The sequence below is a fragment of the Zonotrichia leucophrys genome, chromosome 2 (genome assembly GCF_028769735.1).
Source record: "Zonotrichia leucophrys gambelii isolate GWCS_2022_RI chromosome 2, RI_Zleu_2.0, whole genome shotgun sequence".
NCBI classification, from domain to species: domain Eukaryota; kingdom Metazoa; phylum Chordata; class Aves; order Passeriformes; family Passerellidae; genus Zonotrichia; species Zonotrichia leucophrys.
The window spans coordinates 11,479,225-11,538,170 of record NC_088171.1 but is presented as its reverse complement, the minus strand read 5'-3'; the positions used below and the strand labels follow the sequence as shown (position 1 = coordinate 11,538,170).

At 39.9% G+C, this 58,946-nt stretch overlaps 1 protein-coding gene across 2 annotated transcripts; it reads right to left on the bottom strand.

Annotated features, from left to right (window-relative positions):
- Window positions 1-13,879: 13,879 nt before the first annotated feature.
- On the bottom strand, window positions 13,880-58,722 carry WDR37 (WD repeat domain 37). 2 transcript variants are annotated; one of them, XM_064703938.1, is made up of 15 exons: window positions 58,451-58,722; window positions 53,305-53,336; window positions 49,331-49,508; window positions 46,621-46,717; window positions 44,869-44,964; window positions 44,649-44,713; window positions 39,431-39,566; window positions 38,030-38,101; window positions 36,046-36,090; window positions 34,283-34,359; window positions 32,316-32,553; window positions 31,263-31,404; window positions 20,327-20,461; window positions 18,892-19,006; window positions 13,880-16,996 (listed from the first exon to the last, which is right to left on the bottom strand). In XM_064703938.1, the coding sequence occupies exons 3-15, from the start codon at window positions 49,466-49,468 to the stop codon at window positions 16,865-16,867; spliced, it is 1,488 nt and encodes a 495-aa protein (XP_064560008.1). In that variant the 5' UTR covers window positions 49,469-49,508; window positions 53,305-53,336; window positions 58,451-58,722; the 3' UTR covers window positions 13,880-16,864. The 2 variants fall into 2 exon arrangements, with proteins under 2 accessions (XP_064560008.1, XP_064560009.1); XM_064703939.1 differs by lacking the exon at window positions 53,305-53,336.
- Window positions 58,723-58,946: the final 224 nt, after the last annotated feature.

Genomic DNA, 58,946 nt, shown 5'->3' with positions numbered 1-58,946 from the left:
AGCACCAGAAGGGCTCCAGTGAGCCCCACGTTTGTGAACACAGCAGAGGGAGCACAAGAGGTGCAGCCTCTTTTTTATGACAGACCAATGACCAGAAAGGATTTGGAGATGGGCAGCCAAGGAAGGACACACAGCCCATGCCTCTGGCCACCCTCCCCAGGCCCTGACAGCACCGTGTGGTTCCCACCTGCCTGCAGCCAGCAGCAAAGCGGGACTGTTCCAAACAGCATCATCCTTGTAAAAACCAAAACATCAAATTATTGCCCACCCTCAGCACAAAACATCAAATTATTCCCCATCCCCTCTTCTCTGCCTGAAACCTGAGAGGGGAATGGCTGGGTCCTGCTCAGCTCAGGCCTTCCTAGCACAAGTTGAGTCTCCATTTAAACCCTCACTCACCTGGTGTCCAGGGCAGGCAGGAATGCAGGTTACAATCTAGAGCAGCCCCTCATTCCTCTCCCCCTTGGGAACTCAGTCCCTTGGGACTTGAAAGTGTGACCTTCTGAGGGCTGAAAAGCTATTTACAAGTGTCTGCTTATGAACAACTAGCTTCTATTTTTCTCTTTCTAGGATCTTGCACAATTTGCTAGCCATAGGTGGATAAAATAGGCCTAATAATCATATTCCAAGTTTCCTAAGGTCTGTTTTCATAGATCTGTAATCTGTAAAGAATATGGGATATCTTGGGTTAATAGCATGCAGTGGCTTCCCCTTAGTCTGGGACTAAGTTGTGATAAACACAGATCCAGCTCACAGAGAAGTACATGAAGGATGGGGGAAAAAAAAAGGGAAAACAATTATAGGTTGGTACTTTGCTTCTTTAACCTTTCTCTTATGCTGGAAAAACCACAGTAGCCTCCTACAATTCAGAATTGCCACTTTTCTCTTTTTTTGCTATAATGGGAAGAGACATAAGAATACAACAGGCTTTTTAATTAAACCTTGTTACTTTGCAAATGTCTCATAAAGCCCTCCCTTCCTCACTGGTTAGGAACAACATTCCAACTTCAAACTCTGCATGCAAATCTCTGCAGTGTATGTGGGAATTTATGCCCTGTGGCATTTGCCATCCACAAGCCCCACATGTGGTGTGAGCTGGGTGTAGGCACCTATTGCTATCACACCTCCTTTTGGAGGGAGAGAGCTGAGAGGAATTTGCTGTCAGCACAGCACAGGCGCAGCCCCTCATTCCAAGCAGGATGCCAGGTGCCCAGAACCAGGGCAGAGCAGCAGGGATGGCCTGGGGCACACAGGGAGGGCCTGGCAGAAAGCTCAGGCAGAGCACAGGCTGCTCCCCCCCTGCTCCAGGGATGGCAGGGTGACACAGACATCTTTTATGAAAAATCCTTAGGATTTCTCCTCCTGAGAGGCCTCAGGAACAAAATGTAAACATTGATTATCTGCTGCTGTGGAATGCAACAGGTGCATCTGTGATTGGTCCATGTTGATTGTTTCTAATTAATAGCCCATCACAGTCAGCTGGCTTGGACAGAGAGTCTGAGCCACAAACCTTTGTTATCATTCCTTGCTATTCTATTCTTAGCTAGTCTTCTGATGAAATCCTTTGCTCTGTTCTTTTAGTACAGTTTTAATGTAATATATATCATAAAATAATAAATCAAGCCTTCTGAAGCATGGAGTCAGATCCTCGTCTCTTCCCTCAACCTGAGACACCTGTGAACAGCAGGGATCATGGAAAGGTTGAAAAAAGCTGGAAGGCTGGAAAACAGGGATGGAAGGAAGCTGGAAAGCAGGGAGAATGGAAGCAAGCTGACAGGTCCTGAGAGGGTTGTCAAATTTTTCCTTTGCTGTTTATTGGTGCTGGATAGCTGCTAGCATCTGGTGTTGGACAAAGCTGGGATGGAAACAAGCTGGGAAGCAGGGATGGAAGAAAGCTGGAAAGCAGGGATGGAAGCAGGCTGCAGGGACAGCAGCGATGGAGGTGGTGGGGACTGCTGGTTACACACAGCTGCTGCTCTTCTGGCTGCTGGCTGAATGTTTAGGAGTTTATCCTGTTCAGGGAATTACAGAGCAAGAACTTGGCAGAGCAGACAGCATGAGGCAAAATTGGTCCATAAGTTTACAGGGCAAGGTTTAATGAACTCTTGGAGTCCACGGAGGGGAGCAGTGCCTTAGGTGTTAAACATGTTTATTTATTGCTCCACCAGCTCTCTAGCACAGTTTATACATGTTTTGGCCAAACAAAGCAAGATTTTTGAGCATTTTCTGTACTTCTTGTAATTCAGCAGAAGGCTAATATTGGGAGATTGATCAGACACCAAAGGCAGTATTGGAAATATTGTACCTGAAGAGATCATCTCGTAAAGTGCATGATGCCTTTCACCTATGCATTCCTTCTATAGGCAGTTTAAACTATCCAAATAGATCTGCCAGGTTATTTCCTTTCTGAAAGGAAAAAAAATTACTGGATTGAAAAAGACATTTTGGTTGACTTCAAACTTGTTTAATTTGGGAATCTTTTTGCTACTTAGGTAAAAGGATCAAAAGCTACTTAATTACTTTGAAAAAGTAATTAATTACTACTTCAAAGCAGTGCAACTTTCCAAGGGTAGAAATTACTTGATGTATTTGCAGACTATGTTGGTCAACCTTAACCACCACAGGTAGTTTTGGGTGGCAAAGTAATTCTCAAATATTACCTAAAAAGACAGCAAAGACTTTACACTGGTCTTAAAGGAAATCCTTAATGAATAATGACAAACACTTTGAGCTGCTTTCACCCATGGGCTTGTGCCCTCCTGACAATTAAAAAAATGCCTGAGAAACCTGTCAGTGTATTTTGTATCACCACCATGTTTAGGTGGATGCTACACACAGGCTGCTTTACTTATTTATTCCTGCAGTAAAGTCCTCAATCCAAGCCTGTGGCAGCCAAAAAGAGCCAGCAGAGGTTTTGGAGCTACCACCCCCCAAAAGGAGCTTTGGGGCTGTCTCAGCTGCCTCCAGCTGATTCCAGGTGTCCATCTGAGCACACCTGGCTTTTCTGGGGGAGGGATCTCACTCTCTTGGGAGAATTTGAAATTTTTACATGATTTGTTCTCCCTTAGGGAAGCCCTCAGTGAACTCCACCCCACCAGGCAGGGGCAGCCGGCATGGGGCTGCCCCTGCCCATCCCCTGGTGGGTTCAGCTTCCCACATTTGGGCCCCTCAGGGTAGCTGCAGGTACCTCCTATGCACTCTGGCAGGGATTGCTGATCCTGCTGGCACTGCCACCGTGACCCACCCTGGTGAGCCGGGACTGGGCAGGGAGCTCCGAGCCTGACCCTCCCCTGGGACTGCAGCATGGCCCCAGGCAATGCAGCTCCATGCAAGTAATAACCAACCCCCCTGTATCCACCTGCCAAATAAACCATGTTTAAGTGACTCCAAAATGAGAGTTGTGCTCCTAATTTATCAGCAACAGTAGTGTAGGAGACTGATTAAACGATTTACCTGATTAGCTAAAATACTTTATAACCTTTAAAAACTTGAGAGAATAAGCTTACAGTTTTCTTTTTCAATTTCTGAAGACTTTTTATTCTCTACCCTCGTCAGCTGTCTTGCACCTGGGTTGATCTGGGCCATGAAGAGATCTTAGCAGCTCACACCACCAGCCCCTGCTCCCATCACCACCCCTTGTGTCACCAGCAAAGAGCAGCCTGGAGCCCTGCACTGAGAGGGCAGGGACAGCCTGGACTCAGTGACTTTCCACAGGGTCCCTAAGGCAGAGTTCCAATGGATGGCATCAATATTTCCTTTGCATTTATTGGTGCTGGATAGCTGCTAGTATCTGCTGTTGGACAGAGGCCTGAGGATGTTCTGTTCCCCAGGAGGATCTACATTTGGGAGATTTCCATAACACAATCCCACCCAGACAAGCACTCTCAGCTGGAAAACAATGCCCACCACAAAGCAGTACAAATCTAGCCGTGAAATGCAACAGAAACAAGAAATTAAAATAACAGCAAAAATAAAAGTGATGCAATTATTAAAAATCACTTTTGAGGCTTTAAAACAGCAAAACATTGTTGCCTCTAAATGTGGTGGGGGAAAGGTTAATGGAAGGGGACTGGGTGAGCCAGGGGAAAGGAACCTCTTTTCTTTCCATCAGCACATCTGAAATCATGTTACATTCATAGATGTTTTAAGATATTTTGCTGATTGCTTTTGCAAAGCAAAATACCAGCACTGCCCTAAAAGATCAATTATATTCCTTTACAATGTCCTACAGGCACATGAATTATGAACCAGCAGAGTTTCGCTTAACTCCTCAGACAAAACGGAGACCCAATTTAATTTTTTTTTTCCTGTCTGCATATCTTGGTGTGCCCTCTGCTGGCATTTATTCCTAACAACACATCCCCGTGTGTCCAAACCCTCCTCCCTGGGAAATACCTGGGGCCAGCAGCTCTGCTCACTCTGGGACAGTTTTTGGTAAACGCACAAATTTCTGACAGAAAAAGAGGAAAATAAAGGCAGGAGCATTAGCAATAGAGCAGGACTCGTGCAGAGCTGTGAGGTGAGAGCACCTATCCTGTGAACACTGAAATTGTTCTCCTAAGACAGAGGCTCCAGGAAGGGTGGGAGGGTGGCTGGAGCTGCTGGTCCCAAATGTGCCCACCCAGTGGTCCGGCAGCAAGTCTTTGACATAGGTAGGAGATATGGTTTGACAGCCACTGATGTTCTGGCACAAATCCAGCACTTACCTGCTGTCCTTAAACAGCCAGAACATTTCTTTCATTCTTGCCACAAGTTTTTACAGAGCTTGATGCTGATTTATACTTTGAAAATCAGTTAAATAGGAAAGAAATGGAACACAAATAACAAAAATGAAGAATTCATTCTGGCATATTATTTGCTGAATTATGGAGTTCTAGGGGCAGTGTCAGAGATGTCATTATTTAATGTCCTTTAAATGTATGTTGACTCCTGAATTTTTACATTGAAAGGGCCTGGGACCACACAAGCAGGAAAGTCCATTAGTAATGCAGAGACATTACTAATGGAGCAGAAAAGATTTCTTTTCTTCCCAAAAAGAATCTGTCAGTGCTCTCAGATACCTCATGCAAAGCCATTGTTGTTAACAGAGGGACACCAGTATAAAATCAGTCCCAAAGAAGAGGTGAGCTCCCTTACAGGGAAAAATGGTGCAGCCCTGGAGCAGCACTCTTGGCACAGAGCACATTTGCTGTGGAAAGCCCTTGGACAAGAGTTATTCCTACCACGTTTCCAAGGGACAATCACTCAGCAACCACATAATATTGTCCCAGTCTGCAGCTCCCTCATAGCCAGAGCTCACCTGCAAGTCTGGCAATTCACCAATAACTTGTGGACCTGAAAAACAAGGGACAAGTCCCTTCCCTCCCTCCCAGCACTTGGGTGCTAAGACCCCCACATTCTCATTCATCTTCTAACTGTGACCCCAGAGGTCCTCAGAGGAGGATCCCAACCAGGTCTCCATGTCCCACATCCCCAGGTCTGGGCTGACCACGTTTGCACTGACTGCTGGAGGTCACATCCGGGAGAGATCCCACTGTTCCCTGCCATGGGAGCACAGGTAAGCACAGCCCTGCTCCCACAGAGGCAAAGTGCCTGCACGGGGAGCTGCTGCTCACCAGACTCGCCCAAATACACAATGAGGTTGATCCTGTGCAAAAGCTCAGGACATCAAAAATAAGGATAAAGGTGTGAGGGACCAGAATGTTGTCTTATATACCAAGAGGTCTATTATCATTATAGTGCAAGGATTCCATATCACCAGAGTTTCATACCTCCTCAATGTTTCTCACAGGCAGCTCCTCTAAGCATTGGCTCTTCCTGGTCCTTACAGCAGCCATCTGACTCCAGTTCCCACCAATCCACTCATTTATAACACTGTTCTCATTTGCTGCAGGTGTGGCCTGTTAACATCAGGCCTGCTCCTACTCTTTAGCAATTGGTTCAGCTGTAACTTGTTGGGGGGGATAAGATTACATTCTATACCACCTTCATTTACCCATACTGTATCCCCCTACACCAGAGGGAAGAGGCAAGGATGGGCAGCAGCAGCAACACCTTTGTTATCCTTGGGCTGAGCACTGGGCTGTGCTGCCTCTAGTCCCAGCAGAGGGAACAACCTACCCATGGTACTCACAGAGAAATCATAAATCAAATATTTCCTGCAAATTCCCCACATATTGGCAGTTTCTCCAAGTGAAAGCTTGCACATTTGATGGAACTGCAGGACTGGAAATCTGTGCCTTGATAGGGCTCCATCGAGCTCAGCTGGAATTGCACAATTGTTCAGCTTGCAGGATCAAGGTCTCCATCTGCATTTTGACATTGTTTATTTCCAGCAAGAGCTCTGAAACTTGTTGGCAAGACTAATGGTGTTTAGAGGTCATTTGTTCGTTGCATCTGGAGAAGAGGAGATAACTTTAAATACTTGTAATCAGCTTATTAACAAAGTGGATCAGAAGTCAGATACCATTTCTCCTACGATTTTATACTTGTAAATTTCAGGAACACAGGTTAGAGGAAAAAATCAAAAGGATATTAACTAAAGATCACAATCAAATTAAGCTGCATTAAAATAGCTCTATGTGTTATCAAGTATAACACAAGGCTGTGTTGCAAGGTGGAATGGACGTCCAGATAAATTAATCTTTGGCCTTCATTATGGGAAAACAAATAAAAAGGCTATTGACTGAGAAGCTTGGTTGTGGCATCACAGAAGCTGCTTAGGAAAAAGCCTGATGAGGAAAAATCTTTGTTTGTGCATTTGGCTTTACCTTTCTCTGCCCCCCTCAAGTCACTTTGAGACAGGAAGATGCTGAACACAGCAAGGAAAAACCCTTTTTCAGGAGGCAGAGAGAACAGTGGAAGGGACATCCAGGGGTTGTGGCTCTCTAGTGGGAGAGCAGAAATAAGGGATGTTCCAGGGGTAGGTGGTTCAAGGTAAAATGCCAAACAAGCAGATGAGGCTCTCACAAACACCTGACTGCTGCAGGCTTTTGGGGCCAACAGCATGGCATGGAGGGATGGGGTGTGGAAAAAACAGAGTGCATTTGGACACTTAAGAGCCCAAAAACAGGGTGCCTATATTTCTGTAATACTAAAGACAGTGTTCCTGGAGCACTCAGGGCAATGCACAGCACTGCTGCTAGCACACTGTCCTGCTGGGGAGGCCTCATGCACAGAGAGGTTTCTGGAAGGAATGCTTGACCTTGTGGCAAAGCCTCCTGTACTCAGTAATACAAACTGAGGCTCTCTGGTAAGGAGGATATTATTCCTAAGATATTATTCTTATTATTCTTTCTTAAACTTCAGCTATGAGGCTAACCTTTTAGGGGTTTAGGAAGTAGATCTTTTTTAAAACTCAGATGAACTTGATTTCTCAGCCTGTGACACCAGTCAGGATCCAGCTACACTCGCTCCTAGAGCCTCAGCCAAGTCCTCAAACACTCAGTGTTCCTGCTCAGTGCCCTGCATCTCAGCAGCTCCTCCAAAAGAAAAGTGACGAAACCATGATGTCACCTTACCTGCTCCTCTTTTTACTCTCACAGACACTGACTTATGTTAGTTTATTCATCTTCTCAACTCCTTTGCCCACTTTAGTGACTAAAGCCCATCACCTTCACACCCTCTCCCTCTCCTATGATTTCACGGTCGAGCTGATGTTCCCTTCCTCGGGGTCCTTGTCCCAGTCCCCTGCACTGCCACCCAGTGCCACCAGCCCCAGCCTGACACTCCCACAGAGCTCCTGGGGAATGCTGGAGCCTGGACTCCTGCAGCACCACAGGGCCCTGTCTTTGGTCTCTTTACAAACACCAGCTGCTTTTCCCTAAGTTCTGCCTTGCTCTTGGATGTTGTGTTTATTTCAGGGTTTAGTCCTGAACATTTTTTATTTATGTCATTTTACACCATCAGTGAATCACAACCTTTCTCTCTTCAGCCAAACTAAAATGATGGTTCTGGTCACATCCCAGCTTCCTGCAAACTCCTTTTCTTCAGTCTCACAGTTGATAGAGCCGAAAATTACATTCTCCTCTGACCATATCAAACATCTCTTTAAGAGCTCTGCACATCAAGTGTTGTTTTGTTTTTGTTTGTTGTTTTTTGGTGGTTTGTTTTGGTTTGGGTTTTTTTGTTTGAAAACAAGATTCTTGTTTTCATGACAAAGGCCCTTCACAGCTCCCTCATCCCACCTCTCTCTCAGTTTTTGGAGGCCCACCCTGACCAGACACTCAATATCTTTCCAAGAAAAGATTTCTGTCCAGTGTCTCACCCTGGCAACTCTCTTTACAAATCCCTTGTAATTCATCTCCACCTTCTTCCTTCCTCTGTCCCCATGGTTCCCACACAGCCTGGCACAGTGAAGAGCTGGTGTGAAGAGGTGGAAGGGGAAAGAGAGAACTTGCGAAGTCCCTCACTGCTTTATTCTCCAGAAGCAGCTCTACCTTCTGGGCTCTCATTCCAGCAGAGCAAAACTTCAGGATTTTGGGTGGTCTTGCCTGCTGATACTTGTATTTTTCTTGTGACTGCTGGCTTTGTGTGGACCACAGCTAATCTCCACAGGGGTATGGCTCTAATGGGCTCTTCTTGTTAAACTTTCCTTTAATTCACTGTTCACAGCTGATCTGTTTATATCTGCTTTTTTAAGACCTTGCCAGAATGTTTGCAAAAACAAAACACACGTTTGACAAAATAAATCATATCATTAAAAACTACTGCAAACATACACCTGCATGGACATAAGGAAGATGATGCAGTTAAGCAAGAAAAAAAGATGAAAAAATTCAGGTTTTAAAAGGTGGCTCCATCTCTTGCTGGCACAGAAAAGTTACAAGCAAGTTTCATTTGATGCCATTTCAGGTGCAAGGGCTCCCATGCCTGCACCAAAGTAAGCAAATGCTGTGCACTTGCTTAATTCAAGGAAATTTTATTTCTGGTCAAAAAACATTTGGAGATAGAAGTATGTACCTCCTCTGTTACCTCCTGTTTTTACACTTGTTTCTGGACATCAAAAATCCCCCTTGGTAGCTCATCTGCAGATGGGCATCCAGTAGTGTTCTCAAGTATGCACAGGAGAGATCTACCAAAACATCATGTTTTCACAGAAACACAGCATCAGTTTGGATGGTCAGAGCCATACACATATAGGCAGGTTTGATTTCCTCAGTTTTGCTGGTAATGGCAGAAATGTCTGGAATTTTTATCTATCTATCTATGAAATTATAGAAATGTCTGGGATTCTATCTATCTATCTATCTATCTATCTATCTATCTATCTATCTATCTATCTATCTATCTATATCCACATTTATAATTAGCTAATCCTTCCATTTCCTTTGTTATGGAAAGCTCATGCTATGACGTCTGCATTGGTGAGATTTTTGCAAGATGGAAAATGAGCATCTGACAGGAAGTGTTTGTTCACTCAGCAGTAAGCAGTTACATCTGGAACTGATGCAGTGTAGCTTCAGTTTCCCAACAGTAGACTCTAAGTAGCCTTATATAATTTGGGAGGGAAAATAATTTCTCTGCTTTTCTTATATTTCAGCAAACCATGCATCTGTGGCCAAGAACTTTTCAGCTCATTAATTCAGCAGCAATATAAAATATATACAAAATTAGAGTATCATTTTCAAAAACAGGCTCCTGAAATGAAGTTTCTAGATCCATATTTAGGCTCATGAATCTGATTTTCCAAGCTAGCAGCCACCCACCAGACTGTGCAGAACACTGAGGGGAGCTCAGCACCTTTGAAGATGGCACCACTCAATGACAGCATCCAACATCCTGACAGCTTCTGGCAGAGACAGCTTTCACAAGCTTCAGAAAACACGAGAGGCCAAAACAACATGTCCTGCAATTATCCACACTGAAAAACAACCTTAATTAATAATGATATCATCACTACACCCTCTACCCTTTAAAGAGCTGCTGGAAAGTTTTGCCTTTCCTTCATGTCTCTCCCTTTTAATGCTTAATACTGTACTTTACGTTTTTATTACACCATCAACCTGATTTCAGTGGTGTTTGTGGTGTGGTGTGTCAGATTTTACTCTTTCTTATTGTTAGGATTACTCACCTTTCTGTATGCTCAGACATCACAGAGGACAGACTGCTCCACAAAATACTCAGGTTCAGTTTTGTGTCTGTACAAGGCTGATCTCAGTGACCTAGCAAAGGTTTAAATAAGGTTTAAAAAAACCTAACAAAATTGAGATTTCTGTCTTTATCCAAATTAAGCACGATAAGGAGTAACATGCTTTAAAAAAATCATTAAAAGTATTAAAAAAATCATTAAAAGTAAATCATTACAAGTATTAAATGCTAAATCCACATAAGTGTATGACATTATTTGATGAAGTCAGACAGTTGTTTTCCTTGCTGTCAAAATGCCACCTCTGTGTAAGACTGATCCTGTCTGTATTTAAGATTTTTACTTTGACCAAAATCACTGCGGCCAACACGAGCCAGACTTTTGATCACTGAAGTCAAAATCTATACATATTTCCACTTGGATTTGTGAACGAGACTGTCAAATTTTGACAGATCAACAAGGTGAAAATTTGAGGGAAAGGCCAGTTCTGCCTTTCCCAGAACTAAGGCACTACTGAAAACACAGCAGTATCTCCCTGATGCAATCTCTATGTTTGGATGGTTTATTTAGAGAGATTCCCCAGTCAATTCTGGCTGTTCAGACCTAAAATACTGAACCTTCCAGTGCTTGAACGGGGCCTCTAAAAAAGTTAGAAACAAAATTTTTAGAAGAGCCTGTTGTGATAGGGCAAGGGGTCAACTTCAGTAAAACAGGGTCAACTTAGACTAGATATAAGGAAGAAGCATTTCATAAAACTTCTCTTGTGCCATTGTTTCACAGGGTGCCAAGGGAAGTGTTGGATGCTCCATCTCTGGGAACATTCAAGGTCAGGTTGGACAGGGCTCTGAGCAACCTGGTCTAGCTGGAGATGTCCCAGCTCACTGCAGGGTGGTTGAATTAGGTGGCCTTTAAAGGTCCCTTCCAACCAAAATCACTGTGATTCTTTCTGGACTGGCATAATATTCTCAAAGGGATTGTGCAAAATATCTTCTCCCTCTCCCAAATCAACTATTCACTCAAGAAATTTCCAGTCTGGGAGTGACTCCTAATTAACCACATGCCCTGCTGCCATACCTGGAGATTGCATGTAACATCTGCACTTCTCTGCTAAGATTACAAATCCTTGTAATTTGTAATCCTAGCAATGCATCAGCTGTTGAGTGATCTCTGCACCATTGCAACTCTTGGAATGGAAAATTCAATATATGCAAATAAATTTGTCTCTCTCTCACTTTGCAATAAGCTTTTCCCCCATAATCAAGGATGTAGAAACCAAGAAGACTGATTTAAAAAAAAGCAAACTAATCTTAACTTCCAGTTGTTTCCATTCTAGGCTCTAGCCATTAGTACATCCCAATATCCATGCTTCCCCTGAGCTCAGTCCTGCTGTTTTCCCCTTTGCAGTCTGGCCTTGCCATGTTCCTTTCTCTGTTTTCCTTTCTCCTCCCTAAGTCAGGGGCATTCACCAGACACTGACTTCCCAGCAGTTTATCCCCAACTGACCAATAAATTCCACCTTTTAGACATGCACTCCTATGAACCACTTTGCATTTTCTTTCTGCCTACCTCCCACAGCTGTCCCAATTTTATTCCAGTTTCCCATTCCCCTTCATTATTCTTCCTCTGTGTTCCTCATCTGCAGTCTAAACACTTTCACCACAGATGTGCCTCTGTGTTTCTCAAATGATCTTAATTCCTTCTCAAATGCTGGGTCACCACTCTTGCATACAGCACAGAAGCTCCAAACTAAGGGAAAGTCTTCCTCTATAACTCTTCTGCAGCACTTGAAATCACTGCATGCTCCTTTCCAAAGTCTTAAGTCACCTACAACACTGCAAATCTATTTTCTCTCAGCAGTTAAGGTGCACAGACTTGATTCAGCCTTCACTAACCCTAGACCATTAATGCATACAGCCTTCAAGCAACTTCCATTACTAAAAATTTTCACCTGAACAATTAAAGAAAATCATTAAGATGATGAAGTGCACATGGAGATCAGTCAGTTCTCTCCTCCCAGCACAGGACTGCTGGATGTCTTGTTTCATTGGTATGGGGCTTTGAAAGAAAGGTGTAACTAAATTTGTTCTGCCCTAGAGAGACAAACTCCCACAAATACTAGTGGGAGAGGAACTACATAAAATTATTGCCAAACTTAAACAAATGCCAAGTATGACAAGTTTCAGGAGGCAGAACTGTAACAGTTTCCAACAAATGGAAATGAAGCTTCAAGCAGAGTCAAGCAATACAATTAACTTGCAATGGTGTCATTCCACTGCACAGCAGTCACCAGCCAGGCTGAAGCTTCTATTTTCAAAACAGTTCAAGGCAGAGGCAGAACTCTGGGGTTTTCTCCACATAAACTCTCTTCTATTTTACATGCCACCACTGACACTTTGCACCATTTCTATTTTCCTGGACTAAGTCTGAATGCTTGAAATCCAGCTTCTACATGGAATGCTGAACCATGCCAGAAACACCCCAAACCTGTACAAAATATCCAAGCTGCAAATTCAGGAACTTGGGCTCAACACTGCAAACACCCACCAACCTCAACCCTACACCTCTGAGAAACAGCCCCTTGCGGTAGTACTGAATATTCTCACTTGGAGGACATTGACAAGCAGCACATCTACAAAATCCCACAGTGCTCCACTATAACACCTCTCCCAGTTAATGCTAAGTTTTGACCAGGATTTACTGTTTGAATTAAACAGGATTTCCTCTGTAAGCTCCTGCAAATTACTTATGTTCAGAAAACTCTGACCTGTGGGAATTAGAAAAGGTAACAACAACTCCTTAAAAATAAAATATCACAAGGCTGAGTAATTTTTCAGAGACATACTCAGGTCTCAACAGACCATTAAATAAAATTTCTATGCCGGTCTAAAGAGCAAACTACGGTGCATGACAGAGTGGTTCTCCTGCAGCTCATCTTCAGGTTTAAACACAGACAGACTCCTGAAACCACTAGTTGTACATGATATTTACTTAGGGGTTTAAAATAATACTAGAAATACTAAGTTTAAGTCAGTTGGCAGTAAAGCCTGACTTGTAAGCCCTCAGCTAAAATCAACTGAAGCCCAGGGTCTGGCATTGTCTCAACCCAGCCCTTATGTCAGTTGTGCTACCTTGGAACTCCAGTCTCTTATTTTTGGTCTATACCACCAGCATCTCTGATTAATCCCAAATGAGGGATCCAAAGCACATTGCAGGAGAATAAGGCGCACTCAGGCACCAGCCAAGACTCTGCCTTGGCTTCTGAAACCCAAGGCTTTCTACAACACCAAGTTCTTTGGGTTTTACTCCAACACTACACAGCTTTGGTTTGAACATGGGTCCAACAAGCAACCTACCTTTAACCTACAGAAAAACTGAGGGTGGGTTCTCCTCATTAGAGTAGTTTTGCAATACTTTCACTGTATTCTAAACATTTAAAAATTGCTTAGATTTCATTTCAAAATATCAGTTTGTAAAGTGGGGTGAAAAGTCATGGAAATTTCTGCATAATCTGCATAACAAGATGCAATTACAATTTTTTTTTCATAAAGAATGGGAGCAGACAGTACAAATGCAGTCCTGAACACCCTTTACTGGCAGTTTGACAATTAGTGCTACAGAAGACTCACTGTAATAAACAGACTTGTCCCTCTCTTCCAAACTGTGCTCATCAATGCCTCAGAAACAAATTTTTTTAGTAGAAGAGTGGAAATTGACTAGGGAGATCTTTGACTACAAAAAAATTGAAATATTAACATCAACAGTAACCTTAATGCAACACAGAAAAACAGGAAATTGCAAAAAAAAATTGTTGAATGTTTTAATGCATTTTGAATTGTAATGAAGAAAAACATTTTACATCTAAAAACAAATTAGCAGAATAATAAAAAGTGGTTCCACATAACTTATAAATTCTTTTCCCCAAAAGGTAGTTTTCACAGATTTAGGCAACAAATAAGATGTTTCATTCCAGATCTTTCTGATTGTAAAGTATACACAAACTTTGTGAAAATTGATGTGCATTGCTTGAGAGAAAGACACAGAAGCTTGGTTTTGCCTGGTGATGAGTTTTCTGTGAAATTCTGCACAATACTGAAACTGTAACTGCAACTCTGCTCCATTTAATGAAATGCTGGACATTGTTAGTGCTGAAAAAACACTCTTTAGAACATTTAGAGCCATGAAATGTTTTCCACATATTTAGTCAATGTGGTATATTCACTACCCCTGCTCATATGTTTAGCTTCCAGAGGAATGGCAGTTTGGCTTACCCTTCACTACAGTACAGAAAACTACACTAAGTGATAGTTCAGTGTTCAGCTGATTTAAGTATTAGCCTGCTCATAAGAACGTGGCTCTAGCACCTTGTTTGGTTGATTCTTTTCAAAATGAAACCATGTAATGTTTCACCCATTCTGGTGCCAGAGGATGGCCCCTCTGGTGATATAAAAAGTTTGCAGCAATGATGATTAAACTGCATAGAGTCCAGTGGTTCTGTACTACATATGTATGAGAGAAGCTTAGACACTTTAGTTTAGGAGGACCAAAACCAGTGACCCTCTCCTCTGCCTCAGGTAATAGAGGAGAGCCATTGTCCAGATCCTACATGCAGGCCATGCTGGAGAAACTGTTTGTACTGGACAGACACTTTTCTCTTGTTTTAAAAAACAGCATAAACCTTTGTAAAGTTCTCTCTGTTACCAACTAAAAGAAAGTGAGTCTTGTTTCCTTAAGGAATAAAACCTGTAACGCAACAACAAATGGCTTTAACCCAGAGCAAAAAATCCAGGAGAAAAAAAAAAGTGAAAATAAACATTGTTTTAACTCTTACCACCAGAAGACTTAAAACTCTGCAGCTGCTTTCTGCAACCTCACTAGTTTTAGTATTTAAGATTACTCCAGTGCAGTTGTCCATCTTGCCTCTCAAGAAAAAATCCCAAACCCCATAACAGAAAAACACAAGGGATCAAACCACTCTGATGACATGTACTACAAGGACACTACATATATTCTCCATTAAATATTTTGTGTTTCCTTAATGTTACAGTCCAAAACAATGTTTAGGTCCCCCATTTTCCTTCCATTCCTCACTGATGCATTCACTATCCCATCCCACTGTACTCCCATGCCACACAAATGTTAGTTAACAGGAGAACCAGCTAACACATATCTTAATGTCATTATAAACAGTGATGCAGAGGACATGAGCACAGCTGTAGTTGCACAGAATCATGATGATGAGATACAGAGCTCCTAATACATTTGCCAAGCCACCATGGACCCCAAGATTCCCACTGTCAGAGTGCACCCTTCCTTACCCCCACCCTTCATCTTACACTGTGATATGTCAGACAAAACCAAGTGTCTGTCTGAGGCAGCCCTTCCATTCTTTCCAAGACACCAGCTGCCACCTGCATTTACTGATAGCAGCAGCTGCAGAGTAACACCCCACTGCCAGTGCAAAAACAGCTAAACACAGTGAGGAGCAAAACCAAAGATCATTTGGGAGAAAGAAGGGAGAGCTATGCTAATTAACCCCTTTTGGAACAGGACTGCAGTGCCCCTGTCATGGCTGGGTGGCACATGATGCTGACAGTGTATTGCTCCACTAGCTTTATGTGTTAACTACCTTAAGGATCACATGTAGTATGATTGTCTTTCCTCTCCTGTCAGAGATAGTACTTCAGCCACAGACCAAAGGTGCTTTTTTCTAGGCTACAGAGAGATTTGATGCATCTTGACCAACATTCATTTTTGAGGTAGTACTCATTTACTTTGTATTGCTGGCTCAAAATAAAAATATGGGAAGTGAACACAATTAAAAGTATGCTCACTGTAGGTACATAAACAAAATCATCAACCCCCAAATAAACTATTTCCTTACTGGGCAGATCACCAAAAGGAATTAATCCTTCTTACAAAGGTTAGCTCACATTCACTGGTAAAGTCAAACTTTCATAAATGGTTTATAACAATAGCTATAAACTAAAGTGCTTCAGAATTTGCTTGACTAGATTTCAGTGATTAGAATTGTAATATTCTGGATTTTTGCTAATATGAAATGTGATGAGGTTTCAGAATCACTTTCTATAAGAAGGGCAGAATGAATCTTTTTCTTTTTTTTTTTTTCAAAATAAAAAGTACAAAAAAGATTACAAATAAACCTGGCAGTCTATACTCACTACAAGTTTCTTGCATTTTCCTTCTCAAATCTACTATTTCTCTAGTAACCGGAGTAAAAATGGAGTTGAAGTTGCACTATATGGCAGCACTAAAAAAAGTATTTAAATCAGATGCAAACAGGAAAATGTTTACAATCATACAACTAGCGAAATTCACACTTCATTTCAAAGTTTTAGCCCTGCAGATTCCTTTTAACACAAGGCAGATATGTAGAGTCATGGAAAAACGTAACAGACTGTATACACTCTCTACAGTAATTACATAAGTTTCACATTTATGTCACAAATGTAATGCCCTACTGTGTAACTATTAAATGCTAAATAACTTATGAACATTTATGTGCTCTACGCAACAGTGAACATATTGACCAGTGGATGCCAAAATATAAAATTTCATACACAAGACAAACTAATTCTTAAAAAAATCACATTTTTCTGTACAACCCATGCAAACTGTGCACAATGTGGTAACAAGAACAACACTTGCTCAAGTCTCCCCTCAGGGAAGAGCTGTTACAGCGACAGCAGACCAGTGTTCAGAGCAGCCTGCCCAGGTGTAGAAGTCCACGGCGACACAAACGCAGAAACTCCCAGCACTTCACTTCTCCTGTAGCAGAGCAGGGATGTTGATGTTCCAGCCGATGGCCTGGCGGTCAAAGCCACACGTGAAGAGGTTGCAGATGGGATGGTCCTCACACCAGGCACAGCAGCAAACCATCCTCCTGTGCCCCTGCCACCGCACGGGAGGGAGACAGCGCTGTTACTGACACGGACTGCGACTGCTGGGCAACAGCTCACTGCAACTCAGCCCTGCCAATCCTCAGCCCACTCTCTGCAAACAGCCCTTGAGAATCTAAAGGTCACTGCTACCTGCATCTGTATGCTACAAGTCTTCATAATGATGTGACTCCTCAGCACTGAGTCCATAAGGACAGATGCATACAAAAAGGTGCATCAAAATTTTTTGAGTTTTCCAAGGTCTGTTTGCTATCTAGTTATATTTTCTTTACAAAAGCAAATCAAATCTTGATTTTAGCATTTTTAGTTATAAAATCAGTCTTAAAATAAGGAATTACTTGATGGCAACTACTTTGTAACAAGCCCGCAAGACTAAGTGTCCATAACATCCATAATTCAGGAGAGAGAATACTGCAGGCAGGAAGAGTGTCATACTGATGCAAATAGTTCAGCAGCAACAAAAATGTCCAAAATAGGGTTCTGACCAACATTCAGGTTAAAAAAAGAAATAAATAGTCATGATTTCAGTAGTGTCAGCTTGAATGGAACTACTAAGGAAAAAAGGAAAACATGCACACATACACAAAAAAACCCTCAAGACTATAATAAATTTTAAAACCTACCTAAATTAGAAAAAAAATCTAAGAGAGATAATTAAGTCTTAGAAGTCCTTCCTAAATTCTGTCAAGAACTGCTGAATCAACCTCCAAAAAAGTCTATTTATGTGATATAATCCAATTAATTTTACTTAGTCTGATTTGCTCCATTAGTGATGCTTGCCATGCCAAATAGTGCCATAAATGCACAAAACCTGATGGCTGCAGCAAGGATGGTTTATTACATGGTAGGATGTATCTAGAAACTATGTGAATAAGCATAGAAGAAAAAAATTAAAATTTATCACAAAGTCATACAAGGTGACCTCACAAAACTGACCCTCACATTTTCCCTCTATGTCTCTATGTCATGGAATCACAGAATGGTTTGGGTTGGAAGGGACCTTAAAGATCATCTGGTTCCAACCTTCCTGCCATGGGCAGGGACTTTCCAGTACACCTAGTTACTCAGAGCCCCATCCAGCTTGGAATATATAAACCAGCTACATACTGTGTAATTAAAAATAAAAAAAATCACCATGAGAAAATTATCATTAAACCTCATAGTGAGCCATTTTTCTGACATGATTCACATCAAGACACTAAAACACATCAGAAATGCTCTTACATACTTTTTCCATTTCATAGAGAAGGCAGATGTGTGTTTCACTTTAGTAAGGGGAAACATCGTGATAAAATTCACTTGAAACACCATCACCAACTCCAATAAAAACGTTTAAAACGTTTCAGATCACCACGTTGGTTATTTTGAATAACTAAGGGCGTATTTATTGAGACCAGTGCTGTGACCATGTTCACAGGGGTCCGAGGTTAAGGGAAGAGATGAGAGTGTTGACTCCATGTTTCAGAAGGCTAATTTATTATTTTATGATATATATTATATTAAAACTATACTAAAAGAATAGAAGAAAGGATTTCATCAGAAGGCTAGCTAAGAATAGAAAAAGAAAGAATGATAACAAAGGCTTGTGTCTCAGACAGACAGTTCAAGACAGCTGACTGTGATTGGCCATTAATTACAAACAACTTTATGAGACCAATCACAGATCCACCTGTGGCATTCCACAGCAGCAGATAATCATTGCTTACATTTTGTTCCTGAGGCCTCTCAGCTTCTCAGGAGGAAAAATCCTAAGGAAAGGATTTTTCATAAAAGATGTCTGTGACACAGTGCCGCTCAGCATTTGCTCAGCTGTAAGGCAGACAGAGCAAATGCCATTTGTCCCTGCCTGAGGAAGGCCAGAGGCAGGAGGGGCAGCCCTGCAGGTACCTGTCTGTTGCTGCGGGGCAGCCGCGCCAGCCGCACCCCGGACATGTCGAACAGCCGCACCTGCCGGTTGTCGTGGGGAAGGGCGATGATCCTCTGGCCAACACACACGTTAATCCTGCAGAGAAGGGACAAAAGGAGGTGGGGAGCAAACAACAGGCCTGGCAAATAGAAACTGACAGCACAAATTTAAGCTCACAGGAAGGGATGCAGCTGAATTTTTCCTGGCTAGAAGTCACAAATGGAAAGAGAAAATAAATATTGAACCATTGAGGTGTTCTCTGCAAGAGCCAAAATGAGGGATGTGGGACTCCAGGGGCTCTCCAAAATGCAATTTATTCCATCCAAGAGGTTACAGCAGTCCAGGGTCATGGGTGACAGAGCTGTGCCCACAGCTGTCAGCTCCAGCTGCAGGCAGGCCTGGACACCCTTTGGTTTTGGTTACATTGCATTATATACTTTCCTTTGCTGAGCATCTTAATAGAGCAGAACCAATCTATTCCCTAACTTTTATCTATAGACTCTCATAACTACTATAATTACCACATTCATGTTGCTATTCTCCAATCACTAAAAGTTAGTACATTACAGTTTAAGCCAGAAGTTGTTTTTCAGTTTTCTTGCAGTGGAAAATTCTGAGACTTTTTTCCTGCTTGCAACTTTGCTGACTTGTTTGCCTGTGGAATCTTTCTGCTTGGTAAAAACACCTTGTTTGAGGTGGGTTTATCCTTTGCTCTAAGTCATAAAACTCCTTCTAACTAACATACCCTTTGCCTTCTTGGTTATCCAGTAATACTGGCTCAGCAATTCTTTTCTTCTGTATCAAAACTTGCTTCCATCTCTATTCCTTCATCAGACTACATTTAAAAATCTTTCTGCCAAGCATACATAGCTATGAGACTTTCTTGTCAAACTTTTATTTTCCCAACAATTTTCTACTGTACTAGATCCTCAAATAGCCTTAACATCCACATTTTCATATAGAAAATTTCTTAAAAGCAATGTACTTACTAAAAATTAATGTTGATCACACCTGTACTTTATAGAACCATTTCAGACCTTTTTCAAATTCTTATAAATCTCAAGTTTAATTTCAGGAACAAAAAATAGATGTATATTCAGTGAATTAACAGAATAGACTATTTCAGTTGAGAGGTACCTGCAACAATCATCCAGTCCAACTACCTCACCAATTCAGGCCTGATCAAAGCTTAAAGCAGGTTATTAAGGGTATTGGCCAAATAATTCATAAATACTGGAAGGCTTGGTGTATCAACCACCTCTCCAGGAAACCTGTTTGACCACCCTCTCAGGAAAGAAATGTCCATCTAAACCTCTGTGGCACAGCTTTAAACCACTCCCACATGTGAAAGAAATTAAGAATTAATTAAGAAAGCACGAATTAAGCAAAGCAGTAACCCAGAGAAGATCTGCTCACCTGTTGATTGCAGAATCTGTGCGGATGGTTGCAATGGGACTCCTCATGTTTTTCAAATCCCAGACTTTTACTGTACGGTCATCGCTACCAGAAACAACGTTGTCTCCCACAGTGAAAACTGCAGATGTCACAGTGCTAAACAACCAGGAGCAAAGACAAAGATGTCAAACTCTAAACTTCTTTATTAAACTAGCATCTGATTTAAAGTTTTATTTTCTGTTCCTGTGCTTCCTTTAGCACATGTAGTTTGCCTATTTTATTTTAAGCAGAGTAATCTGAAATTTTAAAATTCCAAGCAATTAGTTTTAAAGTAAAAAATATTCTTACTAGAAGCTATGACACTTAAAGTGAACAGGGTTTGAGTGGCCCCAGTGCTAAGAGAAGGAGCCCAACAGTAGAGACTCACTCTGGAGGCATCTTTCATATTCCACTCATTCTGACATGAGCTAAAGAGGCCCAGTCTTGGGCCTGAATCCACTTTTGAAGTTCTGCAGGTTTATCACACAACCCCAACAGAATTAGTAGCATAGAGTACAAATCTTCTTAAGTAATTTTAGATCAGTAACCAAGCTTTTCTTTCCACCCAAAGATTTCTGTAGAACTATCCCAGACATTTTCATTCACTGCACAGATACTGAGGAGGCCCTAAACACCTGAGAGGTAGCTAAAGCTGTTCTGTACACACACAGGAACATGCTGTAACCCACACACAGAGTCCCCAGTGTAGCTCCACAACCAATAGCTACAGCAATTAACAATCTCTAATTGTGATTTCTAGTCCTGTTTCACAAGCAGCTAAAGTCTGAGAGTCAGATAAAAAATGGCAAGTAGCAAGAAGAAGGACAAGCATACAGTTCTTCAAATTTTACCTAGCATGACTAGAAATGCACAAGGGCAAGTCAGAGAAAGACTCATGGGAATATTTCTAGCAATTGAAGTCCAACATATTACTTCCAGAAGCTATTTTATAAAGAATTGTATTTTAGAATTATATTATCTTTGTATTTTACAGCCTCAGATAACAGTATGTCATCAATATAATGGGTTTAAGCAATTTTCATGATTCTATGATTATTTTTAAATACTTTACCTTTATTTCATATTAACCAATTAAAAGCTTTTGTACTACAATTTTCATTGTAATTGTGTGAATTCCCAACTCAAAGCCAGTTATTTTCTGCCCACATAATGTACTAACAAAGCATTTTTAGGGAAGGCTTCTCAATTCTGTTTCTACAGATTTGATTTAATGACCTATCTTGTAACTTGGGTCATGCACATCAATTTCTTAGAACTTAGTAATTTTAATTTAAGTTGTCAGTTGTTACTGTCACTTTAGTTGTTCTGCAGAAATTTGAATTCATGTCCTATCCAAGCTGCTGATTAAGATTAGCACAAGCCAGGTCACAATGGACCAGTTTATGCAAGCCTCTTAATTTAAATTGACACCAAATTAAGTTTTAATTAGGATGAAGGCCCACTTTTTTCATGATACCAAGTTTCCTAACACATTATTAGAGTGCAGCTAAGCCACCAGGGAGATGATTACAGAAAGAACCAAGAGGTCTTCGAATAATCTTCTGGACTTTATGAACAAAAAGTCAAAAAGTTATAACATACATGAAGGCCACAACTGCTGAGTCTCTTTCATCAGGCACCATCTTATTTGGGGAAAAAACTCACTCATGCAGTCAAGCTGCTGCACAATACAGCTGGCATGTTCTTACCACCAAACTTATCTCCTACCAGCCCAAACTCCTTTAAATTTACCAATATCTGCACTTCTCAGTAGTTCTCCACAAATTGAAGCTCAGAAAAAAAAAAAATCAGACCTTTACTAATCTCTATACTGCTGCAATACATTTGAAGCAAAGTTTACAAGTTTAAAATTCTCTATTCAATCTCCATAATTTCCACACACATTGGGAGACTTCCTAACACACAACAGCATAAAGAATTCAAGTAATAGAAAATCTCCAGGAAAATGAATAAACTGTGCTTTAGTATTCTGCTGCCAACAAACAAATCTGATCTCTTTCCACATCATACATTTTATTCCAATTACAGTTGGAATACATTGGGAGACTGTCTTAAAATAACTCTCCACTTCTGGGTGTTTTTTTTTTCAAAACTTTAAAGAGCTTTCCAGCTTCTTTGATCTCATATTGGTTTTGCTTTATCATTTATCACTTTCAAACATGGTTAAGTTTCTTTGACCACATAAGGTTCTCTAATCCTTAGATTTATCATTTTTAAATGAAAACATTCAAAACTATTGCCAGGAAAACAGAATGCCAGCCCCAGGTTAGCTCAATTCTTCCTGTTCCTCCAAAGACTCTCAACAGATAACAAAATCCTTTCCAGCTTAACTTACTCTTTCAGCTTAACTGTTCAGATATTACTGGGTACACCAAGCAAAAGTTTGTAAAATAAAAATGCATTTAAATTCTTCTGTACTTTCTGGAAATAGGGCAAGAGATAGAAATGCAAAGGGAAAGCTGCTGGTCTCTTTTCAGTGACAACTTTAAAGGTGCTTAGTGGCCTTAGCCCTCCATTCACCCTCAGCTCAGCCCTGCAAGGCCCTGCAGGTTGGGATGTGCACTATCTGCAAGCACATGGGACTATGAAAACAATCTTTTACATAAAGAGCTTTGAATTTAATGGCTAAATATAAAAACACTTCTTACTGAACCCAGTGTTTATGACCAAGAATTTTGGTCCCAGTTCCAGAGCAAACAGCATATGGATGTCTGCATAACATTCCCTATGCTTTACAAAAACAAAGCATGACTCTCTAAGGGAAACACTCAATTCAATTCTCAAAGACATCTTTTCAAAATAGGATTGCAAGGCTTGAATTTTTAAGTCTAGAAAGGCCAAAACAGTATCATCATTCTCACAAACCTGACAATGCTGGGAAGAGTTATCAGCACTTCATTCATCAGAGTAAAGACAAAGTGGTTTTTGGGTTTTTTCTTTTTTACTTTAAAGTGGAACATAATGAGTTGACATTTAAAAAAAAAAATCACATGCATCTAAATTCAAAATCATGCTCAACATTATAGACATAAAACATGAGCAAGTACTGTGCTCACAGACCTTGTGCAGTACAAATTACATTCTGTCTCCTCTGGTACTCCAACTGGGGCATCTCTTAATATGACAGATGCATCTCAGCAACTTTTTTTTGTTTTGTGTTTATTTGGGTTTTTTAAATTAAAACAAAATAGAAGAAGAAAGGCCACTTCCTACTTATAAACTAAGCCAAGATTTCAGCCCAACTAAAGGGGAATGGTGAGAAGGAAGAAAAGGACACAATGCCTGTGGGAGGAAGTTAACAGAACCAGCCAATAAACAAATAACCTTTCAAAAGTATTGTCTCCATAACCCCATCCATATCACAAAAATTAAAAGCCTTTTCCCTCTGATTTCATGTGGCTAGATTTAATTTTTGTTTATATTAATCTTCAGTTTGTTCTCACCCAGATAAAACTCTGGTTAACATCCCCTTGGCTAAATTAATAAAAAGTGTCAACAAAAGATCATCAGCCCCCATGTTAATTGAATGCTAGAAGACATTAGATTTTTAATAACTCAAAAAGATGACAGGTATTGTAGGACATTAAAGAAAAAAAAGAAAGAAACAAGCAAAGAGGAAGCAGTCTGATGACACTTCAAACTGTGGGTCCCACAGGGAGTTTGGTGTGCTACAACTATTCTCCAAAAAAGCTTCAGCCTCCGCCAAACCCCAGCAAAACTCATTTATCTTGTCACAGGGAGCAGCCGAGCGTGTACTTCCAGCTGACAGCGTGGCACTTCCTCAGCACACACCAGTGCCTGGCCTGCACCATCCTGCTCCCTGCGTGGGTCTCAATCACCAGAAATGCTGCGCTGCTCGCACTCCTCATTAGGCCCAACAGCTGTCTCCCAGTCACACTGAGACACAAAACTGCTTTGCATAACAATCTGCTGAAATTTCACACATAGGGGAAGGGGGAAAGAAAAAACATGGAAAATGTTGGACCATGAAATGCTGATGCAGAGCTCTCGCTGGCAATGCACCAAAAAAGAAGTTAACGCTGCTCTTTCCATTTTGATTTGCAACTTAAACTGGGATTTACCATCAAACTGGGACACAACACATTTTCACAGACTTAAACAGGCATCTACATGTATAAATCTATGTGTGGGATGAAAATGGACTAAACCAGAGCTTTCAGAAAGAATTTATTCAAGGTAACTTGAATACACACAATTACAGTTGTATGGAACCAGCAAAATTTGAGGGCTCAAATATGCCTGTAATTTTTATTAGTAAAATTGAGAAACAAAACCTAAAGGAAGCTCAATTTGGTAACACATTTTCTGCACAAGCTTCCTTTGTTTTAAGGGAACAAATCATATCCTCACATCAAGCAGTCTGCAGCCTGAGGGGATGCCAGGAACTGCGTTTAAAATCTCCAGATGTGGACAACCCCACTGCCCATCTCAACAGGAGATGGCACTGGCCACAGGAGGCCCAGGTGAGGAACCCACCAGAACCTCCACATTCGAGTGCATTCAGGTTTCAGAAATGCTAAAAGCACTCAATTCCAGCAAGAGCTACACACATCAATCCACATAATTCCCAAAGTCTGTCTGTGGATTTATCTCCAAATATCAGCAGAGCTTTTTTGTGCAACTTAAGAAATAGTAAGAGCAAACCATGAAGGAATTACAGAAGCACAGAACCATTTAGGTTGGAAAAGACCTCAGAGGTCATTGAGTCCACCCTGTGATGGAACACCACTGTGTCACCCAGACCATGGCACTGAGTGCCACATCCAGTCTTTCCTCAAACACCTCCAGGGACTCCACCACCTCCTGGGCAGCCCATTCCAATGTCTAATCACCCTTTCTGTGAAGAAATTCCTCCTAATGTCCAACCTAAACCTCCCCTAGCAGCTTGAGACCATTTCCTCTTGTCCTGCCACTGGCTGCCTGGGAGAAGAGACCAACCTGGCTACAACCTCCTTTCAGGGAGCTGTAGAGAGTGGCACTTTGATAACTCCATGCCAGTATCAGGTTGGGGGAATGTTACAAGAGAAAGGTGGGAATTCAAGGGAACAAGAAGTGGCGGCTTGGATGGGCTGAAGGCATGTAAAACATGCTGGCCCTAGTCTGTCCTGAAATAGACCTATGAAGAAGCCCTCAGCAAGGGAAGTGAGGCACATTCAAAGCTGGACCCCTGAGCTATCACTATTAAGGCTGCTAACAAGTCTAAGAAAACCACTGAATTCTTATCATGGTCTGTTACATCTATGTAGTAAAAGTAAACCAAAAGGTCTTGTAAAATGTCCAGAAGCATTAGAAGCATTTCAAAAAAGCTAACCCTAGAGCTTTGAACCCAGGCCATAATCTTCATTTAAAGAATATTCAACATGCAAATGTAGGATCAGAACAGTGTGTGAAATGCAAGTTTGGAGCCTTTTTTCAATGAAATGCAAGAGGAAAATGTCCCTCAGCACACAAAACAAGGTAGGAATATTAATAGCAATATCAGAACCATCTAGTTAATCAGTGAGGCTTGGGAAGAAAACTGAATGTTTCATCACAAAAATTTTGCATTTCTTACAGAAGCTAGATTGAGATATCCACACATGGGGAATGCCTAAGGCATTCTTTGATGAGAAACAACAGAAAAATGGTAGACAAAGCATCACTAAAGTCATTAATAACTGAACCAAGAACAGGACTGTCTTGAAAAGAACAGATGTGTTAGACTCATCAAACACCACTGATAGCATCCAACTGGTTACACTTTGTTTGGCACAAAAGGTTTTAACTAAAAGCCCAATTTAGTCAAAGGTGCAAAGCCTGCATTTTTAGGACTATATCTGCACATGCTCTAACTTCACCAAGAAAGTGTGGTTGAACAAGAATACCTAGCAGTGACCTTGTAATATTGGGCATATCTAGAATAAGACTGCTTCCAACAGGGATGTCTAATGGCATTGCTGCCTGGAGAAGAGGCACTTCTTCCCCTGCCATGACTTGCTCTTTCAAGAACAATATATACAAAACAGACACAAATAAGACATGAGAATTAAATCTTGCAGATCCAAGAATCTGAGAAAGCCAAATGACCTTGGCAAACCCAAGTGCCCACAAAAAACTAAAGCAATTACTGTTGTGAAACAGAATGCCATTTTGACATTAACTCTCAATTCACTAAATGTCAGAATTCAGCCCAGCATCCTAATCAGCAGCTGCTTAGTAATTTTTGTATTTTTAATGCAGATTCTTCAGCAAGCATAGGAGTTGGAAAACATAAACTTGAAACAAGACATATTTGCAATTCTCTAATTTCCAAGTTCTCAGGATGAAGCACAACTCACCATTCAGCTGGCACATTCAGAGACATACAGGCAGCAAATGAACAGGAACTTTCCCTTCTGGTCTCTCAGAGCCACACAAGCAGAATGAGAGGAGATGGAATATGCTGCAGCCCAAAAGAGCTATAAGCTCTTTGTAAGAAATAACATAAGATCCACGATCAGCAATTTTTTTCCTGAGTTTGCCCAGAAAGTAACACTCATACAGGTTCCACAGCTAACACACATTCATGCTTGATGCACTGGCCCAATTTAGCCACAAGGATCAGTAAGTTTGAAAAGTAGTAAACAAACTTTTTCATTTTTTTGGGCTAGGACAAAAGTACCCCCTCCAATTTATGGGGGTTTTTAAAGCTGAAAATGCATTCAATTGCCATGGCAAAGTGATGCATAACTATATACTGAACAACCAAAAAGCATTAACAAAGGATATTCACTTAAGAGTAGTAACCCAAAGCTGCTTCTGAAGATATCACTTTATTCTGTGAAGGATGGTATTTGCAAGCAGAGACTTAGAAGCCCTGCATATTTTTTTTTTTCAAGCATTACAAGAGCAATGTCCCCAACCACTGTGTACCTCTGACAGTCATTAAAGAAAACAAAACCCTTTACTATTTACCAAGAATTTTTCAGCTGCATATAAGCATCAGTATACTTCAAATATATAGCAAAAGCTGTAGTTTAAACACTGCATGTGAATCCACTAGCTAATAAACATTCTGTTGCCCATAGGGGATTAATTTATTTCCTGTGTTACTAAACTGTCAGAACAAATGTATAAAATCTGTAAAGTACTGACTAGACCTGTATGGATTAAGATTGTTTTTAAGCTACAAATGGTAAACATTTCCAGCATTAACATTTTAGAAGGCTCCACACATCAAGACACACCCCAGCACATGCAGGGTGCTTAAAGGGACAGAAAAACTCATCAAGCAGATATTCAAGAGCACGTCAGTACCAGAGTTACTCAACTAGGCCACTGTGCTGGGAAAAGCCAAGCCTTCACAGCTGGGACAAGATGGGCTGTGCAGGTGTCAGCAAAGGAAGGCACAAGTGAGATGGAATGAAAACTGCCATGGAGATGCCAGAACCATTTTGCTCCACAGAAAAAAAACCTTAGTTCAGTTTAAAGAGCTCTAATCAATAACCTCTAAAATGAATAATTTCTCAATAGGAGAACAGCTGTTATTATCAATCATGTATTTCAAAGCAGTATCTGCTGGAAAAAAATATTGGAATATGAGTTACCAGTATGATTTTTAGAGGCTTTAACTCAGGAGATCAATTTAGTTAAAGGCCACAAGTTAGTGCCTGGAATATAACATAAATGTAATCTTTTCCCAGGGCTCTTTTAAACTCTTCATGTGGGGAGCAAGACAAATTCCTAATAGTGCACATACAGAACCAGACAATAAAAAATATTTATATTTAAGGAAACATCAGTCTTATTTCCACACCATTTCATATTTTTTTCATCAGAGAATAAGTGAGATGAGCTGGGGGCATGGCAGATCTAAAGCAGTAAGTGACAAGGTACTTTTACCTTTTACTGCTGTGTGAGTAGGGCACAGGCAAATAAGTCATTTATTGAACTGAAACAGTCATATTCATACACAAACACACACATATATATATATATGAAAAATGTAAACAAGTAATGTTTACAGAACTGGAAACTTCCCTGGTAAGATACAAGTTTGAAAAAGACCCCAGCTGAATGCAGACTCGAAGGGCAAAAGTATTAACAATGTACTATACTTAGTCTATAAATGTCAAAATATACTTGAAAACACACTTTGAGGCAAATTAGGTGACTTGTAAACAAGAACAGAAAATACAAGAAGAAAATACAGGAAATTTCCATAATTAACATAAGAAACAAAGATCTTGAAGATAATAAACCATAAGATGAATCTGAAGCTCGGGCAACTAGGGAGGCACAAATTCTATAAGTTGCTTGTTTAACAGGGAAGTTAAACAAGCAGCTTCTAGAATTTGCCAAGAGGTAAGTTGAAATCTTTACTATTGGAGCAACCTAACATACAGCTGGCAATTATAAAACTACCTCTTAATTCAAAACAGCTATCAATGCAAGCTCAAGACAGACAGGTTGATCTCAATGATTCCTTCTGCCCTTACTAGAAGAGAATTTATTTTCTTAAATTGCCTTAGCAGTAAATGATAAAAAACATTCTGCTTATAATAAAGCTATGCTCAGACACTACAGTGAAAGGTGATTTTTCAGTCCACTTAAGATATAAATAATCTCTCACAGATGATGACATATCATCACTTTGACATAGAGGACAACGCACTGCAACTCTTCATTTTTTGACATCAATTAACTCTATAAAAGCTTTGTACACTCTGCTTGTAACAGGATTCTTTATTCTCTCAGCACATCAGCACCAGTTTTAGTTTTACACGATAACGAGCCGCAGCCCCAGAGTCCTCACTAAGGCCAATTAAAGGCGCTGCCTCGGGCCGGTGCTGCCACCTGCTGGTGAGCGGCGGCAGCGCGGATCGGCGCCGGGAGGAAGGGACGGCTGGGATGAGATTTTGGGTGTACGACACGATAAACACGGAATGCTGGCCTCGGGATTGAGATGTTTGGCATCTCATTATATTGGCATAGCGCATTAGGAGTTGATCTGGTGAAAAAATAGCTGCTCTGTGTGCGCCAGACTCCTCAGATACTATTCAGCCAGAGGCTGTTAAAACTTATGGTTGAGGACTTTAAATCATCAGTGTTAACAACTGTAACATCCAATTTACAGAAGTGATGCCAAGGGCCTATCAAAATACTAAATACTTGGCAAATTATTCAAACAGACATTCAGAAAAGGAAATTAAAAAAACCCAGTTTCTTCTATGCTGCTCAATATGAAGAGATTGTTGCAGTGTTGATTAGAGGGTAATTTAAAAACATTTTGCCAGTAGGTGGTACAATAAAAGAACAAAAATAAAATCCCTTAAAGTATGTCTCAACTGTAAAAATATCAACCTCCCTCCATCTCTGCTCAGTCTGCATTCACCAGTGAAACACCTTCTGTAACAGAATTACCCTTTCCACAAATGAAAGCATCAAGAGTCCTGGCCAATGAAAAATAAAATCACTTTTGAGACCATCCAGTTTAGGGTGTATTTGGTGAAAAAGCCTATGTCAATACTAAAAACTCATACATTCAAAATATAAAGATGATTAAAAGCTAGAGTAAGAGTGACTGAAGAGGTTGCAAAAGGTCTATTCCATTCCTAAAAAATGAACTTTGTGCTAGTTTATAGGTCTCAGCAATAGAAGCCAAAACACCAGCTAACAGTTTTTATAGTATGCACCATCACCCAAGGTCAACATCATTTGGTCTCAGCAAATACATGGGAAAACAGCAATGTCAGTCTTGGTCATTTCTCTGAAAAAAATATCCTGAGACAAAGCAGTTAATCAGCTTGGGGAAAAATGCAAGCATCAATGGATAGAAAACTTTACAACTTTATGAAACATTCTAGGAAAAGTGATAGAAGAATACAAAAGTGATGAGATGAAACAATTCTAGGATGTAGGCCACAAAATCAAGCTTACTGCGCTATCAGGAGAAGATGGCCACTTACACAGGATGATTGTGAAGCACCAAGTAATTTATCAAGCTCAGGAGTCCAGGGCAGATGGGGTTAAAGAGGTTTTTGGTTATATGTACGCTAGTCAATAGCTGAGGAAATTAAAAAGAGGGCACTGAAACTCAGTTATAATGTAAATTACACCATTAACAAAAACCAGAAATGTGAGTAAATACTTGGCGTTTGTATTTTGAGCTAGGATTAACAATCATCTTTTATTCTGAAGAAGGGAGGTGATTTTTTTTCTGAAACAGTCAAGCTCACACATTCACAAGTCAAGAAAAGATTTGCTTCCTTGGGTAAAGTATTTCCAAGTTATACCTGTATTTTCCATGTATCAGAGCTCCAAAAACCAGCAAGTTAAGTGAACACCAGAACACAGATTCTCAGGACTACATTTGTCCACATTCAATAATAGTCAGTATAACAACATTAAGCCTAAATTGATAATTTAAAAAGTTACATCAGAATCACTGTTTTGACAGAACATGGCAATGAGTGCCTGCTTATTTTATGTAATTAGAAGCTTTTCAGAGTAAAAATTAATCCTTTTGTATGCACTGGTTTCAAAGGAGTAACCTTTACTTCACAGTGAGAATCAAGACAAGCAGAGGCAATCTGCTTGACCCACTGCATTACAGCAAAAATCCCAAACTGCAAGCATAACCAATGCCAAAAAGAACCTCATACTCTAAATCACCTTTAATTGTAACAATTTTTATCAAGACTTACCATATGAGCAATAGCACACCAAGAGCCCTGGCTGCTGTTTTGGAAATTATGTACTGCTGTGCTACATTTGAAGGACAACTGGGGGTTTCTGTGAAAATCAGTCTCACAAAACAGGAATGAACTCAGCACCTCAAAAAGCACACAGGAACAGTTCTGGGCCGATTTGCAACTTTTCAAACTTGAAGAAAACCTGTGAAAGAGCTGTCACTTACTCAGTGTGGCCCTGAAAGACATTCACAGAATGGATAGAAGGATCTCTGAAATCCCACAGGCGGAAGGTGGTGTCGCGGGACGATGTGACCACGAGGCGCTGCGTGGGATGCGTACAGCAATGCGTGAGCTCCTGGTCGTGCCCTACAGCCACACATCACAACGTGTCAGGTCATGAAAATAACTCTTTTCCTTTCCACATACACTTGGAATAACATGCTGATGGTTTTTTCTCTTTTTCCCAAACAGAAAGGAGTAATGGTCATTCTGAACTTTAATCCTGATATGTAGGGGGATATAATATAAGCAAATAAAGGTTGTATAGAAAGTAATCTTACCCCCTAAAGAGTTGCTGCTGGTTAATATTAAGGATTAGGAGCAGGCCTGACTTTAACAGGCCACAGCTATAGCAAATCAGAAGAGTGTTATAAAAGAGTGGATTGGTTGGTTGAGGGGAACTGGAGTCAGTTGGCTGCTGTGAGGATGAGGAAGAGACAGTGCCTGGAGGAGCTGCCTACAAGAAACATCAAGGATGTCCAAAACTCTGGTGATATGGAACCCTTGCAATGTAATGACAATAGAATCGTTGTAATGAATGACGACAAGTGGTGACCCCAACATGATTCAGGAGAAAAAGGACTTAAATACTAAACTATAATGACAACGCTGTTACTGCTGTAAAAGTTTGGGAATGTATTTGAAGGCAAAACCCATGCTACTTATTTCACATTCAGTAGTGTAGGTTATTGCTGCTTAACACACCATGAACACAGCAAAAGCCTTTTGCAAGAGCTAAAATTTGGGTACATTCAATTTAAACAACTAATTTTTCACAGGTTAAATCATAAGCTTAAAAGAAGACAAATTCATGCTCAGAGGATTTACAATTTCAATTACAAATTTGCAATTTCAAAAACTATTACAACACTGAGCAGATGGTACACACATCCTGCTCCAGACAAACAACTTTCTTTTCTCAGTGTTTTAGTATCTACAAATCCCTCATATAAAAACAAACCACCAATTTAATTTTTTTTTCGCAAGTGAACAAATACCTGTAAGAGAATGGACAAGTTCAGAAGTCTCTACATCATACAGATTTGCTGTCCTGTCCCACGATGCTGTCACAGCTTGCTTCCCCCCAACAAGCCAGTCAGCTGCTATGACCACTCCTTGGTGGCTTTTCAGTGAGGTCAGTGGGGCTCTGACAGTGGGGCAATCACTGCAAACATCTCCATCTCCATCAGGTTCATCTTTATCTGAGATTTCAACTTCATCTTCTCCAGACACTTGCTGTTAAATGCAAGGGGAAAAAAGGTGTAGAATAAAAGGGAAGGAATGTCTCTAAGTTACATTTTGCAGTGTAAATGCTTCCCAATCCCCTTAATGTGAATGTGGGAAAATTAATTCTGCTGCACACTGCCTATTCCAGTACTCACTATCACAAACTTAGTTGAAGGAATATAACCAGTAAGTTAAATGCAGTTTTAATAACTTCTTTTAACAACTTGCTGATGGTGCAGCTGAGGGAACTGGAGTTGCTCAGCCTGGAGAAAAGGAGGCTCAGGTGAGACCTCATTGCTCTCTACAGCTCCCTGAAAGGACAGTGCAGCCAGGGAGTGCAGTCTCTTCTCCCAAGGAACAAGTGATAAGACAAGAGGGAGCGTCCTCAAGTTGCACCAGGGCATGTTTAGACTGGATATTAGGAGAAATTTCTTCACCAAAAAGGTTATCAAGCCAGGGAAATGGTGAAATCAACATCCCTGCACGTATTTAAATAATGTGTAGCTATCACCCTTAAGGACATGGTGTAGTGGAGGGTTTGTGACAGTGCTGGATTAACAGATGGACTTGATGATCTTAAGAGACTTTTTCCAATCTAAATAATTCTATGTTTCTACTTCATTTTAAAATCTCCTCCAAACTCTTTAGCTCTGCGTATCAGTCCCCTTTACTATCTGGTAAGTGTATTACCCTAGAGTTTCATTGCAGCACAGTATCAAGGGACTTTTCTCCTTTCAATTTTTAGAGGTAGGAAGCATCTAACAAGACACTGGTTATGTTAATCTTTGGGAAGACAATAATTTACAGACATATTTTTATTCATCAAAAATCAAATCATTACAGCAATATCTGTCTGCTGGTCAATACACAGTCATCATGCAGTGCTGATGTAAACTGGACACAAAATAAATTCTTTTGCTCATCACTAAACATCATTCTCTGAACTCCTTTTACACTTACACAAGACAAAAACATTTTTCTTTTATGTTACTTGGGGGTGGAAAAGATAACATTTGTATTTTCTTTCAGAATGGAAATGCCAAATCAAATAAACTGAATCAAACATTTTCCATTCAGAAATCTGTCCCTTTTTACACAGTCAACTCTTGCGCCTACTTAGCCTACTGAGAAGCTCATGCTATAAACTGTTTTCTTCACAATTTAGTAAGGGTGCTTTTAAGTAAAATAAGCATTTAACAGGTTTATGCTTTAAATTAAATACTGACTAAATAAAGCCCTGGGGACAACAAAATCAGACAGTGAGATGTGTGCTGGCAAGGACTGATTAGAAATCAATAAAGACTCAAATAAATGCCAAAATTAGAAGTCCTTATCATCAGTTTTCAATCCACAGCAACTACAGTTAATACAGGTTTCTCATTAAGTTATGCTACAAAAATTTAACCAGTTTAAAAAGAACTTCATTATTACAAAAAAGAAGTTATTTGACTGTTCATTTGCAGTTCATTTACACATTTACTACCTTGAACAAAACGTCAATTTGTCTACTTGAAGCTGTAAATTCTATTCTGCACCAAATGCTTTTGAAAACATGAGGGAGTCTATTTTCAAAGAAATGCAGCTGATAAACTAAAACCTCAAACACCCACCTTTGGCACTCCTGAAATCATGTAATTTTTTAATTATGTGTAAATTTAACATTCAGTCTTATGATAAAACCTGTATCTGATGAAATTGCTGTGGCAATTAGTTCAGTTGCAGCAAGCTGATTGCTTACATTGGAGTCTGCAGCTGGCTGAGGTGTGGGCAACTGTACTATGTATCTCCAGATGTGAGCTGTCTGGTCTCCAGATGCTGCACAGGGGAAGAGAAGCAAAAAAAAAAAAAAAAACAGAAAGAGAATAAGTAAGAATATTTCCATGGGCAATAAAAACAGGCTTTAATATTACATTTAGCAATACTGTCTAAGTTGTACCTTTTTGTAACAGAAACCAGTATGAACTTTATGGTAAGCAAGTCTGAACATCTCAAACATAAGTCATTATGCAAGATATAAGCAGCTACCAAATTAATCACTCCTACAGTGAAACATGCACTTGAATATTACACATCAGAACGTGAGGCTCACCCCTGCTCAGTATGTAGCATTTGAAGAAGGCATTTAATACATCACCAGATATTCATTTACTTGCTCAAAATCCTGGGGTTCTTTATTCAATGATTTCTTCCATCAAATGTTTTTTCATCATGGTTTTAATGAGAAATCCAAAATAGCAAGTGTGAAGCTATTCCTCTTCTGCCTTAAAGAACTCAGCTTAACTAGTGGCAGCTTACAGCTTAGAAGGCACCATGTGATTTTAACTCCATCTGTTTTAAAATAGACTTATTCATTATTAACTAAGGACAAACTCAAGACTGTCCTTGCTATGGTCAGAACAAACATGTTCTAATCCTGCAGGATTAGAACTGCTCTCCAGCCACTCCTCTCCCAATTTATACTTGTGATCAGCATTACTCTGTTTTAGCTGCAGCATCTGGCACTGAAACTTGTTAAATTTCATCCCATTAATGGGATAGCACCCGGTGCTCTCACTTATTTGGATCCCTCTGAAAGGCCTCCTGTCCCCCATGAGAATCAGCAGCACCTCCCAGTTTGGTATCAACAAACTTGCTAATGATGCATTCAACTCCTGCACCCAAGTCACTGATAAATCTATTGATAAATCTATAGAACAGGACTGGCCCTAGAATTGATTCCTGAGGAACAGCACTGCTGATCCTTTGCCAGGCAGACACAGCCCCATTTACTGCAACCCTCTGAGCTCTTTCTTCAGCTGCCCACACAGCACACCATGAACCAGCCCATCCCACAGCTGGGCAACTTGTCCAGAACAAGACAGAAGGACAGCACCAAAACCCTTACTAAAAACCAGAAAAACTTAATCCACCACAACTTCACCCACAAGGAAGGTGACTTTATCCTAGAAGGATGTCAAATTAATTAAACAGAACCTTCCTTTTGTGAACCCATGCTGACAGTGCCCGATGACTGCATTATTCTTTAAATGCCTCTCAGCAGTACCCAGTAAAATCTCCATAATTTTTTCAGGAACTGAGGTTGGATTAACAGGTCTGTAGTTCCACTAGTCTTTCCTCACATCCTTTTTGCAATATTGGAGTAATACTTGTCAGAAGAGACCTCTCCAGACTCCCAAGAACTTTGGTAGGTAATCAGGAGATATCCTGCCATAACACCCACTAGTTCTTTGAGTACTCTGGGATGAATTCCAGAACATTCACCTGATGTATGATTCTAAGTGTCTGGTTTGGAGCAGACAAGCACAAATGACAACATGACATGAAAAACACAGATGGCAAGATCTAGCTCTGATTTGTTATGCCTTCAAATGTAAAAATAATTCAATCAACAAGGATGCTAACAAGCAATAGGGAGAGAGGTTAAAACTAGAACAAACTAGCCAATTACACTTATTTTCCATCAAGATTAACATACTTAACATATGAAAAAACTTTACATACCTGTAAGAGCCACTTGCTCAGTGGGATGAAACTTAATGGAGTTTACTGTATGAAACAAAGCAAAGTTTTAAGTTAGTATACTAAAAGAATTGTTTCACAATATTTTATCATCAAAAGCATTGAAAAATCAAGTAGTCTTAAGTTTTCAGCAATTTTTGGTAGTCATCTTTAAAATGACATAAAAGTGTAGTATCAAGGGAAGCAGCTACAATTGAAACAATTGAAAGCAGCTACACACAACACATTTTCTAGCAAGTTATTTCCTGAATCTAGTACAAGTGGTTCATGTTAGAGAGGACAGACAAACCATATTCAAATAATATGTAAACTGACAGGGGATAACATCCTGGATTTCCATAAAGAGAATTTAAGTATTCATAATTATTTCTAACTCAATGAAAACTTCCTGTATGTTACCATCAACATCCTGCTTATTACTCAGCATTGCAAGAACAAATTCCTGAAAACCTGATGCAAGTAACACAAATCAGATTTCAATCCTGCAACCATATGTAATCAAAACAGGATGTCCTGCAAGAATTCTATCAACTAACAAAGCTCTTTATTTCATTTCAGAGGATTCATTCAAGACAGAACTTAGAACTCCTTTCCATCCATTGTACAAGTAAAATAGATGCATATGTTGTAGGGAGAGCGTGGTGTAATGAGTCTAAAAAAATACTCCTTAAACTGAACCAACTTTATGGTGCACCAGCTGCTGGCACCCAACACCTTTGCACCACTTCAAATCAACTGTCAAACAAAAAAGGTTTTATTACATAAAAAATATATTCTTTCTATTATAATTTATAGGTGTATATAGTTATATAAAATGTATATACAATACAATTTATCTTTCATTGTTGTTCAAACACAGCTGTTTAAACACAATTGTTTAAATGCAGGTTAGAACTTCTTATTTGCATAGCTACCCAAGCATCAATTTTTAAAGAAAACTACCAGCATGAAAGTTCAAGTGAGTGAAGTTTTCAAACACGACTTTATAGAACTTAGAGGTCCATGCAGCAAACAACCTGAGATATCTCAATGCATTAAAATGTTACCAGTTGTTCCTATGCATTTATCTTTGTGCTGTAGGAGCTGGAAGTCATGTAGCAGGAAGCAAAAGTACAACTCACAGCTGAAGCAGTTCTAGAGAATTTAATTCTATTTCTACTCTTGCCATGAAGTTCATGTGATGTGCTGAGTTATTAAACCAAACAATCCTGGTCAATAACTGGGTTCCTCACTTTCCCAGGGTATGATCACTCAAGTGCTCAGGTCACAACAGCAAGTTAAAGCTATGGAAAACCTCTCCAGTTTTGGTCTATAAAATCCTGTATTCTAACTCATTAAGAGGCAGAAGGGTGTTAATCAAATTCTTGTTAAATTGGACACCAAAAATTAACATCAAAGACACTCACTGCACTGCACCGCCCCACCCAAAGAGGGGTTTAAAAAACAGTTTGCACAATATTCATACTGGTATAAAGAAAGAAAAATACCTATATTTAATTAACTGTCTTAAAAACACGATCTTTGCACTATGCAGCAAAAGAGATCTTAAACAAAGAAGTGCAAAAATATATTCACCTAGCATCTGTAGTTCTAACCCAAATATAACAGAGATTCTGCAAGACAGCTAATTTCTGATTATATAAGCTTCTTTTGTTCTCCATATGCACAAGACCACAATGAGTTATGACATTTCACTTCTGAGTGTCGTAACTGTGCCTGTAAATTTCTTTATATGGACTTGTTTATTCATTCAGCATTTGCAGAACTGTCTTAATGTGCCTCTCCAATAAAGAATCATATTACAAAACGTTCTCTGTATGAAAATTAGTGGAACTTCACAACTGACTTGTTAATGATGTTGGCAAAGCTGCAAGTGAAACCACAATAAACATTTCTGTAGCTGGCCAAAACACATTTCCCCCTCCCAAGCTCTGTTCCCAGTTTTCACAACATGCCCTTATCTTACCTGAGCCAACATGCCCTACATACTTGACAAGGCACTTCCCTGTTTCTATGCTCCACAGCAATGCAGTGTGATCTGCAAAGATTAAAAAGCAGCTGTAAATAGTTAAAAACATATGTTTTTCATTTTTACCCTTTCAACAAACAAGTTAACTTCCACTATAGCACATCCCATATGAAATAGATTTTAAATGTAGAACTCTCCACTACCACCTTATATACAAAACACTTTCTTATCATTGTACACAACTCCCCCAAAAAGTAAAGGTGCTGTCCTAATCAGATTAATTTGCAGCAAGGTAAATTGAAAGGCAAATTCTGTATAATGCTCCAGCTGTGTATCATGAGACTCAGGGAAAAAAAAGAGAAAGCACTCCATGGTGAAAAAGGCAGCCACTACAAACAGGAATTCTATGCACAATCTATTTACTTCCTGCATGGAAATCCCAAATGCACACAGGTCACTGCAGAGCACTAAAAAAATTAATTTAAAAAGGAAATCACTCCAAATGCCACTCCTTTATCCTGCCACACCCGAAAATAAATAATTAATTTCAGTATTAAGTGGGTAGAACCTTAAAGCTGAATTGGAGAATTTCCAGGAGGTTTCCAGGTTAAACCAGGACAAAGACAAGATGTCCCACACAAAGACAAAATGTGCCCCCTCAGCAGGCACATAAAAATTGTAACAGTTCAGTTCAAGAAGCAGAGATTTCTGGTCCATAAATATTAAAGTCCAGTCAATACCTTCAGATTCTGTTTCATCTTCAAAAGAATGTCACTTCAAATTGACTGATTCTATCTGGTTATTATTTATTTTCTTAATAATTTTCTAAAACTATACAAATCTCTACATTGATTTTTGGACTATAATAGATTTAGTGACTTGTTCATTAGTACTTGTACCCCCTCAAGTGGAAGGAATAAATCTAATAAACTACATAAGAATGAAAATTAAGATTTTTAGCTGCCCCAGTGTCCTGAGGCAAAAGACAGAATGCAAGAATACAAGAATAGGCCAACTACGACCACATGCACAGCTTCTACAAAACATGCCTGCAGGGATCTCTGTACCCAGCCACATGGAATTCTGTGCCAGAGGCCTCCCCAAGCAAACAGCCCCCCATCCCACCCACCCACCCCACCCAACATGCCAGAGCTGACTAGGGAGAGTGTGACCTGCATGGGAGTGACTGGCACACACTTGAGGAAGACCACCAAGCATGCTTGAACCTTCTAAGGGAAAGGAAATTCCAATTTTAAGAATTTTTCAGCTACAGAACTTCTTTAAAAGGACTCTTTCAGTGTGAATCTCAGTTTTTGAGTACGCTTTGGATCTGTATTTGCTATAGCTTAGGGACTTAAACCAGAATTTTCTAAATATTCAAGCAACACAAAACTTTACCAGCAGATGCAGTTCCCAACACCACTGGCTGAGTTTTCGCGACACTGACATCCCAAATACCATCCCTGTGGCCAACATATTCCTTTACCAGCTGACAGATTGCCCTTGATGTTGTAGTTTTAAAACTGGATACAATCTGAAATAGCAGAGACACCAACAATTTTTTTCCACATCAATCCAAGATTAGGTAATTATCTCACAAATAAAAATAGATATTAACCTTTCCATGATTCCTTAATATTCTGACAAATCACTACTGTCAAAAATTTGACATTTGCTGGTAGGAAAGTGAGTTTGGATGCAAACATATCTCTCTTTTTTTTTTCCCTTTTTAATAGCAGCCATTTTACAGAATGCAAGGCAAACTATTCTGTACTACAATAATGCAATCTTATTGGAATAATGAGTTGTACAATTACAGAGTGCATTTCTCATTCAGTCTGGGTAAGGATTTCAATGGAAAACAAAAAAAAAGAAGAGCAAACCCAGCAAAAGACCTTAAAACTTTCCTTTCCTATTCCCAAACAAGTATATCTGGTAACTCAGGCAGTCCCTGCTAGCCACTGCAATGTCTTGGAAAAAACAAGTACTTTTTATATAACTCTAGTAAAACCCATAAACATTCCAATTTAAAACACTCACGGCTCTTCTTTAAAACTGCATGAAGCTAATCAAATCAAACATCAACCTGAGAGCATATGTCTGTTTATTTGTGTAATGAAGCTTTTAAAAATAGATGTCAAACTCATCTAAACATTTGATAAGCATGCTCCCTCAAAGTGAAGCTATTAGGGGAAAAAGAGAGAAGGCTCATTAAATCCAAATTACTATGTGCATAAGTAATATCAAACAAAAGGAAGAAAAGTATAGTAAAACAGTAAAACCACAAGTCACTACAGTGCAGGAATGCTCAAAACACTCAGCATATACAGAAAGGATGCAAATTGCAGAAATTCTGCATTTTCAGATAAAGGAACTGCGATATTTTTTTTTAAAGTTTCTCTTGCTGAACACTTCCAGAGACAACTGAAATCAAGAGTCAAGAAAGATGGCTTAAAAAAGTTAACATGACCATTACAAATACCCTATTTCTACTCCACAAGTCTTGAAGCTCCTAACTCTTCTTTGAGAAAGACTACCTCAAAAGCTTTGTTAAACTGAAACAAAAAGACAACTTCAATTTATCAGTGTTTTCCTCAGCATGGAATTACAGGCAGGTATTTGACCAGTTAAATCAAAACCTTTAAATACATCAACACAAATCACATTAAGACTTATCTACAGCTTAGTAAAAGTTAGAAAGTTAATTAAGTCTACATTTCAGATACAATAAACTATGGTTAAATCCCATTAGTTTCTGGTATTAAAATAGAAGGTCTTAAGTATGTCATTAAAGCAAATTACTTCAAAAAAGATTTTTAGAGCTAGAAGAAAATCTGCAAGAGCATTCCAAACCCTTAGCATGTCAACTCTCCAATGATGAAATGATAATGCCCTATTTGAATTCCAAATTATCAGCTAATATGCATTTTGGTTTCACAGCAGCAGAAGGAACAGTCATTACAGATGCACTGAAAAGAAAATGGGCTAATGGTAAAGATTATTAGTTCAACCATACTGCAGAATTTCCTCAATTTTGAACACCATCCTACAGATACAACTTTCACATTGAATACAGTCCTCAAATTGAATGGACTCATGTATGAGAAGTGGAACAGCTGAATTAAGTACTAACAGGAAAGGACTAATACAGCACTCAGCTCAAACTCCAAACTTGGTATTTTCCAACTCAGCCTGCACTTGCATTCTATTCTGTCTTTCTAATGTTGAGTCAAACCCCCACACAAGTGTTTTCTAGGAGAAGCTAAACCCTACCCATCAACAAACACAGAATTTCCAAAACTGCTGGACAGTGGTTTCATTGATCATTTAATGGCAAGGATGTAAAACTCCTTCTGAGGTATTAGCAGTCTTTAACTAACACACAGAGGAGTTCAAGAACACTATCCAACATTAAACATCCTGACACAGATATTTACTCAACACACACTTTTTCCAAGCTTTTTTTCCTTTCCTTTTTTGCTGTCCTTCACCTCACATACCAGTAACTGGATAAACTAGACAGGGCCTGGACTACTTCCTGCTTTGCTAAACACACATAAACAATGTCCTAAGCCAGGAAAGGAAATATTTAAAGAACATGCAACTTGCTAAAAAGAGATCTCTGTAGTGCAGAAAATTTCTGAAGTAACTTCTGTAAATCATCATACACAAATAAATGACCAAGCACATCCTGAGTGTGTTTCAGCTTTGCCTGTCCTCTTTCTTAAATTGATACAGTTTCATGTACTTCCTCCTACAAAAAGATTTGTTAATAGAAAACAATTGTTTACTATGTGAACAAGCAAAAATTGAACACAAACTGAAACAATTGCATGGCAACCAGAGTGAGGCACCCTGTAACAAAGTTTCTTACACAACCAGGGCACATTAGAAGTAAGAATGAAAACTTAATCAACTCAGGACCAGTCCAGCAGCATTACACTGAGCCTGATGAACAGAATGTCCTGTGAAGCAACTTCAGGCAGTGAGGTCAAAACTTCATAGTCAAAAAAGTTTTTTTCCTTTTAACTACTGGGTGCACTTAAGAGACTTTATCCTGATCTAGACAAATCAGAGATCCTGGTATTTGGAGCAAGTTACATCATTTCAGCTTATTTTAGGACTCTGCATAAACAATTGATGCTTCCCTGATGTTCTAACAACTTTCATAAGCCAGGCATCATTAACAGCAGCCATTACATTTTGTTAATATCAAAACATGGATTTCATATAGTGATTCCTGCATCTGAAACCAACTGCAGTTAAATTATGGAATCTTGTCCATTAACAAAAAAATGACTTTTAACAGTACCAAATGTTAACTCTACCTCTTTGGGATTTGGACACTAGTGGAAAACATTTGCTGCTAAAACCATGCTTTTCTGAAATGAGTTTTGCCAACTTGATATATAGCTAAGTAATGAAAAATATTCCAGTATGGAAATTTCACATGAAGGGCTTGAATTAAGAATGTTCACTTCAGCATTTTCTCCAAGAGAATGAACAGGTTGCTTTAGTATTTCTTACCTGTCCTACTATTTTTTACCAATATTAAAGCAGTCAAGGATCAGATTAAGCAAATAGTGAAAGGCTTTTTCAGGAAAAAAAATGAATTCTATATGCACTGCCAATCTGAAAAATGTAGTTGTGTGCAATTACACAAAACAATTGGTTTGTAAGACTTAAGCCTCTTCTAATCTTCCACAGGCAAAAAAAAAAAAACCCAACCAATGCAAAAAACCACACACCCAAGAACCCCCTGTATGGTAGTATATAAAGGCAGGGCTGAAGAGAAAACTTGTGACCTCCTACCCCAGGGAGTTTGGAACACAACCATTTTGGGAAACAGCATTGTTCATTCAATGCTCACAGAAAGTACAGCCATAAAAATTTCAAAGCTGCTGAGCTCTTAAAACTCTAAATGTGTTTTTCCTCAGACAGGGTATTGGAGAACTACATCCAGTCAGGGTACAGATGGAAAAATCATGGTTTGTTAGAAAGTTATGCTCTTTCCTAACTCTTTGCTATAGCCTCTCTGTGGGTCAAGAGGCAATAGTTTAACAGCCTTGACTCTTCTGTGTGGGGAGGAAGGAGAGGTCCAAATAAAGCACCTCTGTGACTGCATTGAGATCTCAAAGAACACACTGGACAGAGATATTCTCAGTGTTGTAACTTCCTTCATCTCCTGTCTACTCCCCAGTACATTCTGACTCAAAGTTGCAAAATACATCAGCACATGCAGATATCTGCTGGCTACCAATTGATACAAGAGATGAGCATAATGTTCAGGTATTAAACTCTTCATGCTCCACTACACATGGCTGCTTTGCTGTGCATGCATATCAGCTCCCCAGGAGTCTCCTCCTCCTCATACTTCCCAGCTTCCCATGCTGAAGCTATGAGGTTTCCCTGTCTTGCTCAGCAAAAATTACAAGTGCTACATTGCAAGGAAGTAAAAACAAGAGAAGGATTTAACATCTGCCTTAAAAGCTCAAACAAAAAACAAAAAAAGAACCCCATAAACAAATCAAAATCTAAACAAAACCAAACAACCCACAAAACACAGCACTAGAGGGTACTAATTCATAACTACATAGTAGGTACCAAAACTATACAGCCCCTATTAATATCATGTTGTCACTATTTAAGTGGTCTCATTAAAGAATTTTCAAGTCATTAAGTCTTGCAAGAGGCACCTTTATGCATCAAATTGGTAAGAATAAAAGTCTGAAAAATAACAAAATAAAAAGGAGACCAAATAAACCATAGTAGCTTCAGTCTATTTCACCACCCTATTCTTACTCTCAAACTTTCATATTTAAGAGAAAGCATTCCAAGACACCTACACCACATATCAGCCTGCATTACAGGTCACCACAGAGCTGACTATACAGCTGGTTCACATTCCAGATTCCACTGTGGTTTCCTCACATTCTATTTAACCTTAATAATGTATCATTAAATGACTCTGATATAGAGAAAAAGAGCAGCAGGTAAACTCTCTGCAAAAACTGAAAAAGAGGAGAGAATGTGGGAAACAAAAATACCAGGCTGATGCAGATGTACAAAATAAAAAGCATCAGAAAGGTTAACTGTGCCATACACCGAGCAGAAAAACATCACTAGCTACTGATGAGCAAGGCTTGCAATATAAAGGAAACAATTTGTTCTAGCCTCATAGCTAAAAATAAAAATTATTTTAAAAAGGAATGTGTAATAGTACACACAGAGGCGCCTACTTAAATCCCTATTTCAACTGCAATATCCAAATCTTTATTCAGAAATCCACTAGCAAGTTCTCTATTTCCCTCAGAAACAGAATTATTTTTTTGTTCTGTTTACAAAACAGCACTCCCACATACACATGTGCACACTCTCTCCCCTCCAATATCCCTTTTTCAAAAAAGGTGAGCAATTATTGTAACAATATCATATGGTATGGTTGAAGTAATGGGTCACTGATGAATGCAAGATAAACATACTGCTCCTTAGGAGGCAGATTTATTTACAGACCAGTGCTACCCAGCTTAGAGAAACCACAATTCACAACTTAAGGGACAGTTATGTTAGCTTCACAAGTATACATGGATGAACAGAGATTTAATTTGCCTCATACCTTGCTAGTAGATGCCTTGTAAGTTGTCTTTAATTTCTGAGAAAGCTGACTGGTACTGTGACTGGCTGTGGAGACAAATAAATTCAAAGGAAGGTATTTCAAATACAGCATTAGCTTGTTTGTGTAAGTAACTGGTATTCATTCCCTTCAGTAACATTCAACAAAGTACAAAAAAGTGGATTCAAAAATACTGGTTTAGGATTGTTTGTGGCTCTCTTACCTTTTGTTTTCAGTTGTCCTTTGCTCAGTTCAGCACCATCAACTGTCTGCCCTTCACCCGCTAGGCGCTCGTTCAGAGTATCAATCTCCCGACGCACTAACAAACCCAGAAATTCACATTACTACAGAGACTGAAAATCATTCATAACAGCATCAACACACTACTTAAAAACTGTTATGGTTAGTAAGTAAGCTATTTTATGCTAAGGAGAGAAAAGGAGATGAACTGGGATTTTATAAAAGCAGATTTTATAAAGCAAGATTCATGCTGAATTTTCCAGAGACCAACCTTGACCCAGATTCCACACAAAGTATTGGTGGCTTCTAATTACTCTTACTAATAGATGAGGCTAAGGTTTAACAAAACCACTTCTGTGAAATACATGGCCCATCTGTATTGAATTAAATCCAGCAGAAGACAGAAAACTTGTGGCATCATAAATATTTTAGCCACAGAATTAGCACATCCTTTCTTAACACAGGTTTATTAATCACAAAATAGCATTCTCCCTGAATACTTGTCTACTACTACAGTCTCACAGGAAAGGAAATGCTGCAAATGACTATTTTTTATACTTTGGAATTTATTTTAAAAAAATTCTCTGTACAATAACTCCTGCACTAGTGTAGGAATTAGACCAAGAATAAAAAATATTAGACTGAGCATGAGAAGACAAAAATTTAGAAATTGTCAGGGGGGTGAAAAGAGATCATAATTAGAGCTGTGAGGTGAAGAAAGTAGATAAAGAAATGGAAATGGAAAAGAAGGAAAATAATCATACTCTGGAGGGTACAAATCCACCACTTGTTTTCTGACAAGTATTTCTGAAGGCTGGGGATGGAAATTCTACTTTTCTTGCTACCAACTAACTTCTCAGCAGGAGGCCAAGAGTTCACTTGTGCAAATTGTCACTAAAAATGCATACTTTTGATGACAGCCTTTAACCAAAACAATCACAGGTTTTAAGAGAATAAAAAACCCAGAACATGTCAAAAAAAGCAGGCAGGATTTTTTTTTCCATAATGTTTCTGGTTTAAATGTGGGAACTGATTAGGTGTGGAAAAAAAAATTGCCTTGGACCCAAATCAGACACATTCCACAATTCAGAATCCAAACCAATGTAACACAGCTTGAAATTCCAGCAAGGGAATTTTATAGGCCTGTGTTACTTAACTTGGGATCCTCTTACATCACCTTGGATCACTTACATTATCAGACAACTGCCCTGTCATCAAACAAATAGCTTTTTAAGATAACACCTGGAATTTTTATCTGACTGCTTGACTTCAAAACTCCTGAACAGCTGCAGGTACTGGTTATGCAATGTGTAAGTAGCTTGATCCAAAACCACCCCATTTTACACCTTTTCAAGCAAGTAGGTTTTTCAAGTTCATTTACTAATATTACACCATTAAAATAAAGCATGTAAATATAAAACATTGCCAAAAACTTCAAAGGCTGGATGGAGTTTCTGGAGATTAACATAACCAGAGCCTACAATGCTAAGAAGACAGACCCTTCACTGGCTTCCACAGACATCAGTTCTCACTTCTTGCATCAAAGAGCTAAGAAAGTGATTTTTGTGAAAAGGTACAAACTCCATCTTTGGCTACAAGTTCAGAACAACTACTAAACTGCTCACAGGAAAACTACACTAATTATACTGCATTATCCAATGTAAACATTTTAATTAGTATTAATATAACCCAAATATGAACAACTCATAAGTTGGAGAAAAAGCTAGATACTCACATTCCAAATTTTCAATATACAGGTTTTCAAATTCCCGCTCTATTTGCCCAAAAAGTTCAAGGAGTGTATTCCGGACAGCAGATGGTAACTTAGAATCCTAGGAGGCAAAATACTGGGGGGTTATATTTTTCTTTACATATATTTGATAAAATTATTCTTCAGTCTTGAACTGATTTTAAGAGTTATATCAATGTCCCATCAAGGACGCAAATTAAAACTACTCCTAGCGTAGAAACAAAACAAATAACTATGTGCATCATAGAGATATTCATTTTATATATTCTTTCTCTTTCAAGGGATAGAATTCAAAACACCTATGGTGATATTTGTTTTCGTTTTCCCTACTAGAGAAAAATTACAAAACCAAGATGCATGTACAATTCATTTTAAAAAATAGAAAGTGAGAAAAAATTTCTTTCAAATATCAATATGTTTCCAGTTCAAGAAGAAATACCTTCGTTTGATAAAGTAATTCAAAAGTTGACTATGCAATGGGTTAGAAAGTTGTGAACACAATGCATCTTATTACCAAAGCTCAAGACAAACTAAAATTTTAAATGTATTTTTGACATTTACCTACTTTTGTCACTATCCATAACTAAGTGTGAAGAAAACTACAATTTCTAATCCTTCCCTCCTCAGATATTACTCAAGCATTCTATTCCTCAGATGCTCGTAGACCACACTATGTAAATTGGCTTACTACACTTACTATTTACCCAGGTAGCCAGCTATAAAGTTCTTTATAAAGAAGCTTTCACTGAGCTGAGTCACCTTCCGTTGCAGCCCCGGGAATTGTCTGCAGGCACAGCGCGAGAGGCCGCCCGTGACCCTGCCTGGGCAGGTTGGTTCCAAAGTTTAAAGAGAGAGCAAGAGAAGGCTCTCATAGCCATGACACAGAGCACACCTGCTTTGTGCACAATTTCACACAGGTTCACAGCTGGTTTAAGCTGTGGCACTGTGCTGGAAGAAGTGGGACCACGCTCCTTAAGCCACTCTACATCATTCCTTTCTTCATCTGCCTCTCCTCGGACAGGGTGAGACCAGAAGCACAACAGATCCTAATTAAAACCAACTTGAAACAAAACTGATTAAACAAAAATACTAAATACATTAAACACGGTTAAGAGAAACACTGAAGTTAGAAGAATTATTTCAAAATCAATTACCCAATAATTTCACACAGCGAGGTTATGGAAGAAACTAACTTATCCTACAACTTTTGCAACCAAAAAGGAGATGTAGAAAAGTTTTTCACACCAATTCTCAAAGCCTGAAAGTATAAACAAATCTAAACTTGTAATGAAGTAACCAACACAGTAAAATGCATTCACTTCCTTTCCTCTGTTTAAAATTGGCATTGTTTAAAATAGCTTATTAAAACAGCATGTAATAATGTTATCTCTTTATCTGCAAAAGTCCTTAGCTAGATCTCATGAGGTTTACAGCTCCACTGTGAAGGGGCACTAATACTCTCTACTTGATAGAATCTGCCACCCAGCTGCTCAAGGTCAACAAAATCCAACAAGATGATAGATAAAACATTTTAAACATCTATGCATTACAGCCTGAAACACTTGAAACAGTTTAACATTTTGGTTTACTATGCAGGGGTGACAGCATATCTTGACCTCTCAGCTGCCCTTCACACCTTTCCTGAAGAAAGGCTTCAGTACTTATAAATGCATGAAGAGTTTTCTATCCAAATACTTGATTCTCCAACTTTTAGATGACTAGAAGCAACAACCTAGGCTCTGTTAATTTCCAGAAAACTAATGCTATGATTTACTAAAAAATAGATTTAATTAAAATAAAACAGTCACAACACAGAGAAAACACCAGGTTTTCCCTTCTGTGTTTCTGCAGACTTCAGTGTGAGGTTTCTCGCAGCCAAACTCCATTTGTATTTCAAACCAACTGTCTCATAAAAATCAAGCTTTGCATCATCTTTGCCAGTCCCACACTAACACTGTGTAGTCAATTTGACAATAAATACTTTTAAACAGGCATTTGCTTATATTTGCCAGTACTGCTTCTGACAGAAGCCTTACCTACAGGTAATCTCAGAATTTTGAGGTGCAACACTCCAAGTCCAGATTGCACCCAATACTCTGACATGATTAGAAAGCTACAGAAGCAGTGGCTGCTGTTCATTCCCTTAAATTTAATCCCAGAATAGCACACCTTCATTTGAGCCAAAGAAGACAAACAAGCCCACACAAACAAAAATCTGAGTTAGCTCACACTTCTGTCAGGCAGGCAGTATTTGTTTACTTTATGGAAAGGAATGCAGAACAGTGTTCCAACTAATATTTTCCCAATCAGAGTCATCATAAGAAGTATTTGGTTATTCATACTTCTGGATTGCTGCTATTCCAAGAAAGCAAGAATCAATCTTGATTTTTTCTTTTGCAGGTGGGAGGGAGAGGTTGCAGTGAATAAACAGGCTGGGGGTTTTACCACTGTTTTATGGCTTGATCATTCATCCAGGAAAACACAGAAGCTGATAAACTCCACAGGTCTCAACACAACCTACCTGAAACACTGTCAACAATCACGTCAATCATCTCCAAAGGCAGTGAGCGCTTACAAGCAACAAAATCTGCTGTTCCTGCAGCTTTACTGGACATACTTCAATACTGAAGTTTGTTTAGCTTCTCCCCATAGGAAAGACACCAAAAGTGATGCAAGCTCCCCAGCAGCAGCTCACCTGCCCTTCCAGCATGTCTCTGTGCAGCGCCGCGCGCTCCTGCTCGGAGCTGTTGGTTCTCCGGATGGAAAGGCTGTGGGATTTACGCTTCTGCTTGGCTTGGCGAGCAGATGCACAGCTTCCACTTTCTACTGGCATTACTTCAAAAAAACAGCTTCACAGAGGCTCCTATGATAAACTAAGGACAAGCATTGTACATTACAAATTGCTTTGCCAAACGAACCACTATTTAAATAATTTTTTCTCAAAATGGAAGTATTTGGTTCTACTGAACTTTGGAGTTGTTTGGGTTGTCATTAAAAAGAAGAGATCCCTCTTACTTACAGCTGGTCTTCAAACAGCATTAAGTTCAAAACCATATACATATATGTAAATAGAATGGAATTGCTTCTGCATTATTTATTCATTAGCTAACAAACCTCCACAAAAGAAAAATAAATTCCACTTCCTTGCTCATTTTGGAGAACACCAGCAGAGACAGACCCAAAATGCTTCCAGGAAACAACTATTATGCATACTATAGTTCAATGAAATGCATGCAAAATTAAAACCCAGCTGGAAAATGAAAGCAAACATGGTAATTTAGGGACACTGTCAGGTTAAAAATGTATTATTCAACTTTAAGCATTACTATACAAAATTTAACAGACGTCCTTGTTCAGAATTAGGCAGAAACTAATTTTCATTACAAAAGTTCTGAAAACTACCTTCCACCATTTTTGGCAGCTCATAGTTTCACTTTCCTTAATAATGAAAATGCCCATGAATTTATGAAAGTAGTGAAAATGTGCCTGACTTAACAGGCTGCTGGTGATGTGGTTCATTTCTGTCACCTTATATGCATTTAAGCCAAATATGTGCATTTCAATATGCCTAAAACCACCTGACAGTATCACCAAACAGTATTACCATGTATGAGCTACTGCTTCCCCTGTTTAAGAAAAATCAAATTATGTCTGATTTATTGCATAGATGTGGAGAATATATATGAAAAATCAAATTATGTTTGATTGCATAAATATGGAGAATATGTTCTTTACTGTCAAAATCTTATTTTTCAAACATTTAATTACTGGATTTTTTAAATTTAAACCAAACACTCAACAGAAATTAATTTTTGTTTCATGGAGTACCAGTTGTTAAATATTTCAAATCTTTCAGGATTGATTACCCAAATTTTTTCAATCATGCACAAAAAGAACAAAATAAAAATTCATTCTCCAGCATAAATCATTTCTGAAACAACAATCAAAACTTAAAATAGGTGCAATAGTCTGCAGAGAAATAGGAGAGCAGAGTTGGCAAAGCTAACCAGGCAACTGAGCTTCCTTTTAAACAAGTTGATCAGAGAAAATTTAAACCAAACCCAGGACCACTTCCAATTTAAGATCCGCCAACACGCAGGATCTCAGGCTAGGAATGAGCACCGTGGCTATGAACAAGGCAGGCATTAACCACTTCAGGGCTTTGACATGGTGTGTGCAGCTCTTACCACATCATAAAGCCAAGGAAAGCATTGCTAAAAACACAGTGTGCACTGTGAATAACATGAGCTTGAAACCTCCTCTGGGTTTTATATCACAAAATGAAAATGTATAGAGATACAGGTATTAGTATCAAAAATGAGACTAGATTTAGTTAAGATTTTAATGCCTATCCATCCTTATTAAAGAACTTGGTATTTTAATTAGCTTTTAGAAGTGTGTTCCAGTAACCTGACACCAATTCCACAGTGAATCTAAAATAAAATTTAGGCTGCACCAGTGACCTGTACTGTACTAAATTTTATTTTTCATATCCTCTGGATTCCACAGAGTCCTCCCCTGCACCTAATCCCATTAGAGCTTTTTATGTGTGATTAATCAGTAGTAACTAAATAGCTATATTCACAAATTAAAGAAGAGGCTAGAAAAAACTACCGTTGGGTAGGTCCTTATTTGCCTAAATTCTGCTATTCACTGTGACTAAATTCCTCTACAAAATTTTTTAAAAGTCCATCCCATAAACAGTTACTGCCAATTTTCTGGGCTTCACTAAGTATCTTCCTGTTCATGGACATATGGTCAAGAATGAGGAACAGGTTTTCCATGCTCATCACATTTCTATTTCCTTTCAAAAGAGGATCAAATCCCAGATATATATTCTGCCCTCTTCCACCCTGCTTCCTAGCTCCCTTGGGAATCACTCTTTCAATGGCTTTCAGTTACCATATTCTGCAGTTTGGGATTACATTTTAAGGCCAGAAGCATCAGTGTGCACACAGGTAGATTTGTTAAGACAGTTTTATTCACATAGCTACTATAATCCCATAAATCCATTAACACCATTTCACTTAAGATCTGGGGGTAGAGGGGGGTAAAAAAACCCAAAAGACAACTTCTAATCCCTGCCAGATGTGGCTCCTGAACTGTTAGACACAAAGATGTTAATGTGGCATATGCCTTACAAGCCACTGTTTTAACTATATCAGTATCCACTTGCCCTTTCTGCCAAGCTACTTCATTTTGGAGGACATTACCCAGCAATATCCTTTTTTTGAGTAGAATGATTTGCATTGGAAGGGACCTTTAAAGGTTCTGTAGCCAGACTCCTCTGCAATGGGCAGGGACATCTGGTTGCTCACCAGATTGCTCAGAGCCCTGTCCAACCTGACCTTGAATGTTTCCATGAGTGGGGCATCCATTGCCTCTCTGGCCAGCCTGTGCCCATGTTGCACCACCCTCACTGTAAAAAAGTCTTCCTTCTATTTAATCTCAATCTATCCTTTTTTAGATTAAAATCATCATCACTTGTCATATCACTATAGTCCCTGGTAATAAGTCTCTCCTTCTCCAAAGTTCCTGTTAAGTATTGAAAGGGATAAGGTGACAGGGACACCCTGATAAGGAGTCCCCAGAGAATCCTCTTGGGCTAAAAACCCCATCTCTCTCAGCTTTTTTTTCCACAGAAGAGGTTTGCAGCACACTGATAACTCTTGTGGCTCTTCTCTGAACTGGCTCTAACATGTCCACATCATCTTGTGCCATTGCCTGCAGGCACACATTTCTGCCTCATGTCTGGTTTTTCATGCCCCAGGTCCCTCTCTGCTGGGCTGCTCTCAATCTGTTCACCCTCCAGCCTGCACTGATATCGGGGACTGCTCCAACCTAAGGTACAGGACCTTGCAGTCAGCCCTGTTGAGCTTCATGAGGTTTGCACTCCTGCAGCCTGTCATGGTCCCTCTGGGTGCTATCCCTTCTCTCAATGAATCAACTGCAGCATCAGTACATGCAGATTTGGCAGCTATACACTCTAGCACATAGAATTTAAAGGGACACAGTCATATGCATAAGATTACATCTTTACAGAGTGAAATTCTCACATTCTCTACGTAGAAGTTTCTACTTTGACAGCTCGTGAGCAAAGGGAGCAGACTGGGTAGGAATCACTGTCTCTGTTGCCCTGCAGGCAGTGTCCCTGCCAGGGACTGCCCTCTCCTCATGCAGCAGCATGACACACCACCCATGCACGTTCTGGAGAGGGCAAACATGCAGCTGTTCCCAGGCTCGGCAGGAGGGTGCACACAGCCACAGCAAAGCTGAAACCAAAGAGGCCACAAGCAGGCATGTGCATACAGAGGATGGCAAGGACAAGTTAAGGGGAATAGCTTCACTGCCTTTAATAGTGTTGTTCTGAATCCCACCAAACAGCCTGACAAACTTTGAGTCATGGAGCAATAATCAACACATTTTCTTAGAACAAGGATTTAAATTCAGTTTTAAAATAGTGACAGTGTCCCTTTAAATATTAACTTCACTTTGACAATTTCAGAACTCTTCTGATTCCAATTGCAGCAGTAAGAAGCTATAGGTTTTTCAAGAGTAGATTTCACAAAATAGATCCTTGGCAATATGATGCTAAAAAAATTAGGTGCTCATTTCTAGCAGTTACCTGATTCCCCTTATTATGTAAGGTTTTCAAACAATGAAAATTACCTGTCCAGAATATCAGTGTCATGTTACATATCCTATGAAAACCATATTAAATATTGATTAGTGAAACAGTCAGTAGTACACAAACCAGTCAAAGTCTTTCAATTCTTTGAAACTTTTGTAGTTAGAACACACCAGACAACAGGAAAGGGGGGATGAGGGAAGACATAAATACAAATGAATCCCAGTGAAACCAAGTAAGAAAAAAGTGCTTCAAAACAATCCATTATATATTATTAGCCAGATATAGTTAATCTTAACTTTTCCAAATGGGTTCTGAAAAGAAAAATTCACTAAGGTCACTTTCCTTCTACCCAGTAATGCCCCAAGTAGGATAGAAAAACCACCAAGAAGTATTGGAACCTTGCTTCCTGAATCAAATGAAGCTAAATTCACAGAAGCTAAAAATTAGCAATCAAGCATAAAAAAGCCTGAACAAATGTACTTTCTGAGAAAAAAGGGAGAGGGGGAGAAAGAGGAAGCATATTGTATTACTAAACTATTTTCACTAAGGGTGGCAGTTCACAAGTGCTGTATTACTAAGAAGTGAGATTAAGAGACATACTGAGCTATTCTGCTCAATCATTTTGGAAAACACTCCAGTTGCACAGACTTCACACAATGATCAGTTGTCAAAGCCTCCAGAGGACCTTTCCAGCAATATAAATCTGCAGAAGTAGGGGAGTAAAACGTGTCCCACAAAACATCTAGACCACAGGTGGTTACTGCTTGCTGAATGCAAAGATACTCCAGTATTTCAGATATGCTGTTTAATTAAACTCACAGGATATTTTAGTGTGTTAAATTAAAGTTCCACCACCTACCTTTCTGTAACAGATGTACCCAGTCACAGGAAGTATTTCATCAGAGTAACAGTAAAGAGCAGATGTGTAACCAATTACTGTTTTAGTCAGCTACAACAGAGAAGCAGCACCAACAAAGAGTGCACACACACTGGCCTTTCCAGACTTAAATACTCATTGCAGCAGTAACTAATCATGCTTGCCTACTTCTGCTCTTGAACACAGAACAAGGAGGCTGCTGAAAGGAAAGAATTCCTGGGGTATGCATGTTGCTGAAGCCAGGGAGAAAAGCTGTGCTCTGCTGTCAGAGCACAGACAGAATGGCTACAGTATTGCATTTCCTTTTTTGTTCATTCAAGACAACACACAAGTCTGTAAAGGGAAAGCATCAGGAAGATTCAGCAACATCTTCCCCAACATCTCCCTGCTCCATTTTCTTGAGTTTAGAAATAGCAATAGTTGCTATTTAAATGATTGTCTCAAATGAAAAAAAAAAAAAACCATACAATTTTAGTGTATTTGTGTGTGCTTAAATCTCTTCATCTCATATCTCCCGTTTTCAAACATGGCTTAGAAGAAAATTTCTGTGTATACTATATAAAACACAAAGACATTTTACAATAGTAATTATTGTCTAGTGCAGCACTAGAACCTTACAATACAAAGATGCCCATTAATGTAGGGGAGTGTGTGGGTTTGGGGCTTTTTTTTTCCACAAAGCAGGGAGGGAAAACAGAAAGAGAGAAGAATGATTACAGTTATTAGGTTCTTAATTACATGGAACTCGGTTTGACAGCATTATTCATGAGTTAAGGGAATTTAAGTACCAACATATGCCACTACACTCTTTTATTAATATGCAAAGAAATCAAATTTAAAGGAGTAAAACCTTCATTTTGAGGTCTTCAGTGAACAATTTGCCTCAGTGATGCTGTACATGCAAGTGCCATTAATTCAATGCAAGCTGCAGGACTACAGCACACCTGAGAAAGACCAGGCCAAACAGACTGCTTGGTAAGACTAGCTGTTCAGCTAAAGGTAAATATTTAGGAAACAAAACCATTCCAGATCATCACAGATGATGCTAGAAACACTAATGAGTGTGCTCAAACCTTGTGAAATCCACTCAAGCATCACAACATTGATTTTTCTTTTTCTAAATTTAGTGCAGCTTTCTTTCAAATGAAACTGGGTGTTCCTCGAAATGTAAAAGGGGAAAGCAGGGGGAAGGCAGGCATCCACCACTGAGGGTGACAACCTCCTTTCAATAGAAAGCAGAGTAAAGAAGCTGCACCAATAAATTTGAAGTATGTTATACAGCTGAAATCAAGGATAAAAACTTTAACACATTAGTGAGTACCTACTCTAAGCAAGCTTCTAACACCAACACCCAAATGTAAAATGTAAGCCAGCCCAGTTCTGCAGCTAGCAAGCTTTGATCTTGCTAATTCAACTATGTCAGCAAATACTGCAGTCACACCAAAATGCAGGGCTGACCCAGCCTGCCATACAGGCTGCTGAAGCAAAAAATGTTACTCCCACCATACAAGTTCATATTATCTAATACTAAACAACAATAATTAGCAGATTTGGACTTTCTTTAATATGGTAGAAACCTTCCTGGGTCCACTAATAATCATCAGACCTGAAAGCTTCCCTTTGAGACCAGTGCTACCTGTGCTCACTGAGGGTGCTCATTGTTTGAAACAGTTTAAATGGTGCAAATACAATATAATCTTATGTTCAACACTAGTTAGTAACCTATCAGTATATATTGTACCCTTCCTTTATTTAGAGGTATTGATGAACTGACTTTATTAAAGAACTCAAGGGATAGCATCAATTCCTGCTAAATTACTTACAGCTGGTGAACTCCTAAAATATGAAGGGTACTTAATTTCCTCAGCTGTTTCACAGGCACTGCAGCTCCCATTTCTGTATTAGCAAATCCTTAACAGCCTAGAAGTAGCCTCCATACAGGCACAGGGATGCAAATACAGGACCTGAGGGTGAGGAATCCTAAGGAAGTTCAAAAGCAAAAGCAATTTAACCAGGTGTTCGTTCAAGGAGTACTGCACCACACTCAGAAGCTAGAATCTTATTCTGCTAGTCCCTAAACAAATAACATTTGTGCACTTGTTATGGATGTATTCATTAATTGCTATTATGGTCTTATTCAAGCACAGTGGCCTCTAGTATCACTGCTCTTCATCTGGGAATATAAAGTAAACTAAAATCTTTTCATTTTTAAGACTTGAACAAAAGCAAGTAATTTTGACTCTGACTGTAATATATCTAGCAAGCTCTTCAGAAGCACCAATAAATAATCTCTGCACAGCACATTCTTGAAGCATTACCTCATGTGGTCTAGCACAGAGAACTACAGAACCTACCAACAGACCATGTAAGAGCACTGTGAGCACCCAGCCTACCATCTTGAACAGCAATCCTAAAAATAGTCAGTACATATTGCTTGCAGATGAGAATATACAAACCACTCTGGCTTGCAAGAAGACAATCCTGATTCCTGTCCATTCCTCAGTGATCATTCACAGAGCAGTAACCAACTCTCCCCCACAGGGCTTTGAAGGGTTGGCCTCCAAAAAAAGCCCCTCACCCTGGCTTTCACCTCACAAGACAACCTACTAGTCTTAGCTCCAAGACTTAAAATTCCATGACATAAAATGATCCTAATCTCATCTCAAATGTATAGAATGCAATACCACTTACTTCCTCCTTACTTGGCACATACCAGTTCTGGCTTGCAATTTCAGGATAGGAGTCAGATCTTATTGTAAGCCATTATTACCACCCTCACAATATTTGTCTTGTGACTGTACCAACAAACTTAAGCACTTCCGTCCATACTAAAGACTGCATGCTTCAAACAAGTCCTGAATTAAAGAAATAGATGGTGGAAGGGCCTGTCTATATTAAATAGGCAGTCTCATCTTAAAATCTTTAGATTAAACATGATAAACCTAGTTCAGGGACAAACATACACATAAACAACTGCCATTAAAAAGACAATCAACATTACAGTTGGCCTTAAATGCTAATGTTTAGTGCCAGCACCTTTTCTTAAAATAACTGCCCAAGTCCACAACACACAAAGCGACATCTAAAGTTACTACAAGACAGGTTAGAGCTGACATCATGCACAAAGATTATCTAATCTAAACTACTCATTAGAAAACATACTTGTGGGTTCTTGGGGTTAGCAGCTCTCATTCAAAATCATCAGAAACGCCAACAGCAGACTTGCTTGGAAAGCAGTTTCAGAAATTTGCTCAAGGAAAATGATGCAGTTGTAATGTTGTAAAATGGGTGCCTGAACAACAGACATGTTCGTATCATGTCAAGGTGTACTCAATGACACTGAATCACTTCGAAGAAGCTGCTCCACCAGTTCCTTACATAAACCTTCCATGGCATTACTGTTATAGAAAGCCCACTTTAACAGCAATAACAAAATAAATTTGACAAGCTGGACAGGATAGAAACACACATAGAAGTTTCCCTTTTCTCACAAACACCATGCTGTCCTTGAGCCACAGAGCAACACAACTTGACAGAAGTTTTCCTCATCTTTGCATAAGGAATGGAACCTAACATCGACTCAACCCCTGAATACATTAAGCCTACCCATTCTTCCCTCAAACTTATTTTCATGGGGTTTTAGCTCAGAAAAGAACTACTGAAGACGGCTCTTTGCAGACAACTTTTATCCATCTTGGATGCTTCCATGTCATCCTCCCACTGCTGAAGGCCAGATTCACCCCATGCCACCACAAACTGTGCTCCCCTCATCATTTAGCTGTGCCCCACTTCAGAAATTTGGGGGTTTCACGTTTACTCCATTTGTACAGGTGTCAGAGGATCTGAACTCCACCTGTAAGCTCCTGGGGCTCTATGCTTGGCCTGTCCTCAGGGTAGGCAACAGCACACGAACAAAGTTAGCGAGAGGAGTCTCCTAACAGCACCCTCGGCTTCCCCACCCGCAGACCTGGAACCATCCCCACAGCCTGGGGCTGGGAGCGCTCAAAAACCGCCACACACAGAAGAGGAAGGACAGCTTATTTTCGCTCATTTCGGGTTTTTATAGGAGAACGTGCAAGTCATTTCACGCGGAAATCAAGCAGAATAGCACGGGCAGGGAGGGGATGCCCGGGCAGGAGCCCCGGTTTGCGCCGCGGGCCTGGGCGGCGGCGGCGGCACGGCGCAGGTAGCGCGGCCATGGTGCCACCGCCGCTGCCCCGGAGCCCGCCCGGAGCCCCGCAGCCCTCAGCCCCGCGGGCGGCCGCGAACATGGCGGAGGGTCCGCGCCCCGCTGCCCCCGCACTCACCTGTCAGCCACAGCCGCGGCGGCGGGCGGGGAGGGGCAGGGCCGCAGGCGGCGCGGAGAAAGAGGAGGGGAAGGATGAGGACAACGAGGAGGAGAAGGCGGGAGGGGTAGCAGCAGAGACAGCAGCAGCAGCAGCGGCGGCGGCGATGATCGCGGCGCTGCTCGGGCAGGACGCGCCTCCCCAGTGCCGAGCCCTCGCGGCGACATCCGGCGGAAGCGGCGCGGCCCCCGCTCCGAGCCGCGATGGCGACGGGCTGGCACCGGGACAGCCTCCCTCCCGCCCGGCACTGCCCGCGGGCTCGGGAACGCCCCGGCCTCAGGGAGAGCCTCCCGCCCGGCACTGCGGAAAGGGAACAGGGAGAGCCTCCCGCCCGGCGCTGCCCGGGGGCTCGGGAACGCCCTGGCTTCAGGGAGAACCTCGCAGCCTTGGCAGTGCCCCGGCCTCAGGGAGAACCTCCCGGCCGGCACTGCCTGGGGGCTCGGGAACGCCCCGGCCT

Excerpts from the sequence above, each read along its gene's own strand:
- WDR37 (XM_064703938.1), bottom strand. The coding sequence starts at position 49,468 with ATGCCAGTAGAAAGTGGAAGCTGTGCATCTGCTCGCCAAGCCAAGCAG. Across the intron at positions 46,718-49,330 it reads GAGACATGCTGGAAGGGCAG|GATTCTAAGTTACCATCTGC; the intron begins GTGAGCTGCTGC and ends TTTGCCTCCTAG. Across the intron at positions 19,007-20,326 it reads ACAGATTCTGCAATCAACAG|GATTAACGTGTGTGTTGGCC; the intron begins GTGAGCAGATCT and ends CCTTCTCTGCAG.